The 64,865-nt window shown below is 42.0% G+C and overlaps 11 protein-coding genes across 12 annotated transcripts in view; 2 read left to right on the forward strand and 9 right to left on the reverse strand.

Moving 5' to 3' along the window:
- Positions 1-1,092, reverse strand: part of LOC109530904 (serine palmitoyltransferase 1) — a 3,314-nt gene extending 2,222 nt beyond the window's left edge. The window contains exon 1 of the mRNA XM_019894872.1: positions 999-1,092. Coding sequence (XP_019750431.1) covers positions 999-1,052 — 54 coding nt within the window. The 5' untranslated portion in view covers positions 1,053-1,092. The remainder of the gene's footprint in view (positions 1-998) is intronic.
- Positions 1,093-4,060: 2,968 nt separating this feature from the next.
- LOC109530796 (chondroitin sulfate synthase 1-like) lies at positions 4,061-9,428 on the reverse strand. The gene is made up of 3 exons (XM_019894701.1): positions 8,337-9,428; positions 7,720-8,003; positions 4,061-7,308 (listed from the first exon to the last, which is right to left on the reverse strand). Exons 1-3 carry the CDS (start codon positions 8,998-9,000, stop codon positions 5,740-5,742), a joined length of 2,517 nt encoding a protein of 838 aa, XP_019750260.1. The 5' UTR covers positions 9,001-9,428; the 3' UTR covers positions 4,061-5,739.
- Positions 9,429-11,438: 2,010 nt separating this feature from the next.
- On the forward strand, positions 11,439-27,060 carry zgc:162472 (transcription factor TFIIIB component B'' homolog). Its single transcript, XM_019893695.1, has 25 exons — positions 11,439-11,565; positions 12,991-13,193; positions 13,645-14,230; positions 14,588-14,694; positions 14,778-14,846; positions 14,931-15,119; positions 15,576-15,709; positions 15,794-15,969; positions 17,073-17,349; positions 17,421-17,484; positions 17,667-17,874; positions 17,963-18,090; positions 18,211-18,502; positions 18,617-18,751; positions 18,955-18,991; positions 19,063-19,164; positions 19,237-21,904; positions 23,184-23,305; positions 23,392-23,516; positions 23,687-23,750; positions 24,624-24,738; positions 24,807-24,885; positions 25,049-25,137; positions 25,675-25,918; positions 26,496-27,060. Exons 2-25 carry the CDS (start codon positions 12,997-12,999, stop codon positions 26,598-26,600), a joined length of 6,312 nt encoding a protein of 2,103 aa, XP_019749254.1. The 5' UTR covers positions 11,439-11,565; positions 12,991-12,996; the 3' UTR covers positions 26,601-27,060.
- Positions 27,061-32,390: 5,330 nt separating this feature from the next.
- Positions 32,391-37,014, reverse strand: arid6 (AT-rich interaction domain 6). 2 transcript variants are annotated; one of them, XM_019894897.1, is made up of 6 exons: positions 36,789-37,014; positions 35,655-35,817; positions 35,312-35,364; positions 35,141-35,238; positions 34,896-35,055; positions 32,391-33,853 (listed from the first exon to the last, which is right to left on the reverse strand). In XM_019894897.1, exons 1-6 carry the CDS (start codon positions 36,798-36,800, stop codon positions 32,540-32,542), a joined length of 1,800 nt encoding a protein of 599 aa, XP_019750456.1. In that variant the 5' UTR covers positions 36,801-37,014; the 3' UTR covers positions 32,391-32,539. The 2 variants fall into 2 exon arrangements, with proteins under 2 accessions (XP_019750456.1, XP_019750448.1); XM_019894889.1 differs by lacking the exon at positions 36,789-37,014 and adding an exon at positions 36,048-36,161.
- A 9,311-nt stretch (positions 37,015-46,325) lies between these two features.
- Positions 46,326-46,955, forward strand: LOC109530157 (histone H2B-like). The gene has a single exon (XM_019893725.1). It carries the CDS (start codon positions 46,467-46,469, stop codon positions 46,839-46,841), a length of 375 nt encoding a protein of 124 aa, XP_019749284.1. The 5' UTR covers positions 46,326-46,466; the 3' UTR covers positions 46,842-46,955.
- Positions 46,956-47,025: 70 nt separating this feature from the next.
- Positions 47,026-47,498, reverse strand: LOC109530950 (histone H4). The gene has a single exon (XM_019894919.1). It carries the CDS (start codon positions 47,456-47,458, stop codon positions 47,147-47,149), a length of 312 nt encoding a protein of 103 aa, XP_019750478.1. The 5' UTR covers positions 47,459-47,498; the 3' UTR covers positions 47,026-47,146.
- Positions 47,499-48,209: 711 nt separating this feature from the next.
- Positions 48,210-50,341, reverse strand: LOC109530958 (histone H4). Its single transcript, XM_019894931.1, has one exon. The coding sequence runs from the start codon at positions 49,515-49,517 to the stop codon at positions 49,206-49,208; it is 312 nt and encodes a 103-aa protein (XP_019750490.1). The 5' UTR covers positions 49,518-50,341; the 3' UTR covers positions 48,210-49,205.
- Positions 50,342-50,424: 83 nt separating this feature from the next.
- On the reverse strand, positions 50,425-50,967 carry LOC109530942 (histone H2A-like). Its single transcript, XM_019894906.1, has one exon. The coding sequence runs from the start codon at positions 50,917-50,919 to the stop codon at positions 50,533-50,535; it is 387 nt and encodes a 128-aa protein (XP_019750465.1). The 5' UTR covers positions 50,920-50,967; the 3' UTR covers positions 50,425-50,532.
- A 1,367-nt stretch (positions 50,968-52,334) lies between these two features.
- Positions 52,335-53,360, reverse strand: LOC109530067 (histone H2B 1/2). The gene has a single exon (XM_019893596.1). It carries the CDS (start codon positions 53,314-53,316, stop codon positions 52,942-52,944), a length of 375 nt encoding a protein of 124 aa, XP_019749155.1. The 5' UTR covers positions 53,317-53,360; the 3' UTR covers positions 52,335-52,941.
- A 1,236-nt stretch (positions 53,361-54,596) lies between these two features.
- Positions 54,597-60,697, reverse strand: cel.2 (carboxyl ester lipase, tandem duplicate 2). The gene is made up of 11 exons (XM_019893584.1): positions 60,594-60,697; positions 60,051-60,198; positions 59,787-59,906; positions 59,406-59,603; positions 58,957-59,087; positions 58,048-58,155; positions 57,820-57,934; positions 56,746-56,932; positions 56,205-56,408; positions 55,062-55,271; positions 54,597-54,963 (listed from the first exon to the last, which is right to left on the reverse strand). The coding sequence occupies exons 1-11, from the start codon at positions 60,657-60,659 to the stop codon at positions 54,783-54,785; spliced, it is 1,668 nt and encodes a 555-aa protein (XP_019749143.1). The 5' UTR covers positions 60,660-60,697; the 3' UTR covers positions 54,597-54,782.
- Positions 60,698-62,947: 2,250 nt separating this feature from the next.
- Positions 62,948-64,865, reverse strand: part of gtf3c5 (general transcription factor IIIC, polypeptide 5) — an 11,805-nt gene continuing 9,887 nt past the window's right edge. Inside the window, exon 11 of the mRNA XM_019894839.1 lies at positions 62,948-63,182. Coding sequence (XP_019750398.1) covers positions 63,013-63,182 — 170 coding nt within the window. The 3' untranslated portion in view covers positions 62,948-63,012. The remainder of the gene's footprint in view (positions 63,183-64,865) is intronic.

Consider the following 64,865-nt stretch of genomic DNA (forward strand, 5'->3'; position numbering starts at 1 on the left):
GATTGCAGTTTTGTGATATTAAGTGGTGTAAGATTGTTGACGATTATGTTTTGTCCCATGTTCATTCGCAGTGTCTTGTGCTCTTAGCTACAAATATGGACGTGTCTTGCTCAGAGACACCGACATGACAGCAACGGCCGGGGATCAAAACATCAAACTCCAGGTTGAGAAACGACCAATCCACCACCGAGCCATGCCATCCTGACAAAATCACATTATTTCTTTATACTTTTGATGTCTTAGTGGTAAACTTTGACAAAACAAAAATAGCAACTATCATTCATAATAAAATTGGGGGGGGGGGGCGTTCATTTTTAGAGATATGTGCCTCAAGTCGGTGGCACAAACGTCTTGGTGGGCAGGCAAAGCCACCTATGGCCGGCCCGTGGGGACGGGTGTGATACGATCTACCTTTGCACCTCTGTCGGTGCACATCCCTGGTTTTGGGCCTCGGGACGTAATTTGACTAGGACCAATGATAAGTGAGGAACAACAGTCACGCGTCTTACAATTTAAAAACAAATGAAAAAATAAGCTAAAAACTCGTACACAATGCTCCATTTTAGGATACATAATACGTGTGTTTACCCTTCGTCTCTCCAGTATATTGCTACAATAAATGAATTATATCCACACAAACTGTAAAGCGGAACAATTTCCGCATCGCGTTAAATTACGTTTTGACCGACAATAATTTCACGCATTTAACTACATTCACACTGTTTCTAGCCACGTCCTTAGAAACATTTTTAAGCATTCGGCAATCTCCTTAGATTCACGTTCGGCGTTGACAGGTTCGTACACGACATAAAATCGCAAGAACCAACACGCGATTGGTTGAGACTGAGAGGACATCAAGACTTCAGGTACCTCTTGACTCCGGAAGTTAGCAACTATCATACGGCGGAACATTTTCTAAAAGTTAATATCATTAGGTTGGCAAGCACATGAATTATATACATTCCGTTCGGCAAAACGTGTGGCAGAGACAACAATACCTCGTACAACGCCTGTACCATTTCCACCAACACCCACTGCTGTCCAGACGCCATGTTTACGTCCCTCCCCTTCCTGCAACGTAATCCGTCAGTGAGAGAGCGAGAGAGAGTGTGTGTGTGTGTGTGTGAGAGAGAGAGAGAGAGAGAGAGAGAGAGAGAGAGAGAGAGAGAGAGAGAGAGAGAGAGAGGTTTGCGGATCGTTTAAATAACTAAATGTTGAAATATCAATTTACTAATTAAATATTGAAATAATTAAACAATTCGTGGCATTTGTTGAATTAAACATTCATTCTTTTTTTTTTTGCCACTCCCCACATACAGCAACGCTTCAGCCACGCACCTTTTCTGGAACACAAAAGTATCTCTCACAATGACTCACACAATATTTACTCATTTTTTTATGACAGCTGAAGCGAGTTTTAAGGGCTCTTCTGAAAGTCAAATCTCCTCACCTTTAGCCACTTTCCTTAACCTGCGTTGGATGACCTCATCCATTGTTCAAAAATAATAATATTTACTGAATAAGTCAAATTACAAATCACAGAAAGCAAACCAAACACGTTATGAATACATATACAGTATAAAGACCTAGGGGATGTCAAAAATTCTAAATAAACACAAAGCACAATCTTAACTGCTTTCTTGTTTTTGGAGTCCAAAGTAGAATTCAAGTACTGTTTGGTTTCTGCCTCAAAAATTAAGAAAATTGCTTTTGAATGACTAAATTTAGATTTGCAGATATGGAAGTTAGCTAGAATATCATAAAATGTTTAATGAACACTTTTTTTTTCCCGTCATTTTTGAAGAAGCCAAACAGTATATTTTTCCAGTGAAGAGTAAAGTCAGAGTCAACATAATCAATCATTAGTCGGGATATATCTTTCCAAAATTTGTTGGTATACGGACATTGCCAGAACAAGTGAATCATCGTTTCAGGGGACATTCCACGAAACAAACAATCGACACAGATGTCTTTCTTGAACTTAAGATAATGCTTGGTAGGATAGTACCTGTGTATAATTAAGAAGAAAAAAAAAACTTACTTTATTTGTCAGAAGATATTTGCATGGAAGAGACCAGATTTTTTTTTCCATAGTGTAAATTATCAACAACACCAAATCTCCAATCAAACCGCAATTTACCGCCTACTCGCCTGCCTGTCTAAAATCTCTGAATGCTTTTCCATCGCTCTCGATCAGGAGTTGCCAACCAGTCAATCGTGGTCAACCGCTAGTTCGCGACTGGTCCCAAGTCAACCACAAGGGATGTTAAGGGGGATAAAAAGATTTGTGTCTCTGTGTGTGTTATTAATATTAGATATTTTTTGTGAAAGTGGATTGTGCACCCTAAGCATTGACATCAGTTTCACGTTAACAAAAGAAAAAAAAAGTGTTTCCGAAATATAATTAAAGAACTAGGGCACCTTCAATCTACGGTGGCGCATGATCTGTCGCTCAGCAATTGCAGCAAGTGATCAGAGGTGTTGGGAAACTTTGTTTGCTCTGCAATGCACCAATGGCATTGTTAAAGAATGGGAATCCAGAGCTGTCCTGCCTGTTTTCCATCCCTTCTGGCTGCAACACACCTGATTTAAATGATCAGCTCCTCAGCCAGCTCTGAAGCAGCATTTGGACGATCCTGATTAGTTTGGAGACCCCTGACGTAAACGAGTCTAAATATCTTTACGAACCTATATTCGCAATGGAAAGGCGAAGTTGCCTACTGGTATGATCAACCGCATGGCATTGTGGGATGTTACTATTTTGAGCACTCCTCTATTGTTGTTTACTTCAGATGCACATTTTCTCAGTTTTATGGTCATAAGTAGCCACACAGTCACACATGCCTCTTTTGGAGTGCATACTGTCGGCTCTCCCCTGCCCAGACACGTCCACACACACGCACAACTGCACACACACACTACGGTTGAAGTGCAATTTAAGTCCCATAAAACATCAAGAGGATCTGGCTGCAGACCTCCACTGTAAGGTCGCTTCCAGTGCAGGCTCCACGGTCAGGACGCTTTCACTGTGCGGATGAGAAATGCGTGAGGTTCATTACAAACTAAAATTGTGTCGGCATTTCCTGTGGAATTGGTTTTTGTGCTAGTGGATTAATTAAATCACATTATAATAGCTTTATTTATGTAATAAACTTTTGTTTTGTTGTGAAGCACACATTTACATGGTTAGCTTATCTTGCACGCTAATTCTTTTTATCCAGACAACCGAAGCATTTGCCTATCTTTCCACACTTAGTCACAAACATAAAAATACTAAAAAGCCTACACTTTATCAACAAACTTGGTCAACAGGGAGTTTCTTCATTCAGTTATTTTGGTGAATAGAGAAGATTTTTTTTTCTTTTACACTCTGCCGGTATTGTAATTTTAAATATAAAAGTCACAGAATATTCTCCCAGTTTTTTTTTTTTTTTTTGGGGGGGGTTTTTTTTTTTTTGTGTTGGTGATTGTTTTTTTTTTTTCCTGTCAACAGATGATTCACCCAAGCAACCTGAAGGAGTACGCTGACTTAATACAAGTTCACAGAAAGTCGTTCTCCTTTTCTGATGAATCTCCTTTGAAGAATGCCAAAAATAACAAATGCCATTGTTGTTTGTCATTATTGCTCACATTATAAAGATCTTGAGGGACACACTGAATGAGTCGCTTACACATTTGCCTCACAGTACAGAGGTCCTGGGTTCGAATCCGAGCTCCGGCCTTCCTGTGTGGAGTTTGCCTGTTCTCCCCGTGCCTGGGTGGATTTTTTTCCAGGTACTCTGGGGTTTCCTCCCATGTGAAAAACATGCAAAGTAGATTAAATCAACACTCGAGAATAGATTGTTCCCAAGTGTGATTGTGAATGTGAATGGTTGTTTGTCTATGTGTGCTTTGCGATAGGCTGGCAACCAGTTCAAGGTGTACCCCGCCTACCACACAAAGACAGCTGGAATAGGCTCGAGCATGCCTGTGACCCTCGTGAGGATACGCAGTTTGGATAATGGATGGATGGATAAAGGAAGATCTTGTTTTAGTAACAATCACAATGTTGGACAATGGCTGAATTTGCACATATTTTTATTGATATTTTTGCTCTGATTTAAAAAAAAAACCCAAACAAACAAAAAAAAACAAAGGTACAGAACATAAAATGAAGGGTGGATGGAATTTTGAAACACTTGAATGAAAAATTCCATTTAGTTGACAATGAACAGTGAGTTGAAATTGGTTTCATGTTTCTGTTCTCCTTTGCATGCTTTCGATATTAATTTTGAACACTTTGTAGAGAAGATAATTTAAAATATTATACTACTCCAATGAAAAGAAAATATACAGCGACCACAGTTCAAATCAATTTTATTCTTGAATTAATGTAAGCTATAAATGAAGTGTTGGTCACAGTCAGAAGAAGTGACTCATACATTTCAAGAGAAAGAAATGGCTGCTAGCGGTCCCTATTTAAACATTCCATTCCCCAGATACGGAATGTGTGGTAAATCCTAAGGAGATTTTATAGTGTACTTTCTATGCACGGTCAAATGCAAACATTTTCAACTGGATCTATTTGAAGCCTCCTGGATTTATTCACCACAAAGCTCAAACACCTGTGGCGAGGTTGTGAAAGCCAATAAAAGCCTGCAACAATGACTAGAACATGAAATGGAAATAGACACTGCCTCAATAGCTAGAAAAGTCATTTTTCTCTCGAGAGTCGCTTCCGCTTTATTACAAAACCCAGCTTAGCCATGTGTACCAGCACTATGGGCTGGGGTATATCGCTTGACCTGAGCTTGACAGCAAGAATCCGTCAACCAGCTACATGGCCAGGCAGACACTAGTATGTTCCCTGAGCTGCTCTGTGAAACGTACTGTGTGTATATATATTGCATTTTATACATATATACACATATGCACATACACATAATTTATACACATGTATATGCCCACACGTATATATTGCACCTGAATATACTGTACATACATACACATACTATACATACATACAGTACATACATACATTGCAATGTATATACTATGAAAGAAAAAGGAGCTTGAAATTTGAACTCTTATACTTGTACAACTACAATATGGAAAAAGATCAAATCTGAATAAATCTTGGCCGATCGTTGCTAATTATATCATTGGACTCACTGACACAACAATACCACTTTCATAACATCATACCATATTAAAAAAAAAAAAATCGATATTGACAAACACTTTTTGAATTGTTTTTAAATAGCTACTTTTAACTCATTCAGTACCAGCCAATTCTGGACCAAGTCTGAAAAGACGTTTAAAAACGTCTTTGGGAATGAATGAGTTAAAGATGCTAAAATAACATTGGGGGTAGAGGTAGACCCACAAAAGCATGAATCATCATTGAAATTGATTTTGAACAACGGGCCATCAACACTGTCTGTCCACAGTTTATAAAAACACAAGTCGAATCCAACTGTACAAAGTGAACCCACAAAATAATATGAACCCAAAATGGGTCTCATATTAAATTGGATTTAGCAATGCTCAAGTCCCACTTCCTTTTACAAATTGGATGACGGGTTGTTCACAAGGGCAACTGGTCTGCTTCTTTCTAATGTAGCTTTGAAGAAAAAAAAAAAAAAAACACTGTCGAGGTTCGTTGGAATCATTGTCCAAGAGAATACCCAAACCATTAGATGCTATTGCTGACTAGAAATGAGGTAAACTTGTATGGTGGCATGCACACAGGCAGGAATGTCAGGATAAAGTTCTATTATACACTCCTTCAATGTGTTTCTCCATCCACAGCTCTGCCAACTGCATTGTTGAAGCATATGTGCTTGCTTTCGACCCAAGGCACATTTTGAGTTGCTTCTGATCAAGACTCGAGTTGCAATGGACAGGATGATAAATATGTACAATTCCCGGCTCCTGACTTCGCAACACTTTTAAGCCGGAGTTAATAACTTTGATGTAAAGGTCTACATCTTCCAAGCCCCAGCCAAGAATTGAAGTGTCAAATCCACCAGCTTTCAACAGATCACTCTTGACGATACAGGCTATTCCAAAGCCATAGGTACGCCAAAAGCCACTTTTCTTGGTGAGAACAAAACTGTTTTCTCTTGGGGCCTTTTCAGCATACACTATTTTAGGGTTGTATTGGCTAAATATGATGGGAAAATACACCTGGCTCCCTTGAACCGTGTTATCTCTACAGCGCTGCAGGGCATCCCCATTAAAAATAAGATCAACATCACAAAAGAAGAGTAGAGTGTCATTATCAGACAGGGAGGAGCCCAGTTCGAGAGCAAACCCTCGGGAAAAGTTTCCCGTCATGGGAATCACTGACAGATCGGCTTTGGGATATTTCCTGTTGTAATCTTTGATTAAGTGCATATGTTTTCCTTTGTCCTCGTTGCTCTCATTGTCCACGAGAATCACAGAGAGTTTTACATTTTGCTTGGGTATCAGACACACTTTTTCAAAGTTCTCCATGAAACGGACAAAGGTGTCATAGCGACCGGACAGCGGGACGAGGATGTTAACTTTCCTTTGACTTTTTTCCCATATTTCCCTAGTTGACTCATAGAACTGGAAACGAGACAGGAACTTCAGAGAGTTGGGTAGAAAAGACAGGGACTGGGATTCAGAGTTGATCGCAGTCACAAGGTCGGCCACATTTAATTCTTCAGTTTCATGAAAGAAAGGTCGACTGAAGGACTGCTGAAGGTATGCGTGACGCCTCACGGGAACCGTTATTTTACGTCCCTTGTGTTTTTTATACAGAAGCAGTAAGTCCAAGATGTATTCAGCCCCGTGCATTGGATCCACTCTGTAGTAACCATATTGAACCTCTTTGAAATCTATGACACGTCCGCGAGTTTTTGAATTTTCATTAATCATTTCCATGACTTGGAGTATGATATCTTCTAATGCAGTTCGAAGAGAGCTTACGAGGTTTTGGCGGGGCATCTTGTTTTCAACAGCGGAATAAATATGGCGGCCGGTCAAGAAATCCCACTCAATAACGTTATTTCGGTCACTGGGCTGATACCGCATATAAGACGGCGGTCCTCCCAGCTGTTGGTCCTCCCACAGCATTTCTGTGTCACTAAGGTGAGTCATAGTCAGGCCTTCCCGATGGAGCAGAATGGTGTGGTAGCGGAGTCTTGAGATCTCGCGGGTCAACATGTAGTTATGGAGTCTGTACTGGTAAGCTGGCCATTTGTTGGGATGTAGTGTGATGGCATTGTGGATCTTGCTATTGTGGAGCTCCTCGATGAAACCTTTCTTGTGCTCGTAATTCTCATAGAATAACTGCTGCATCTGTGGAAAGAATTCCCAAATTAGATGGTTTTTTTTTTTGGCCTGGGAGGGGAGCATTTGTAAAGGACCCAGTATAAACATAATGTCGTCTGCTTCATTAGTATCTCAATCACAGTCATGCAATTTTCTTCGGAACTTTCTTGTTATCAATGGGAACAATTATGTTGCGGATGTGGCAAAAAAAAAAAAAAAAAAAAGTAAATTAATATCAATTGTGCATTCAAAATAATTCCAAGTGTAAATAGTCTTCTCAGTTCCACATCTCACGAACGTCCAAACCCAGTTCTCAGTTTACATGATCTTTCGTTCTTAATCTTTACTTCAACACAAAACTGACACGAGTGTATTTCACAACCCAACTTTAAATATTCAAAATGAATCAAAGAAACAGTTTAATAACTCAATCAGTACCTCATAGGACCACACACATTGTGTCCCTCCAAAGCGTCGCACGCACCGGCCCACTTCCACATCCTCATGGGTTGTGTACAGCTCCCTGAGACAAGTACCAATGTGCGGTATCATCCTGCGGAGTACCTCCCTGCTGAAGATCATCCCAGGCCCGCCCATGCAGAAGTTCTCCCCAGGCTCCAGCGCTAGTCTGCCCAATTCCTCTGCCATGCCAAGGCCAGTCTGGCCAAGGTAAAGAGGCTTACTGCTATTCAGAGAACGCAGAAACAACTCTAGCTTCTCACCTAAACAGGGTGAAGGGAAATAGAAGGGTAACTTAATGAAAAAAATAATAATATGAAAACATACTTGGAGTTAGGTAGTGTATGATCAAAATGTGTGAACAATTAAGTTTGACGCAAATGCAAATACCTCATGCAATAATGACAGTGGTTTGCTTAATTGTGTATCACGGTTAAACATTTCTTAACACAGCTACATCAGTGAGGCCATCATATATTTATATTGGGGGAGGGGCAACGAAGTTGTTTTCCATATGACCACAAATGACAGTTTTGCTAATTTTGTCTTGTCCACAGAAAAAAAACATTAAAAATCCATAGAAAAAGCATAATTACCTCTTATATAGACATCATCATCTGCTCGCATGAACCACTGGTATTTGTCCAGATAGTGATCATGGATGTATTTCAGCATCATAAATGACTTCTTCTGTGGCGGATACGAATCGTCCACGCCTGGAAGTGAAATCACCGGGATAGGAACAGGAACGTCCACGTTGTTGGAGCCAGCACTCGAGAAGAACTCCACCTTCCCGGGAATTGAACGCGCCCAGGTATTGAACGCGGCCACGGCTCGGGTAGCCAGATACTTTTTCGCCGTCATCACGCCCACGAAGAGGAACTGCTTCGGTCGGCTCGAGAGCCTCCCGCTGTCTGCACTATTATTCCCCCGAATATATGGTCTGTTCTCATTTTTGAAAACGTGATTGCCCCGGTCGTCGACGGCCGCAGAGTCCTCGAGGTTTCCCGATATTTTCCCGACTGCGGACTGACTTTTCAACGAACACAGGGGGGATTCATTACGTTTTCTCTCCAGAACTTGGGGTACAATCAACCAAGAACACGCAGTGAATCCCAGAATGACACCAAATAGGACGGTTGTCCACTGTCTCCTTGACTTTAGATGCATGGCTGTTTTAAGAAGAGAAACCTGTGGCGGATGGAGTGTTGCTGTATGAATGCTGTCGTTGTCTGGAGCGGTGCTGACGTGTATGGACATCCAACATCTCCAGAGGGCAATAGTGGTGTCCTAACAAATGTGGAAAGACACACTTTCCACTTCTGCCAGCATTGTTCAAGGGGATTAAATGTCACTTTCCTCTTGTCGTCAACTCCATCCTCAGTTATCCTGTCTAACTAAAGCGACATGCTAATTTGCCACAATAGCCAAATACAGTCCTCTCAAGCAAAAAATTCTAAAGACGTTGGTCTCCGTTCCACCGCGAAAAGCTACAACGGAGTCGTTTGAAGATGATTCAAGTCTATGGAACAAATAACCTGATCGCCGAAGCAATTTCCAGATCAAACCCAGTGTAGTCGATTACACCACGTCCTTTCCATCGAGATTTGATTCCATGATTGGAGGTGGTGACTTGCCAAGTGCCATCATTTTCTTCCGTGGTCAAAAGGCAGAGCAAAACTTCCAGGAAGAGGATTGTCTTTTCAGAATAAAATAGAAATATTTTTTGGAATGTTGCGTAAGACTTAACGGTCCGCTTTAAGACTGGGGTTGTTCAGTATATCTAAGAATTATTTCATTAGGTAAAAACTAAAATAATGTCCCCGTTAAAATAAAAATCTTTGTTCGACGTTGATGTTGTTATTTTGAAGCCCATCTAGCAAGCTCTCCACGGACCATTTTGTTTACATTTTCAAGAATAAATATGTTTTAAAAAACATCACATTAATTATTTTTACTCTCTGAACAACTTTATCATCTCCATAAATATGATAGTATTTGCATTTGGTCCGTTAGGATCTCGAACGAAATTGGCAAATGGGTTTCCTGTTTAATTCCGATTTCATCCGCAGTACAGTACAATGAACTTCATCTGGGAGGCAGGCAGATTAATTTAAATCCGAGTTTAGAATTAATTTCGTTATATTCGTGCAAGGCCCAAACAAAAGATATCAATGCAGCCCCGATATATTGATTTACCACAGAAATTGATATAAACAGGTCACAATGTGATGTGTCTAAGAAATGTAACGGTCACATATTACTTCCCCATTGGAATTGGAATCGTAAATGCGGATACTGATATGAAATACATTACACACACAAAAAAGTACCACTGCTAAAGAGGAGCAATTTAGTTTTAATTTAGTTTCACTTTCAGATGGGGTTACATTTTTCTCAAAATTATTCACATAAATGCATACGCAATTGGGCGGCACCACTGGTGGTCGACTGGTGAGCATGTCAGCTTCACAGTGCAGAGGTGTTGGGTTCGATTCCGGTTCCGACCTTCTTGTGTGGAGTTTGCATGTTCTCCCCATGCCTGTGTGGGTTTTCCCTGGGTACTACGGTTTCCTTCCATATTCCAAAAACATGCATGACATGTTGATTGGGTACTCCTAATTGTCTCTAGGTGTGATTCTGAGGGCAAATGGTTGTTTGTCAATGTGTGCCCTGCGATTGGCTGGCAACCGGTTCAAGGTTTGGAGCTAACTGCGGGGGCCATGGTGCTATGGTATCCCTGCGTCGAGGTGGGATTCTGAGATAGAGGCGTTCAGTCATAATCACGCAGATGGTGGCTTCGCACCATTGGCTCCTCAGCAAAGCACATACATACACCAAATTGCTGAACCTGCGGTTCCTCTCGTACTGACCAGGATTGCTATCGCGACCACACCATCAGTAGGGCGAGACTAACCTGTCTCACGACTGTCCAAACCCAGCTCACCTTCTCTTTAAGTGGGTGAAATATCCAACGCTTGGTGGATTCTGCTTCACAATGATAGGAAGAGTTGACATTGAAGGGTCGAAAAGCGACGTCGCAGGGACGGGGCCCGTCCGCGACCGCTTGGCGGGGGCCCAGCGCCTTACAAATGAATCCTTTAGCTTTATTCAGAGTAACATCTCAAATGAATGATGTTTTCCCCAAATGAACATGCGGGCTTTACAGGTATGTGTCTAAAAATATAATTAAAAAAGAGAACATTTGACAAATTATTTTGACATTCAAACTGCCAAATAAAAAGTTCATTTTTCAAAACATTTGCTATCTACAGGTATAGCAAAAACATAACTGAAACTAAACAGTAATGATGCACTAATGGGGGTGCATCAAAAGCTGAACAAAAACACATGCATAAATATGCTTCGACTTTGGTCCCTCTAAGACACATACAACCATGAGAAAAACTGCAATACATATGCATACTGCTTGGGGTAGCCAACAATGACTAAAACAGAAAGGACTCCAGTTTTCTACAGCAGGCCGGTCCCGCGTAATAGCAGGATTGTGAGTCTGAAGCCAGGTTAATCCTAAAATTATAGGTGTGGATCTAGCGGGTATAATTAAAAAAATCTCTCAAAATGATGATGGTGAGGAGGAGGAGGAGAAGCAGAAGAAAAAGAAGAAAAAGACGAAGAAGAAGAAGAAGAAGACGACGACACGTACATTTGACGTCATGACTTCCCACAATGCCACTCGCGGGCGATGAAATATTGCGTCGTAAACAACATGGCGGAATAATATCTTGCCGCAGTCCTGCAGGGCTTCTTCTTCTCGTCGATTTATGTACTTTTACTCCTCACTGAAGAAACGCTGGTGAGCAGGTGAGTGTTCAGAACAAACATCAGGAATCACCGATAAAACCTTTTTGGTTTCGTAAACAGAACCACGGAAGACATTAGAAAAAGGCGCACACCACACACTAGGGTCGTAATCTTGCTACGAAAGACAACATATTGACGTTTTGTCCACTGTTATTTCCCCAGACTTATTACCAGCTGGTATATTTCGATTTTGTTTAAATTCACTGCGTTTTCTTTCAAAAAACACGCGTAGTTTTATTAGTAAACGTACGTTTAGAAGCGCTAACGGGTCAGCTGTTTTTGCTCTGCTGGCAACGTCACAGGTCAACTTTTAATATTCTGGAAACAACAAACTTAAGTGTTCATGCTGCGAGACTATCAGCAGTTGTGCTCTCAGAAAGTGTCAAAAATGCACCCCCTACTCTTAAAAAACAGCAGTGAAGTCTAACTCAAATAATGTATATACTTTGTTGCATATAACATGTAGGGGGACTGGCCAGTTTAGAGTTGAACGGATTAATGAAATAATTCAGTGACAAATACGTTAAAGCAAATCTCTGCCTCCAAGCTTTTAAGACATCATTTTCCATACAAACTAATGCTAATAGAGACACATGATTCACTCCAAATGGGAATAAATTGGCCCTGTTTGCTGACTTCCAACCAGTTTGGGACGCGGTATACACACCTGTGCAAAGGATCACAATGGTACCACTTCTGCTTCAATTTGACCAAGGAAAAACCCTGGTATGAGGTGCCTTTAGTTCTGCAAATGCATTTTCCCACTTAATATTAAAATCTCATATTTGTAAACATTTATTTCCTCAAATAAATATTAAACGTCAGCTTCCCAGATGTCACATCTGTGAGTGTGAGTGGTAAACCACACATGAAGGTAAAAATTAATGTTTTTTTGAGGTTCAGCAATTATTGAGTCAAGAATTGTCACTTATCAAACACATAATATCTCACAAAACTGAGTACATCCCTCACATTTGTGTAAATGTTTTATTATATCTTTTCATGGAACTGAGCAATTGATACTTGGCAGTGACCATTGTGACAACACAAAATCCAAACCCTCCTTGCTCCCCTTTCATGTCAAATACCTTGGCACCCCAATATGGACATCTTCATTTAGTGGTGTACTCACTTTTGTTTCCACCGGTTTGGATATAAATGGCTGTGTGTTGAGTTATTTTGAGGGGACAGTACATTTAGACCATGATACAAGCTATACATTTACTACATTGTAGTAAAGTGTTGAACCATGAAAAGATATTTACAAAAATATGAGGGGTGGACACACTTTTGTGAGACACTGTTCAAATATGAATATCTTAAGCAGTTCAAAGTGTTTATGTTTTTCTAGTCTTGAGAAATAATTAGTTTCAATGTGTATGATATTCCAGTATAGCTAATTGACACTTCTTATGACACATTCAGGTCCTGATGTTTCGCCGCTCAAGGTTCAGCGTTCGTCCGAACGTGGGTGGGGCCGGGAGGACGGCATCTTCATCACAGGATGCTGTACCGGCAAGTCAGGAGGCAAAAGAGACGACGAAAGACGTCGACGAGAGCGTGGCAGCCTCCGTGGTGACTGACAGCAAGCTGGTTGATGCGCCTGTGGCTAAAAGTACCGCCGTTAGGTGAGTAGTTTGTTTATCTAATAAGGAGGAAATGCGTGACTCAACCCTTTAGAAGTCAATAATTAGTCATGGTTTCAGGCAACGTTGAGCGAAATTGTAAAAGGTGAGGTGTCTTGCTAGCTTGTTAGCTAATTTAACATAGCCTTCCATGGCTAACGAGACAGTATTGTAATACCCTCGCATCCATTGGTGTAGTTTTGATCACCTCATTGAATAAACACTCAGAAATTAAACATGAAATGAGTACACGAGCTGCCAATGGCCGTAACTCATGCGAAACCTCTCAACATGCAGCTTATCTCAACCAGTTAACAGCCAGCCAACTCTCACACTCTCATTCGCTAGCACCCATGTCACTCACCAGATGATGCGCCGCTTTTTAAAGCCATACAGCCTCATGTAGACAAGGATCTCTTCTTGGTTAATGTAGACATTTTTCTTTCCTGCTTAGTGATGGAAATGATCCAAGTGGGGATGGCAGCAGCTCCTTGGCTGCTGTTCAGAGGAGGAAACGCTTCTCTGTCAAGCCCAGGGTGGCCCCGGGTCGCCCCGCTGCTCTCCCTCGAACGCCAAAGTCCCCTGCCAAGGTGTGCTCTGAAAGTCCCCCCACAAATTCAAACCTCGAGCCACAAATTGAAACTCAAGCAGTACCGTCTGGAGCCCAGTCGCCGACGTCGCCCGAGCCGGAGCCGGAGCCGGAGCCCATCCTCGTCTCTTATGATGGTTCAGGACAAGCAGCTGCTGTCTCCGCTGAACACTCTCCAAAAGGAACCAAAAAAACAGAGAAGACATTGGCACCGTTGGACGACGGTCTCATCAAAGTTCCTTACAGGGCGCCGGACAAAGTGGCCCTGCCAGACAAAGAAGCGGCGGCACTGTCAGAGAAAGCCAAGACTCTCCTGTCATCGAAGAGCAGGAAGTCGTCGATTCCCCGATTTTCCCTGAGTCGACTTTTGAACGACCCGTCTGACATTCAGAGGATGGAAAAGGCTCAGAAGCTCCGTGACATGCTCAGACAGGAGATGCGGAAAGAAAAGGTTAGTCTTTGGAATTCTTGTGTCTTGTTGTTGCACACGTCGGCATCCGACTGGAGTCGATCCTCTCCCACTACATAAGAACTGCACCTATGTGAGTTATTGGGTACAATTGCGACATGTAGTTATCTAGCGAGCTATCCCGTCACCCGAAAAATGAATCGTCTCTTGGTATAATTCGCTAGAATGGCTGTTTTAGAGCACATTGTACAATGTAAAAAAATCAAAGCAACGAATAGTTGGACCAATTATGTGAAATTCGATCAATTCCCAGGGCACACCTGATCATCTGTCAAGGCACAGTGGTTGCGAATCACTGCTCAAAAGTTCAAGAGGGGCTTTAATTATGTCGTGTTGCAGAATGCCAAGAGAGCAAAGAGGAAGCATGACATGGAGTTCAATTTGGATCCCTCCAAAATGACCATGAGGGACCTCATCCGCTACCTGCCGTTGTCCAACCCTATGTCGTGAGTGGACCACGCCCATTGAAGCGATCCTACCGCATCACCCCTTTTACTCCTTTCTCTGACCTGCAACTGCTTTATCACAGGTCCAGTGTAGAAGATGGCAGCACTCCGGAGAACGAGACTGTCGTTCCATTTTCCCCAAGGAGAGAAAAGTGAGGTCACAGTTGAGTCCGTCCGAGTTTAAACTCAAGGCTGTGCAAGTTTTAAACTGCTCTTCTACTTTGCCGCTGTTCAAGATTGCCAGAGATAGTGCAGAAACTGAAGTCAGAAGTTGTCCCGGCAGCGGGGAGCCAGGCGGAGGAGGAACAGGAACAGGAGGAGGCGGTGGCGGCGGCGGCAGAGGAGGACGACGATGAAGATGAGGCGCTGATGGTGCCCCGGGTCAAAGTGGCCGAAGATGGCACACTGATCCTGGACGAGGAGAGGTAGGGGCACTAACAAAAGTACTCAACCGGCAAACTGAAATTGACCAGCAAAAGGCTAACGTATCAAAGTAACAGTTAACCCTACTGCTACATTTTGGATTGTTAAAAGGATTTTTTTTTTTGTGCCAGACCAAATTTAGAGTTGCATCCCTTCAGTGTGCAGTGCTAATTTAGTTTTTGTCCCTTGGCGTTTAGTTATCCCTCTGCTCGCTGAGTCTTGTGACATGGAGTTACAGGATTTGGTTGGACAGTTAATGTTTAATATACAATGTTTATTTCTCTTTTGTGTCACGTCAGCTTTATAGTGAACTACTATTGGGAGGTTTTTTGTTGTTGTTGTTTTTTTTAAACATGGTCTATTGTGGATTTTCATCTATTGCTGATGAATCTGGCTCATCTCCACCACGATAAATGGGATTCACTGTACAGTAAATTGTGAGTGCTTGTGTGTCTCAGCTTGACCGTGGAGGTCCAGCGAGCCAAAGGACCGAACCCAGCCGAGGACAGAGACCCCATCTTTGAGCGCGGCTCCACCACCACTTACTCCAGTTTTAGGGCATCCACCTACTGCAAGCCCTGGACCAGGGAAGGTTCGGACAACACCACACTGTCTTGCCAAGCCAAAAATTGATGCATCTCATATCTTGCTTTTCCATGTCTCCTTATTCTTGCAGAGACAGACATGTTCTTCCTGGCGATCAGCATGGTGGGAACAGACTTCTCCATGATTGGCCAGCTTTTTCACAACAGAACTCGAGCCGAGATACGGGTCTGTCAAGGAGAGCAACGTTGTGATTATTTCTGGGGTTACTTAAAGAGCAATGTGGATTTATTTTGTGTGTGTGTGTGTGTGTGTGTGTGTGTGTGTGTGTGTGTGTGTGTGTGTGTGTGTGTGTGAGTGTGTGCCAGTGTTTACACTGTGCTGAGTGATTTACTCTGAGGTAGTTGAGATGCATCAGAGGGCACTTCACGTATGACAGCCAGCAATGAATACGCATTTTGTCTGCAATTACTCCTTATTAGCGTCGCCTTGTTTTGCCATCATTTCTCGTGGCAAACAGCTCACAATGAAGACGCCGGGCGAAGGCAATAATTAAACACAGTCATGTGTCCCTTCTGTGATTTAGATGATTAATTTGCAAGATTTTTCTTATGTACCCGTACGCACTTGTATCTCAATTTACATTCTGCTCTTCAGGTGGGGATACTTTTCAGACCCACTATATCTATTTTAGCATTTATCCCCTTTTTATATGCTTTAAACACCTTGAAACAATTCAAAACACACGGTTTGTGAGACGAATAAAGGTTTTCTTATTCTTATTTAAATTCCTTTGCTCCTGTTTTCACTCACAAGAAACTGGTGACCATCGTACAACATTGCTTTAATGAAACGAAAAGAAGACTCGTTGGCTCACGCAGTCCTCTGAATAAGGCCAAAGTGACTGAAACAATTCAACACAAAATGGATGGACCAAACCATTAAAATCTCGTCTTGAAGTTTCGCTAACTTAATGCTAACAGATAATGTGAAATGCCACAGATGGGCAAAATGAAATGAGCATATTTGTTATTGTGGTTGTAAAAGTTTAAATGACTACTTCAACATGCACAGAGCAGAGACACATACAAGACATGAAAGACATATTGTATATTCACTCCGCTAGGTGGAAACTGTGGCTATACCTCGAGCCAAGTTGCGGGCCTTCTCTGCCAATTTTTTTGCTCTTGGTTGAGCTTCATTTCTTCCGATATACTCCAGCCCTGTTGCCACACAATGTGGTACTACACTGAAGGCGTGATTCTCTAAATTCAGACTTGACTTTATTCTGTAAAATCCCATCATAAAAGCTTGCTTAAAAATCTGCAATACAGCAGACGTAATGACTGATTGCCTTACAGTTAATTATATGATGCGTCTGCATTGCATCGTAAATGATCCATGTTGGCTTTCAACACTTGGACTTTTGGTTCTCCCCGACAGGTAAAGAATTTGTGGACGAGCTCTTCGACAGCGAGGAGGGGCAAGAAGAAGAAGAGGACGAGATTGATGGCTTCTCAAGCTCGGACACGGAGGACGGCGAGAAAGAGAATGACAATATCTGCAAGGATGGAAGAGGCTCCTTCTCAAAGGCCAGGAAGAAACGCAAAGGCCAGAGCGCGGAGAACGACTCTGCTGCGACACTAAAGAAGACAAAAAGCAAAGCGGGTGAAAAGAGCGGTGAAGAAGGTCTGTCAGCGCACGTGCATTTCCGTTGAGCCACACGTTTTGTTTGATTGCTTGCTTGATTGTCTCCTCAGATGATACTTGCACACCTGAAGCCACAAGCGCACCCCTTCCTCAGGATCAACCCAATTCAGAAGTGTAAGGAAACTTAAGACATTTGAATCTGACATCACATGTACCAAAACTTCCGGGTGACAAAAGACTAACTGAGTAGTCGCAGAGTAGTTGAGAAAACGTGAGGTAAACAGAACCAAAGGGAAACATGAAATGTTCGATTGAATCTAACATCTCCAATGGAATATCTTCTCCAAAACGACCAGGTGCGAAAGTACGGAGACGGACAAATCATCCGAGCGCACATCAATTAACCCCGCCAAACTCTCACGAGGCACAGCGGCCAAACCAGTCCTGCCCCTGGGTCGAAAGTGGAGTAAGAAGCTTCCACCTGGTTCAACCACCGCGAAGGCTGAAGACAATGCATCTGCTCCAGAGGATGTCAGTGCGGCGAGTGAAGCCTCGAAAGAGCAGGTGACACTACCAGAACCGGACTGAATACCCTTTCAACCATCTTCCTCCAGATTTTGCTTTTCTGAAGTTGCTGCTAAACTTTTTGCAGATGAACAAAGCGACAACGCCACCTAGAGGAGTCAGTGAGGAGGAGAATGGTGACGGTGACGATGGTAGTGAAGGTGGTCTTTCTTCTGGTGATGAAGATTTCTTTGCCAAACCGCCAAAACCCACGAGGTACACTTTTCAAGCTGTGTCCCAATTCAGAGGCCGCACACTAGGAAGTTGCATGTTTGTGGGCATTTTGGAAAGCCGCATCCTTGCTTGTTCTTATGCCAAGGTACACCTTTTTCGCAGGTATGGGAGAGTCCCCAAGCCTCGCAGCGTCTTAAATTACCCTGCCAAGGAAGAGGGCCCCACCAATAAATCTGAGCGCAAGTGCACCTCCAAGAGGAACAGATCGACCACAGCACCTTCCGCTGCCCCAGCGTCCAAAAAGTCCAAACTTATTACCCTGCGAGCATCGCAGTCTGAATCCAGCGAGGATGAGGAGGAGCAGGTCCAGCAGAGGGATGACGGAGTTTTTGTGCCCGCCTGCCTGCGCTCTCCCTCGATTGTCATCCCGCAGGTGGATGAGACAATGGAGGAGGTGCCAAACTCTTTTGGTCACAAATCAGTTTTTACATCATTACATCATTTGCATTTGTTTTTGCATGCTTTCCATAATTCACTCCCCACCCTTTCTTTCTCCTGTCCCATGTAGCTTGATATCTTGGGAAATATGTCTACTGTGTTGGACATTTCCCAAGATACACTTTGCCCCGATTCCCTCTGTGTGGGGGACAAAAGTGAGACGGGGGTACCCGAAGCGTGTGTGCATCAGTTGGACCTCCTAGTCGTAAGTGTCTCCAGCTTAGTGTATCAACAAAAATAAAAAAGGAGCACAATTTTCTTACTTGATTTCTTTCACTCTCAACATTGCCATCATCCATCTGTCTTTATTTTTTTCCCCCCAGTTTTCACTGTGGTCATCTTAAGTGTGACACAAAGAAGTAGATGTGAAGTTTGACAAACCCTGATAAAATGTCCCTTGTCTTTCAGGATGTTATTGACTTACTGTCTACTGAGCACACCGAAGGTATGTTGAGTTGTTTTTTTTCACAGTGTTCCAAAGCAAACCTTGAAATTAAACGTGAAGTTGTTTCTCAGTGTCCGAGGTGGAGAGCTACAACGAGGCTGCTCAGACATTGCTGGCCATTGGCAACATGTCTCAACTCTCTCAGTCGGAGACCATGCCTGATCAGAGAACAGGTAGACATACTTCACTGTGCTAGTACTGCTGCAAGCGGTCCAGCGTCACAATCAAATTGTGTCTAATTGCAGAGACAGACTCGGAGAGTGTGACTGAGACCAACACATTCCTGGAGGAAGAGATAGCCGAATTCATCAAGGAAAACAGTTCCAGCCAAATCCCGTTTACGTCAACAGACCACAGAGTCACAGAGACGATTGAAGCTCCCACATCAGCACCTTCACTTCAGAGAACTGTTTCAGGTCCTGACTCGAGTCCTCCTGTGCATTCAAGCCCACCGACGAGCAGAGGTTCCTCATCCAAGGTGAAACCAAAACCTAACCTTACCACTGCCTCAAGGACTGCCCATTCCAAATTTCAACCAGACGTTTCACCGGTGGAGTCTCCCATGGAGTGCTGCAGTTCTGCGCCCATCCTTTCTCAAGAAACAATCCCTATGGAAGGAGAGTTTGATCAGGCATCAAAAAGGCACACTTGTGACTTTGAATCGGCCGCCACCGAAGCCAAGTTTACAAATGCTGAAAGCGGTCATAATTACGTGGCTACATCATATGTTGCAGTCACAGAACCACAAACTGATAAGTCAAACGCACTTTTGCCACAAGGAAGTGGGGATCATGACGCTACCAGGCATGATATACTTAAATGTCAGAAACTGAGTGACTCTCAAGAGACCAGGTGTCGATTGCCAAAGGTCAAACCAAAACCAAACCTTTCACAAATATCAAGACGTGCACGGTGTATACCTCAGACCGCAGAAGAGACAAGCCTGTTGTCAAATCTGGAATTAACCTTGAAAACAACAGCAGCAGCAGAACCGCAGCCAGCTTCTTTAGAGACACCAGGTCACAGCACAAGTTCTGCTTCAACTGTGACACCAATTATGAATTTAAGCGACCGTATGATACAGTCCAATGAACTGACTTCTAATGAGGAGAAAGTGGTAAGTGTTGGACATGCAGCAGGTGACACAACATCCACAGATGCTGATGCGGTTGAAAGAGGTCATAATACCAAGGCAGCTCCTCAACCCGAAGCCGAAGTGTCAAAGACACACTTGGTGCAGGAAGGCGGAGAATTTCACACTGCCATGCGGGAAGAATCAAAAGAACCACAGCCAGCTTGTCCCCTCTCTCCTGGCACAAGCACTCAGAGCGCCAGCACGAATGCGACTTCAAGCATGAACGTAATCTCAGTCATGACACCTTTAGAAGAACTGACCTCTGGAGAGGATAAGACGTTAGGTGATGGACTTGCTATGGGAGAAACAAAGTCCACAGATGCTGGTCATACTAATGATACTGCAGAATTCACAGAACTAGAGACTGAAGAGTCAAAGAACGCTTTGGAGCAAGAATCTGGAGATTACGACAAGGATCTATTTGAACGTCCGAAAGTGAGTGAGGTTAATTTTGCTCTGCAGACGAGAAGGAGTCGATTCCCAAAGGTCAAACCAAACCTTCTCCAGAGTTCAAGGAATGCACAGGGTAAACGTCAAACTGCAGAGGAAATGAGCCCGTCTCTAAATCTTGAATCGCCTTGCAAAAGACCAACTGAGGTACGTCCACAGCCAACTGGTCAAATCAGCACTTCTGCTTCGACCGTGACTGCAGTCGTGAGTGATACCGGTGAGGTACTTTCAGAGGAACTGACTCCTAGTGAGCAGAAAAAGCCAGGTTGTACCCCTGGAAACACAAAGCCCACAGATTTTGAAACAGTTGAAAGTGGTCGTAATAATGAGGCAACATCTGATGCAGCAGTCACAGAACCACAGGCCAAAGAGTTAAATAAACCCTTGGACCAAAAAGATGGAGATCATGGCAGTACCTTGCAAGAGTTACCCAAAGGTCAGAACTCGACTCAAATTGTTTCCAGGGGGAGTCGATTCCCAAAAGTCAAACCTAACCTTTTGCAGATATCAAGAAGCTCACTGTCTAAATCTCAAACCACAAAAGAAAGTAGCACATTCTCAGATCTTGAATCCACCTGCAAAACAACAGCTGAAGTGAAATCACAGCCGACTTGCTCCTTCTCCATCCAAAAACCAAGTCAAAGTGTCAGTTCTGCTTCAACTGTGATACCAGTCACCGACTTAAGATCCACTCTGAGACCTTCAGAGCAAATCGCTTCTAGTGAGGAGATGGGGACAGGTCTTGGACCTGCTGCCAGAGACACAAACTCCACAGATGGCAACGTAGTTGAAAGCAGTCGTGATCATGAGGCAGCATCACAATCAACTTCTGAGACTTGTCAAAATGTTCCTTCAGGTGCGAGAACATCTTCACCTGACGTTACAAATCGGGAATACTCCGAGGCATCGAACCACACTCGAGAAGCAATTCAAAGACGCCGACGCCTCCCCAAGGTCAAACCTAACTTGAGGTCACCCGCTAGAGCAACACAGTCAACGTCGCAGTCAAGGGATGGACTGGGCAAACCGTCCATTGTAACATCGGACTGTCAGTCAATGTCAGCAAGTTTAGCGAGTCCACAGTGTGCAAGCAGTGAGTTTGGCTCCACGGAAACGTCCCAGTTGTCCATTATTGAAGGTCAGAGCAGTGAAACTCCAGCAGTGGGTGAGAAAACAGCCAGCAGTGTTGCTCTCCATCTGGAAAGGGTGATGGCGACTGGTATTTCTTTGAATTCCACAACTGACGGCCCCTCCTTAAACATCACACCGCCGGATTCATTCCGGGAAAGTTCTGGAACCACTGAAGCCAAGGCTGAAACCCCCAAAAGGTGAGCTTAATATTTTCTAATACTGTATATCAGTGGTCCCCAGCCACCAGGCTGCGGCAAGCCACGTTGTTGAAAGAATTAAAAAAAACGTTATTTATTGTTCTAGGCTCAACAATATTTTATTTTGATAAGCGAGCACCGTTCTCTCTGTTATATGTGAAGGCAACATTAATGCTGAATGTTCGATGCCGGTTTTGTAGAAACATCGGCTGCCATCCAAGCAGAAACGTCTTTTTCATGGACGTACTGCTTATTTCAGCAAGACAATGCCACACCACATTCAGCGGGTGTTACAATAGCGTGGTTTTGTTGTAAAAGACTGCGGGTACTAGACTGGCCTGCCCGCAGTCCACACCTGTCTCCCCAATCGAAAATGTGTGGCATGTTGTGAAGCATAACATACAATAACAATGAACAGCTAATACTCTATATCAATCAAGAATGGGAAAGAATTCCACCTAACAATGCTGAGACAATTAAATGTCCTCAGGTCCCAAATGTTTATTGAATGTTAGAAGAAAAGGTGATGAATCACAGTGGTTAAATATCTGGGTTTTGTAGTGTTTTGAATTAAATATAGGCTGAATATGATTAGCAAATAATTGCATTTTTAAAAAATTGAAGTTAAACACGTCTCAATTTCATTAGAATTGGGTTTGTATGGCCAAATGATTGCCATGCACACAGCCCGCTTTGCACAATATGTGGCGAGCGGCTCTTGAGTTGGCATTATGGTCAGTTACTCATGGACGGTGCCTTGCTAGCTTGGCTAATTTCAGAAGAATGCTGCCAGTATATTTTTCAAAAAAAAAAAAAGTGGCTTCACATTTATTGTTATATCGATAAAATATCCTAATTTTTGTGTTGCTCATATCATCCATGCATTTTATATTTGTTCTGTGGTTTCTTTTGCATAGTCAAGCATTGTTCCCTTTGTGTTACTCTTGTTATGGTGTTGGTGCTTCTAGTAAAGGTACATAAAAATACACAGTGAAATTGCATTTGTTGTAGCATTTTATTAATCAGCCAATTCTTAAACTCAAAATTGTATCATTTCATTTGCTGCAGTGAAGCTCAGTAAGCCTCTTTTGAAAACTGTAGTACATGAAATTAATCTCTTGTCCAAAAATGTATAAATACTGTAATCTGGCCGAAAACAACACATTTTTTAAGTGTTGACTCTAGAATGAAACTCATTTTACTCAAATTGTGCATGTGGATAGATTTTTTTTTTTTTTTAGTTTGCATGCTCATGGAAAGTCTTTCTTTATACTGAAAGCACCGAGGATACTTTGTTGACCCCAACCTCCACAATGAAACGAAGCAGGCCTGTCAAACCCCAGCCCAATGTTGGACGTGGAGCTCGGCAGTCCCGACAAGTGGCGGTCAAAACGGGATCAGGTTTGACACTCTCCGTCGGGCAAACTTAACATCACAGAGTACAGCATTGTTCATCGATATCACAAAATCTGGTTCTTGCCCTGAAGCCACCTCTGCTCCTCGAGGGCAAACGACTGTCCTGCTGACGCCAGTAGAGGGTGCCAAAGAGCAAGTTAAAGCTGCTTGCTCGGCATCCACAATTGAGGCGCCAGAACCTGAGCGCCCCATCCAGGTAGCGGGTTCATTTCAGTTTGTTTGACCTCTTTTCCCACCTACTACGACTTTCTATTAAGTGTTTTCCGAGGCTAAATGTGCATTTGAATCTGAAATGGAGCACTGTGTAGACTTAGGGGCAGTGATTCGTCATCTGGTGTTTTCTTCTTTCTCACCTAACGTCCATAGGATGACTCGGCGTCAGTCAGCGGAGCAAACCAAACTTCTGCAAATCTCTCAGTATTTCCAGACAGTAAGTCAGTGACTTTGTGCTAAAATGGACATTGCAACAATGGAGAATTAAAAAAAAAAAAAGTGGATGCATGTTACACATGATGCTATGACAGTGTATTGGCGGGCCCTTAAAATGTGTTTTTTACAAAATGAAATGTCATAATTAGGCTTAGAGGGGAAGTCAAGTCAAAGATTTACCACTTGCTGTTGACTGAAAATGAGATCGCGGCTCACCTGTTGTCTGGGATTGGTCATGTGACCTTCGCAAGCTGAGCCCTTCGGCGCTATGATGTCATTCTCAGTCGCCTGCAAGTGGCTTCATAAGGCTAAACGGTTGGCCCTTCAAATGGAGAAAAACGGTTGCATTTTTCTTCTAAATCATATTCCACAAACGTAATATTTTTCAGAATATCGTATTAAGCCTAGTGGGGGGCACACATAATATTATTGTAAAGAACATATTTGACTTGACTTTCCCTTTTAAATAGGATGCTCTCTCCCCAAACACAATGTTGAAAAGTCTACAAATATTTTCCAACATTGTCCTGCGAGCCCATGTTGCAAGATCCTCTTTTAAGGAGAGGTGTTAAATTTTGGCTTAGAAAAGTCTGAAAAAGTCTTCAATTTTCCACGTTTATTGACATGAAGTCATAAGGTTGAGACATTTTAAATCTGTCGTCTAATGCAAAAGCCAGCCGGATTTTCCCACAGTATTCATGATGACACGATCACTGAATAAAGGACAGACTGGGCGCCACCCCGTTTTTGTTTTGTGGCACTCGCCTTTGTTCTTTTGTGTTCGACAGTAATTGAGGCTGAGAAATAATTATGTGCTGAATGAATGTCAATGTGATGCGGTGTTCCAAGTCTGAAACTCGTTCTCTCACCTCAGCGCTGTCAGTTCCGTCGGATCCAGATGAGCCCTTCTTCATCCTGTCCCTGATGGAAGTCCCGCTGGACGAGTCTTCCCATCAGCCTCCTCGGGCAGATCTAACAGTGCAACACAGGTTAGAATAGTCCTAATGCGCTGAGGTGATAACCCTGTTTGTCTAACGGTACCTCTGCGTCTACGCAGCCCTCCTGCGGACAGTGCAGTTGCAGGAACGGAGCGCTCCGCACCTGCCGTTCGATCAGGGGAGATGGGTCTCACTAAGGTGACACTGAAGCACTGACATTGAAATATTTAGTAGATTGTGTGTGACAAGAATTCTTATGTTAGGGGGTGGGCAGGCATTCCCGAGACCCAACTCTTTGTATACAGGCCATTAAGAAGACGGTTTTCCATTTGTGTCTTTTTTTTTTTTTTTTAACCCCCAGAATGCAGTCACGGAGCATCCAGTCCTACCAGCGCCACCTGCAGGAAGTGAAGACACAACTGCTTCAGCTGTTTTAAGTTCTCCCCAAAGGTGATGAAATGCACCAACGACCTCATGTAGGCTTACGTTTAAAGTTACTACTTGAGTGTTTCAAGATTTTTCGATTTTTATCATTAGCGGGGGTTTGATAACAGCTAAAAATGTTGAACTACCACGAGTAGTAGGGCCAAACGATTTACAGTGATCCCTCGCTATTTCGCGGTTCGTTTATCGCGGATTCGGTGCATCGCGGATTTTTTCAAACATATTCATAAAAAAAAAAAATAATAATAATAATATTTTTTTGTTCATATACATGGAGTACAGTACTGTATATGTTGCTCTATGTGACTTGCTGTTGTTTTGCAGCTTCTCACGGAATGTTTGTGGACTTTAAAAAAAAAAAATTTTACCTGTATATGTTAATTGGTCGCTACTTTTACGTTTATCGCGGGTGGTTTTGGTCCCCATTAACCACGATAAACGAGGGATTACTGTAGAACAATAATTGTCATTACTCACTTAGAGTTGTTAAAGCTGTTTTCCCTAATAAAAACAAGACATGCTAATTTTTTTTACCCCCCATAGGAGACCCAAAGGCTTCCTCTCCTTCCTGACTAGAACGAGCAGCGCTACCCAGTCAGAGTCGTCTCGTGGCAAAGCTGCTTCCCGCCGACCGAACGTTAGCAAACCTGTGCCCAGGAAGCGACCGACGGCACCAACGGCGGCCCCCCAACCTGAGACTACAGAAAAAAAAGTGGAGTCCAACCCATTAACATCCTGTATAATAGCATCACAACCATCACCTCGTCCCTCTGGCTCTTCAACCCAAGTAAGCAGTGCTCAAGAATGCCAGCTGCAAGTTTTTGAAAAGGCATGTCAGCATTTATTGCAAATCCTCGCTATGCAGCTCAAGGTCCATCAGCCTTCATCTGGATAGCAAGGATATGGAATGAATGCTCGAATAGCTTTTTTTTTAAAAACCTTTATTTAACCTGGTAAGGCAATTAAGAATAGCAGAGTAAAACTCCATCCATCCATTTTCCGATCCGTTTATCCTCACAAAGGTCGCGGGGGGGTGCTGGAGCCTATCCCAGCTGTCTTGAGGCACTAGGCGGGGGACAACTGGTTGCCAGCCAATCGCACGGCACACATAGACAAACAACCATCCGCTCTCACACTCACACCTTGGGATAATTTAGAGTGTTCCATTAACCTGCCATGCGTGTTTTTGGAATGTGGGAGGAAACCGGAGTACCCGGAGAAAACCTATGCAGACACGGGGAGATCATGCTAACTCCACACATGAAGGCCGTAGTCGGAATCCAACCCTGCACCTCTGCACTGTGAGACCGACGCGCTTAAACTAAATTAACTAAATGTAATGAAAACTCTTGTGTGTGTTATAGGTTTCTGCGTGTCAACACGGCAGCAGCGTTTCGGTCCAAGAGCAGCCCACCAACGTTTCCCAGTACTTCCTAAGTGATATTTTTACTGAAGTTAATGAAACATAAAAAGCACTCATTTTCCCTCCTTTACCAGTTGTTAATGTACAATATAAATCCATCTTGATATTTCACCTCAAAGATGCCCCACTCACGTTTTGTGAGTAGGGCGTCTTTGTTGTTCAGCACTTTGTGTATATACATGTACATTTTTTTTTCAAGTTGCCCAGATTCCTATTTTTCAACTTTGCCCTTAAAAACAAAATCCAGACTGACGTTGGGACATCACGCTGTGGAATAATGTGAAGCATCAGCAACCTCTTCTTGCGTGTTGTTTTGTACAGGCCTCTTGACCACGCTATACAGAAAACCTACAATGACTTTTCAATGAGCTCAATGAGACTCAAGCTACTTATGCAACTGGATGGACATGAAGTTGTTTTGTTTCTCCTGTAACGACTTCAAACGTGTGACAAAATACTTTTCTTTACGATCCAAATAAACACGTTCCTCCACCTAAACAGTGGTATACAGGCGTTTTAACCTGGATTCAACTTTTTACAATGAGCCAATTACTGCCGCTGCCCGTGTCCACTCCAAACATGACCACTTAATTCACTACAACTGTTATTAATATTAAGATGGCCTGCAGAGCTTTGGGAAAATTGTCGTCCAGCGTCACCGAAACTTCCAGTGTGATCCCTAGTCATTTTTATTTGCCTAGAATTACCATTTCTGTTCCTTAAAATACAGGAGCAGCTTGTGAGTTTTTCGAGATCCAAGCTCATATTCAGCTGATGACTTGCGAGCTTAAATTTGCGATGCGAACCCTGCATGGTGGCAGTGAACTCGAATCGAACACTGCACTTTTGCACTGTTAAGCCGACGTGCTAACCAGTCTACCACTGTGTCGCCTGCTATGGTAATCATAACCCCTTAACTCAATGGCAGCCGTTTTTCTCAAACTGGGAGAGCCGTCGCCAGCCATTTTTGACCATTTTGACACCTTATTGAAGACCAACAGAAAATTGTGTTCTACATAAGCATACCAAAAGAAAGCTTTAACCTTCTTCTTTCATCAGGGAAAAAAATACATTTCTACCTTTTACCATTCTTTAGCAGTTGAACATTGGTGCGTTTATTGAAAATAATCGTTTACCTCAAAAATTTCAGAAAAAGCAAAACTTTCACTCTGATGCCATTTTCTTTGCATTTGTGATACCTCAAATATCTAAACAATGCTTTCCTACTAAATAACATAAACCATACAAAAAAGGCGTTTATTGCAAGATAAACACTGCAATAAGCACAGATGAATGAAGTTGGATGAATGAAGTTTGCAAGTTTTCATGAATGTTGGTTGAATTGTGTGTGTGTGTGTGTGTGTGTGTGTGCGCACGCGCATGTGTTCATCGAGGATGATGATGGGACTTTGTCTTTTTTTTTTTTTTTAGCTGCCGGTATTTATCTACGTTCTCACCACCACATTGCTTCCGCACGCCACTTCGCGATATAGCATCGCCGTACCAAACCCACACCCACTCACGTGATATGTGTGGACCCATACAGTTCTGATACGTATCCAGCATCATCAGAAAAACAAAAACACATGAGGCTAAATTTAGTACCAGCAAATGTGAGGATGTTTACATATTTTTACAACAAAAAAATGGCTGGCGTGTTTGCAATTGCTCCCAAGTATGCATTACAGATTTTCATGACAAGATTGTGAGTTGCAGCAATGATGGTAAAGTCTGACACTTGAATTTGTTGATAAGGGTGGACAATTGCTATGGTGGATCAAGAATTACTAAAAATGTATTTTGACTGACACACAGATTATTGTGCTCCGTGACACAATAACTACCAAAACTATCAAAAGAATGACTACTCAAATCAGTTTTGTTTTTTTTAAATTGGCCTTCTTGGTAGCGGCATTTGATGTTGTGATTATATCATGAACCCCTTGTTTAGTGTGGGGGATATGCTTTAGACCAGGGGTGTCAAACTCATTTCACATTGTGGGCCACATACGGCCTCGGTAGATGTCAAGTGGGCCGGACCATTAAAGTAATACCATACTCTGCTATAAATAGCCAAAATAATGTCTTTCCTTTGTTTTGGTCTAAAGAAGCACAAGAACATTCGGAAAATATTGAAATTTAATGAACATAGCTTTTACAAAACATTTCATGAAGCACATTAGATTTCCTTAGAGTGCAATTTTAGATGTGCAATTTACTTTTATCATTCACATACTGTATATGCATTGCAACTGATCCCAGTGATTGTACAAAGGCGCAAAACTTTAACAAGTAATTGATATTTAAAAACATAGTAATGCACTTTAAGATTAAACGAGATTTATAAAGAAATTAGTTTTTAAACCATTTACACATGTGCATATAAAATCTAAATTTAATCCCTGCCTACACCTTACAAACTAAAGAGAGTGCTATTAAATGTGTAAAGAATAAAGTTTTCAAATGTCCTTGATAGCATCTGCTCTGTTGGGTCTGTCTCCGTGACAGTGTTTGGATACTTCACGAATTGTACCTTATTAAAAATATTCATTCAGTGTCTTTTATGCATTTTTTCACTTAAATTATCCTGCGGGCCTGATCGAACATCCTTGGGGGCCGGTCCCGGTCCGCGGGCCGTATGTTTGACACCCCTGTTTTAGACTATAGGTGAAAATCCGCGATATAGAGAGATCAAGTAACAACTTTAAAGAAAAAATGTTTTAAACCTCCCACACACTTTAAACACACATAGTTTTATTATAAGTCACCCTCTTTCGCTCTTTAGCTGTCAAGACTGTTGGGTCTGTCTCCGTGACAGTGTTTGGATACTTCACGAATTGCACCTTATTAAAAATATTCATTCCGTGTCTTTTATGCATTTTTTCACTTAAATTATCCTGCGGGCCTGATCAAACATCCTTGGGGGCCGGTCCCGGTCCGCGGGCCGTATGTTTGACACCACTGTTTTAGACTATAGGTGAAAACCCGCGATATAGAGAGATCAAGTAAAAACTTTAAAGAAAAAAATGTTTTAAACCTCCCACACACTTTAAACACACATAGGTTTATTATAATATAAGTCACCCTCTTTCGCTCTTTAGCTGTCAAGAAATGGGTTGCTATCATAACACATCGCTTTAAGGAAATGTAAATGAGATTCACATGTGTACAGTTCTCCAAATAACGTGACACGTGTGCTTCAAGAGGTTTATCACTCCCACTCTACTGTGAAACTGACAAATAAATTAAAACAGTTAAACATTGTACTGTATATTTAAACACCAAAATGCTAATATATAATGTGAAATACCAGAGACTGGCTAACGGGAATTAGCATCCAGGCTAATTTAACACATGGAGCAGCAACACGTACAGGGCTCTTCTGGCTCTTAATTGTGCAGCATATTCACTAGAGCTCAGTGCTGCCTGAAATGTTGTGGTACAATGAGGTACTACAGTGAAGGTGCACAACTCTAAATTACAGTTTGTCTGTAAACTGAAAACCGCCTAAAATAACAAAATGGACAAATCTGTGATATTAGGGTGGCACAAATGATGAACCGTGACATAGTGGGGGTTAACTGTAATATCGTAAACTATAGTTTGTGTGGTGCCGACTCATGTTTTTCTAAGTAGATTAACATCCTGTGAAAATGTTACCCACGCTTGTTTTTGGAGGGTCCCAAAATAGAGTGTTAAAAGCATTTCATTGTTGAGTTGTATGCCATTTGACACATTGCCCTTACTATGGAAGAGACTTATTTAACACGAGGTAATTACATATTGGCATCAAAGACCTGTTGGTTCAGTTTCCCAAGATTGGTTTCTGTGAAGCAACACACAATTAAGGCAATTAAATAAGGTACAAGCTGTTCTTTCAAACAATCCTCGATGCCAAAAAGCTGCCTAATTGTAACTTTTATTAAATTCCACACATTGTCACAGTGTCATTGTGACGCTCCCCGCCTGGGGTGCAGTTAATTATGCCATCCAATGCAGTATTTGTTTCCCAACATCTATTGAGCAAGGCAGCCTACAAACTTGGCTCATTTGCATGAGTTTTATTTTGAGGAATGGCCAAAATTCCTGCCAACTGTTGTGTATCCAGAACGGTTGGAGCAAAGATATACGGTGTAAGGGCTATCGTACCAAATCCGACTAAAATGTATTAAAAATATATATATTTCTCTCATTATTCTGCCATCTAGAAAATCGAAATTATTTTGGTAATTCTAATTGATGTAGCACAAGAAACGTTAAGTCTTTAAGGACGGTCAGGCAGTGACAAAAGAAAATCGTGCAACAGAACGCGGGATTTTCTCTTTCAATGCCACAGAACACAACTCCAATCAGCTACACTTTAAAAGATACCAAATTTCCCATGACACAGATGTTAAGCAAAGGTGAACATGCCAAAACCATCCCAATCGCAGTCATCTCGTCTAAGCTCTTTTTTGCGCCTTCATATCCTCATACCAGCGTAATTCTCTCTCTCTCTGACTCTGTGCGTGCGTGTGTGAAAGACAGACACTATTTTTATTCCGATACAGAGGGAGGCGCTGGAAGTGAGCCTGCACAAAGGCGGATCTCTCTGCAGCTTCCTGCTTGCTTGTTTACGTGTTTCACATCGCAGTTTATAAAAGAGAAGGAGCGTATTGTGACTACACTTGGCAGTCAGTCAGCTATTAGTTAATTGCTAAACCTTTATGAGTCCCGCATTCTCTTATATGCAAATTAATTGCTGGCATCGTGAGGGCGTGGTGCACAATTGCTAGGATGCTGCTGAATAACTCCGATGAACTCTATAAGGACAAATCTCCACTGCCTGCGAATATTCATCAGACATCCAGCTCATTTAATTCTCACGGCACTGAATTAATTGCTGATGGACTGTTCTCACTGTTTTAAAAGACATTTTAGCTGAGCATCATAAATAGTATATCGGGAACGATGTGTGAAATTGTTTCATTTGTTTCTGTTGTCTGTTTCAGTGTCGTACCGTCCACTCCTGGTCCGCATATCCAGTAGTCCTAAGTTTGTTATACTGTATTTTGTTCGTATGCCTGTACAGTATACTGCAGCTTTTGTGTTATAATCAGTGTTTGGAGCATATATTTTTGCATTTCATTGCTTGTGTTGTTACACATGCATTTTGCTCACATACTTGCATGTTCATAAAGGACATGTGCCATGCTCATTTCCCACATACGGAAATTCTGTTATAAGGAAGGATTGGACAGCACAAATATGATTCCTTCAAACTTGGGTCTTAAACTGGACAGTGATCTTAAACTGGACCGGCAAATTGGTGCCGTTGTTAAATCTAGCTTCTTTCATCTTAGGCAGCTGGATAAAGTCAAGCCTCTCCTTTCTCATGAGCACTTTGAAACAGTAATTCATGCCTTTATCACATCCTGGTTGGATTACTGGAATGCACTTTACTTTGGAGTCAACCAATCCTCCATGAAGCGTCTCCAGTTGGTCCAGAATGCTGCAGCTCGCCTCTTGACTGGTCCTCGTAAGAGGGAGCACAGAACTCCTACTGGCATCCCTTCACTGGCTCCCCATACATTTCAGAGTTTTTTTTAAGATCCTATTATTTGTTTGCAAATCTCTAAATGGCCTTGCTCCACCTTACCTCTCTCTGCTCCTCCGCCCCACGCACCTGCCAATTGCCTCAGGTCTGCAGACCAGACACTATTAGAGGTACCGAGAATTAAGCGGAGGCACAGATTGGTTGTTTAAAGTACTCTATAAATACAGTTGAGTTTCCTCAATGATATGAAATTAATTGTTTCCCCATTTCTTGACAGTGACAGAGTCAGGTGCGAAGGAATACTTGAAAATGTGTTTAATTCGTTTCAATGTGTGTCGTAGGGTTAAAAAAATACAAACATTATTTTTCTTTTATGGTGTCTTGTATCCCCCGTGATAAAGGGGTGTTGTCAGTACGATATTTACACAGTCTTTACATTCATGTGAGTGTCACGTGGAGTTGGAGATGATTTTCTTGAGCTTCATCACCTCCTCGCTGGTGAGCTGGAGCATAGAAGCGGCCGAGCTGGAATTCATCAGCAGCAAAGACGAGTCTATCTCCGGAGCCTTCCAACTCGGCTCGGTGTCTCTCTGGTGGCTCGTTGTCACCGTGAGATCATGCGGAACTGGACCGGGGCTCTGTTGCCTGTCCTTCGGTTGCCTGTCTTTCGAGGAGGCCTCCCAGTAAGACAGAGGTTTGGGGCCGCTTGATGACGTCCTTTCTGACATCCTTTCTGTCTGGCAAAACTGAGTAGCGTCCTGACCGGTGCTGGGTTTCTGAGTGCTGCTGGAAGAAGAAGGTCCGGTGTAGCCGGTGAAATGATTCTGGATGGGGATGTGGTGCATACTGGACATTGGGATGGTTGCGCTTGGGCTTGGCGTTTTTCCACCAGGCACCCTGAGGTCTTCGATGCTGATGCTCCGTTGATGGGAGATGGGGTGAAATGGTAAATGTCCCGAGGGCATGTCTTTGCTCCTTTGGACCGCCTCCTGCAAGAGGCGAGGTAGCTGCTTGGCATCATAGGTCGCACCCGGGGGGCCGTACATCCGCAGCCAGTTGTGGAACACCGACAGGGGTATCTCGATCTCCATTTTGCCATCGTTTTCGGGAGGCGGGCAAGGGTGGACGTGGCTGATGTTGCGCCTCTTCGCCGCTGGACCCTCCTCTTGCAATTCTGTCAGGTTCCGCTTTGCTACGCAGATCCGACTGTCCGTCCTCATTGTAAAGGCGGCGTCAAACTCTGGAGTACTGCTGGAGGTGAGGTCGACCACGGAGTCCTCTCTGGCCCTGGCGAGGTAGGGCATCGCTCCCACTGTGGCCGCCTCGACTGGCTTCTTGGTGCCATCCTTCCTCACTACCTGTGGGTACAGCCGCGTGTACAGCGAAGATGGTGTGTTCAGAAATTTTGGGTTCTTGCTGGCCAAGGGTGGAGAGAATGACGATTTTGGATTCCTCTCCACCCTCTGACTCTCCGCTTTAATGCTCAGGTTGAGAGGTTCACTCAGTCCGGAAGACGACTTGTACTGCTCGGCTAGGAAGCGCAAGTGCTCCAGAGGCCTCACTCGTTCTGTCAGGCCCGGACCACATGGGGGTAAGGTGAATTTGGGTGGGGGAGCTGTCTGCGGGCTGTGTGAAGTCATCATGGAAGCCGACATGGGGACGTAAGGCGGCAGAATGGCGTGGCCTGAGTGGTAGTAGTGAGGGGGTTGCATTTGGAGAGGAAAGACGGTGCGAAGGGGGCCTGGCTGGAGGTTGGGATGATTCTGTTGGAGATAAAAGTGGTTAGTTGGGTGGGCCTTGAGCCCCTTGAACACATCATCATCCTCTGATTCCACCAAACAGGAACTAGAAACCCAACCACAAACATACTCAACAGTCTAATCCAGGGGTCGGCAACCCAAAATGTTGAAAGAGCCATATGAAAGGACAAAAAAACCCCAAAAAAACCAAATATGTCTGGAGCAGCAAAAAAATAAAAGCCTTCTATAAAACTTACAATGAAGGAAACACATGCTGTATGTATGTAGGAGACTGGACTGTCTCAAAATTGTTATTCATTCCTTTGTTGTGTGTTCACAAACGCCCCCATAAAATTTATTTTGTGATTTCCTCGCTTGATGTTTTGTTTTGGTACATTATTTTCGCTTTTCTTAGTGTCAGTGAAATCATCATGAATTTCCGTTTTTTTGGAGGCTGTCTTTGAACGCCTCTCGAGTTGAACGAGAAGAGAGACGGCACGGAGATGCAGACGTGTCTGTGTTTGTCGAGACTGTTAAAAACATAAAGTGTACGTTTTTAAAAAAATCAACACCACAGCTCTCCTTTTTCGGAGCTGCAACATGTATCTATATCTATTTGAGCTATATTAGCCTACTATCAAAATCTTTTTCCATTTTCAAAATTTTTTATAAAGCTCCAGGGAGCCACTAGATGTCGCTAAACAGCCGCATGCAGCTCTGGAGCCGCGTGTTGCCGACCCCCGGTCTAACCAGTCATTAGTATGAAGCATGTGGGTATGACCAGTTCTGGTTGTTAAAACGTCACACTCTAGACATGTCCCCTTTCCCACAGGCAGAATTCTTCCTTGTCTGGTCGATTTTCAGACACCTATAAGCACTCCGAAACTGCATTTGAACCCCGCAGAGAGTGAGTCATGAAAAAGATGGCTTTGATGGCTAGTGTGAAAGGCGCTTAAAAGGTAGACCAGTAAATCATGTCCTCTCCCTTCCCTAACAGGAAATTGGCATTCCTGTAAGCTAGCTTTCAACGTCTTTCATCTCACTAGAAAGACACAACTTGACCCACCTGGTGGTGCAGCGGCAGTGACATCATCTTGCGTTTGACTGATCGTGGACCGTCCATGTCCTCCACGCCGTAGCCGTGATAGCGGTAGTGCTCGACCACATGCGGCGACACCACGTTCATCGGCATTCCCTTCAGGTGGCACTCGTACGGCAGCAGCAACCTTGGGAGGATGCCGATATGTTGGTGTCAAGTTAGTCTGACACATAACTGACAGCCCCTCATTCCCTATCTCCCCGGTGACTCACTTCTCGTAATGACGGCGGGTACAAGTGGCTGCACTCGTGCTGCGAGGGTTCCCCCCCAGCGAGTTGTAGACCTGCTTCCAGAGCTGCTGAGCTGTCACCTGTCCAGACAAAAGCTAAATCAGTCATCTCCAGGCCACAAAGCTTTATTTGCAAACCTCTACAAGAACTTACCTGGTGGTAACCCCCCAAGTCTCTGACTGTCTTGAACATCACAAATAGATCAACTGGAAGGAAAGAACAATGACGTTTGAACGAGTTGAATCATTTTCTTGAAAAACTGTCACCAGATTAATGTCAGACGAAAGCAGTGGCGGGAAGTGTCCAACCTCTGTTTGCCCCAAAACTATCAGATTACAGACTCTTTATTAATTCCCAACATTTCTCTTCATTTCATAGTGTTCCTCTTCGCTGCATTGCCTCCAGTACATATACTAGCTGTTTTTTTCGTCCAATTAGAGTTCCGCCTCTGAGTTGACAGATCAATCTAATGACAACTCCAAAACCACTCACGTACTTTGTTTGAAGCCCAGATGAGGGATCCTCTCGATGGGGGTATCTCGCTTCTTCATGAAAAGGTAGAGATTCGTCAGGAAAGCCTCCTCACTCATGCCCATCAACTCCCTACGATGCTCCTCTTGGGCCCCTGGGACACCGAGGTGAGCCTTCGCCGCGTGTGCCTGGGAACGCCAAGAACAACAACAAGCGTTACTTTGACAAAAGGCTCCCTGTACTCATTTCTTATTGACGAACGGTCGTCAAACACGTAAATCAAATCTGAGCCATTGTGGCATCAATGCGCCCTTTCAGGAAATTATCTGTTCACATAACCGCTTATTTGACTCCAACATGCCAACACCAGTTTTCAACCCACAAGCTACACCTTCACCCGAAATGGAGCCGAACCTACCCCCAACTGCAGCTGCAACGCCAACATGTAACCCTCATCCTGAACTCCACACCCTGATCCGATTTTAACCTGAACCCCAACCGCATGCTTAAAAGACCTGCCGCACCTCGAGTGACATGGTGGAGTACGACCGAACAGGTCAGTCACCAACAAATTACAGCTGACTCACAAATGACTCACAACTGGCTAATGACCATCACAGTTGTGCAATATCGTTGACAGACTCCGCATGCTTTGATTTTTGTTGTCCTAGTAGCTGACGTTACATCATTGATAAAAAAGCAGGTCTAGAACCGCACATAATACAGGATCCCAGCTCCTTACCCCAAATCCCAAGCCTGAACCTGCAATTTTCACTCTAATCCTAATCCCAACCCGCAAGTCTCACCCTTGACTCCAAATCCTAATCCCAAACCCGAATCCTAACATGCAACTCTAAACCTACCCTAACCACAATTTTAATCCCAAATTCTTGCCCCATGTTAAGATTTAAGAGTCGAGTTGCCTCAATTCAACCTTTTGCAAATTATCAATACATGGAATTAAAAAAAAAAATCTAGCAAACACATTGATCTTTTTTTAATTTTTTTTTTTTTATTGAAATTGTGACAGTAAAGTGAAAAATGACTGCTAGCGAAATCCTCACCTTAACCTGCAGCCCTATCCCCCCTCTATCCTAACCCTTCAAGTATTCCATGTTCAACTGACCAAAAGTCATGAAAAACTACTTCCTGTACTCACCACTTCCATCATGAGTGCAAATGAGGGCGCTGATCAATTGGCGCCGGGCGCCATCCAAAACCACTGTAGCACAATAACACCCACAAATTCGCACCAACGCGTACGTCCCGGCAGCTGTTTGCAAATATTTGACAGCGCGACAGAAGCCGCCTATTTCAACGTCTCACTGATGAGATTTGGACGGTCCGACTGGTCTGACCAGCTCTCGAACAACTGCAACGCCGAAATCAACCGCACGGCACAATTTGGAATGAGAAGTCACCCAGCTAGCTCCAGTCGTGTCCCGAGCCTTGTTCAACAGGTCACTTTATGATCAGATTTTCACAGAAGCGCGTGAGGATTTGATGAACTGTGAAGATATGAGCAAAAAAAAAAAAAAAAAACAGATTGCCACGCTAATATGTAAGAACTGCATGTCATGTCATGTCATGTCGTCATATTAACGATGACAATTATCTGCGCGTGAACAGGAAATGTAACATTTCAACGGCTCCCCGTCTATTTTTGGCTCTCAGAGGTTAGATTGTAAATGGCGTTTCTCTTTCAAGTCTCATTGTTTAATTTGTTACAGGATTGTCTTTGCAAACCTGTTGTAAACCCTTTTTTGTTGCTTTTTTAAAAAAATTAATTCGTCTTGGGGTAGCGCTATGCCCAATGTGAAACTAATGCTATATATTGATGTTCTGCGGATTGCTAAAATATGCTTTGTAATTGTAGTGTTTTTTTTTTTTTTTGTATATATCACAGGAGTAAATCACTTTTAATTGAGATGGAAATTCATACATTATTTACACATACACAAAGGTTTAATTGTATTTGCCAACCACCCAACCATTTTCTGATCTGCTTTATCCTCTCGAGCGTCGCGGGGCACTCTGGAGCCTATCCCAGCTGCCTTCGGGCAGCAGGCGGGGGGCACCCTGAACCGGTCACCAGCCAATCGCATGGCACACACAAACAACAATCTGTGCTCACACTCACACCTAGGGACAATTTAGTGTATTCAATCAGCCTGCCATGCATGTTTTTGGAATGCGGGAGGAAACCGGAGTACCGGGAGAAAACCCACGCAGGCACAGGGAGAACATGCAAACTCCACACAGGAAGGCCGGAGACGGAATCGACCCAGAAACCTCTGGACCGTGAGGCCGACGTGCTGCCACAAGTTGTTACATTGTTGCTTCATATGCTGTTATGTGATGTGAGAATGAAAAATTTTCAAAAGTGGGAAAAAAACCCCAACAGAAAAATGTAAAACAATATTAAAAATAAAACACTAAAAGACAAAAATAAATTACATAACCAGCCAACCACCCAACCATTTTCTGATCTGCTTTATCCTCACAAGGGTCGTGGGGCACTCTGGAGCCTATCCCAGCTGCCTTCGGGCAGCAGGCGGGGGGCACCCTGAACCGGTCACCAGCCAATCGCATGGCACACACAAACAACAATCTGTGCTCACACTCACACCTAGGGACAATTTAGTGTATTCAATCAGCCTGCCATGCATGTTTTTGGAATGTGGGAGGAAACCTGAGTACCCGGAGAAAACCCACGCAGGCACAGGGAGAACATGCAAACTCCACACAGGAAGGCCGGAGACGGAATCAAACCCTGCACCTCTGCGCTGTGAGGCCCAGGCACTAGCTCGTCGACCACCGGGCCACCCTTAAATTGAAATAAAAAAAGTAAAAAAATAGCCGATATCTTTTTTAAAACTAACACAAACAACTGACATATAAATTAAATAGAAAGAATCAAATGTTGATTTTTTCTGATTCTTTTTGGGCTCAAAGTTCTGCAGAAGCTGAACTAAGTCACACAGATACTACAGTAGGGTTACTAGAGTCAAAGTTGCCAAATATCAGCAGTCGTCTATTTTTGTACATCTACGGGTAAGAATAGTTGGACAGCGCACCATTGCTTCACTGGATGACGGATGAGCTGATATTTATCTATCGTCAGACGAAGATGTCGAGATGCAATTTCATCTAATGTGGCTCAGCTGGTTTGACAGGAAGGAGATTCGGCAAGCGTCAATCAGATACAATAGAAAGACGCTCCATTCGACTGACATGATAATTACAAAGGCATGCTTCAACTTGGAGTAAATAGACATTCATTCAGCGCCTCTTCAAGGGCCTTTTGGAAAGAGTTACTTTCTTTTCCCACTCGGCCCACAAAACAATTTCTTGGTTGTTATTACAGTTAATAAATGGTGAAAATAACACGCAAACACAGTCTCATTTTAAGAACAGGAAAGCTTTTTCTCGGGGCAAGAAAAGTAAAAAGTCAACAAGTCAAAAGTAAAGCAGCCAAACAAAAATCTAAATAAATACCCCCAAAAAATAACAAGGAAAAGTCCAAAACAGAAGTAAAACTGTGAAAATTTACACATTAAATATGTACAAAATAGCAACATAAAAAATGAACAATAAAAAAGAAAATGGAAAAATAAAAAGTAAAAAACGAGACTCACTGAATAAAGTAGGACCTAAAAAGTACATGTATAGAAAAAAGAAAATAGTACAAACTAGAAATGTATGACAAAAATTCCCTTAGATTCAAAAAGGATAAAGGCTAAATTTAGAAGCATAACAAATATAAACAAAATAGGTAAGAACAGCGCAATAAATGCAAAAAAATAATTTTAAAAATTGAAATATAAAAGTTAAAAAGTACAGAAATAAAAATAAAATAAGTCAAATGCAACAACAAGTCAAAGTTTATTTTTCAATTGAGTAAATACAAAAAAAATGTCAAAACCAAGTAAAAAAAAAATGAAAAAGTAAAAGATGATATGAAAATTCTTTTAAAAATTCAAATTTACAATGATAATGAAGTTGAAACCAAAAAGAAAACTAACATTAAATCCATTGTCGCAGCCTGTTATTTACGCAAGCGTGGTTGCCTGAAGCAGGGCGGGTGGTAGTCAAGTTAAATTGAGGAGGGCCATTCGGTGCCGCTCTGGCACCTCAAAGTTCCTTTAAAAAAAAAAAAAAATTGAGGTTAAACTTTATTCACCAGTTCTTCACAGAATTACTTGTGGTTATGCAAGTGTGTCTTTGTTGACTGTAACCGCCTCTCGGCAAAACAAAGGCCACATTGGTACAGAAGGAAGTCCCAACGTGAAAGTCACGCTCAACCGTCTTCAGCTTTGGATGCCACAGGAATCTTATATTGGGAAGGGAGACGGCATACTTTTAGCTGGCAGTCACAGCCTATTTTTATGATAAAACATCCTCACAAAAAGCCTGGGATATTCGGCCTCTGGGTGAAATTTTAGCTAAAATGAACTCTCAGCTTGACAGGTGACCTTTAAATTGACCTTTTGTGAACTCTTGAATGTTCAGCTGCTCACCGGTTCAGTGCTTTTTGCACAACTTGGTTGTTCTCTAACAAGGAGCTCAGTGGTGAAATTCTCACATCATTTTACAACCAATGCGTTATTGCGCGGAAATGAGAAGCCCCAATGGCGCTCATGCTGATATAAAAAGTCTACACACCCCTGTTCAAATGCCAGGTGTTTGTGACCTCCATCCAACATACCACAGATTCAAATTCGGCAGCCCTGTCCAACTCAAGTAGAACCCCCCCCCCCCTGAAATTACTTGGTAGCACAAATGTGCACACCCTAACTGGAGGGGCGACTGTGTTCAGAGTTAACCAATTCCCTTCATAGTCATGTTATATGGGAATGATGGACACTGAATAAAGTTCAGATTCTCTAGTGTGCTTGGTTTTTGGCCGAAGATTGAAGTTTTGTAAATTTTGAACTGTTCATAATTCCCTTTATCTTGTCGAAGGTCCCAGCTGAAGAAAAGCAGCCCCAAAGTGTGATGCCTCCAACATCATGTCGGCAAACATACCTCATGGAACTATAGTCTATAGTTCAACTTCTGTTTTATGTCAAGAGAGTGATTTCAATTTTTAACTGAGTTGGACAGTTTTAATGTCTTGAAATTATTGATCTTGGTCTTTTTTTTCGCAAAAATCTGACATTTGAATCAGGGGTGTGTAGACGTTTGAATATACACTGTACCTGTCCTGTGAACAGTCGTGACGGTAATTGACACTGACAGCAGATAAAGCAGATATTTGCTGTCTCTAAGGCATAATGTGTAGTGAGATGCTAATTATTGTCATAATTAGAATCTTCCAAGAATTCTTTCTGTTCCATGGTTTGTAGCATTTTAAAAAAACAAATATTATGTCTGAGGCTGCTATGACTTTTTTTGTTTGTTTGCTTGTTTGGTTTTTGCTTGTGGTAAAACAACCGTGTGAATTAGAGCCCTGAAGCTAAGACTAATAGAGTATGTTAGCTGGCTTGCTCGTACTTTATGTTAATGTTTGAAACAAACCCAATCATTAGTTCACGCTAATGAATACCATCGGTGTCTCCGTATTGTAACCCTTTAAGTACGGTTAGGATTTTTGCGACCCAAACTTGTTGCCACATAGAGAGAGAGATTGCGAAACGCTAACCAAAAGTCCCAACTTGTGATATTTGGAAACAGCGCGCAGCCCCAAGCGTCAAATCCAGATACGGAATGCCATGGTGACAGCAAATACGACATTCGTAACCCAAGTGGAATAGCCGGCTTCAGCGCACAAAAGCTCTCGCATCGTCTGGGTGGTGACAATGTCAAGAATGGTGTCGGCCCGCGTGCTGATTTCACATGTGAAGATTCATGTTACCGCACCATCATCAACATGCGTGGCACCTCTTTGAATTCTTTGTAAAGGGCGTGCCTTTAATTGTTCCATAAGTCTCATTTTAGTAGTCGCCTTGTTTTTTTTTAAGGCAACGGTTGTATCTCGGCGAAGACTGAAAGAGAATATGGATACAAATGTGTTCGTACAAGAAAATGCATATGCGCATCTCGTCACAGAAATTAGTTGTGTGGTTCTCCTGCTGTGCTCCTCACTCTGGTATTTTCCTGGCATGAACATTCACTAACTCTCAGGGGTCCATGCTGAGGAATTTCTCTGCAGTTGCTACACTAAAAACATTTCAAGTTTAACAAAAAGTCCAAAATGAAAAGTTGAAACTCAAGATCTAAAGTAAAAAAATAAATAAAATAAAAAACGTCAAAAAAAATAGCAACAGAAAAGGCAAAAAAATAAATAAAAAGTAGTAACAATTGAAAAAGTAAAAACTAAAAAGCAACAAATGAAAAAAAAATGTTAAACATCACAACAACAAGTTGAACAGGAACGTGAAATTGAAAGGGAGTGAAAGCGAAAAGTTGAGATAAAAAAATGAAAAACAAAAGAGGGACAAACAAACAGAAAAGGAAAAGTAATCAAAATAAAATGCAAATTATTATTTTTATCTAATAATGGCATTTAAACTGTTCTCACGCTGAGAGATTGGGGTTTTTGGGTTGTTAAAAAAAAACCAAAACAACATTCAAGGAAGCTGGCAGGATAAATGCTTCTATGAAGATGATGGAAAGCTGTCAAAAGATGATTACCGTGTGAAAAAGATGAAAAATGAAAGACTGAAAAACAAAAAACTGAAAGCCATCCATCCATTATCTGAGCCCTTATCCTCACGAGGGTCGCGGGTGTGCTGGAGCCTATCCCAGCTGTCTTCGGGCAGTAGGCGGTTTACACACTGAACTGGTCGCCAGCCAATCACGGGGCACACATAGACCGACAACCATTCCCGCTCACACTCGCACTGAGGGACAATTTGGAGTCTTCCATTAGCCCGCCACGCCCATTTTTGGAATGTGGGAGGAAACCGCGAGAAAAGCCAAGCAGGCAAACGCCACACAGAAAGGCGGGGGCCCGGAATCGAATACACGACCGCTGCATTGTCAAACACTGTGCCGCCAAACTGAAACATATAAAGGTGAAAAACGTAAAGCCAAAGTAAAGGAAAGTTAAAAGCACAAAAAAAATGTGAAAATTCAAAAAGGCCAAAGTAAAAAAAAAAAAAAAAAAGATGTAATGAAAAAGATCAAAGAAACGCACAAAATGTAAAAAAGTGAACACTTCAGGTGAAACACAACAAAAAAAGAACATTTTTAAATACTGAGAAAAAACCCCCGCCAATTTAAAAAGGGAAAAAAAATCTGAAAAACTCTGAAAATATATATATGAACAAAAATATCGGAAACAGAGTTTAAAAAGACCAAATGTCAAAGGTTGAAAATAATTTCTCCATCAAACTTTATTTATATTGTGCTTTTACAACCGCTGCAAAAAATGTATACCCTTTGTCAAAAATAAACAAGGAAACAAAAGTGCAAAGTAAAAAAGCTGAAATTAAGGCAATTTCCCGGCAACAATGCCCCTCCCCACCCCTGACTTCCTTCCTACCTGATGAAGTGAATGCTAATTTCCCTCTAATTGTCACATTTAACCAAGAGTACAGTTGGTTCTGATTACCTGCCGAATGTCGGCCACACCTGAGCACAAACTAATGACAACGCTGTCTTTTCACTGCACCTTTTGTCTGGCACTAGGGTCAAACCTCCATGGCGTTCTTTAACCAATTACCCAAATTTCTCTTGTATTCCGTTTCACTGGGCCAAATGTGACGGTGCAACTGTTGATTTCACGGAATATGGTGATGGGGTGTTCTGGTCCCCATTGTGTCGGCAGTTCTTGCTTTCCTCATGATGCAGCTGATTGAGATTTTTGGGAGGGGTTTTCATCACATGGAGGATGAGGACAAATTGCAAAGTGATGAATAGCAAATCACCATGTAATTGATGATTTACTAAATTACACGTGTGACAAAAAGACGCCGTCAAGCCACATTCTTGGTATGGTAAAATTAGGGCGTCGTGAGCGGAGTTATTACATTGGCCCATTTCTGCCCGGAGGGGGCATCTGTGAATTATTTTGAGGGCGGGGCCTTTGTCTCACGGTGAGAAAGAGTGAATGCTCATTGATTGTGCTCAACAAGTTCTATAGTAGAACCACAATAAGTGAAAATCTGTGATTATAGAAAGAAACCATGTAAAAAAACATTTTTTCCCCATGTCTTTTCAGCTACGGGTTTTTGAGACTTTTTTGCTGGTCTACTTATGATAGACATTTACCGTATTTCACATTACTTAATGAAACTGGCTTTGGTAGCTGATTCCCCCCGAAAGACTGGATCGCATTCCAAGAGCCCAAATGGCAGAGTTCTTTAGTCTTTTCAGGCATGACTTGTTCAGCATTTTTTGTGGGTCTATTCATGATAGACACGCTTACCATTTTTTATGTTGCTAAGGAAAATTGGTTTTGAACGCTGAATTTTATAAGATTCTACAAGAGTCAAAATGACTACTTGAGGCATGACCTATTAAGATTTTTTGTGGGTCTACTCATGATATACAAGATATGTTTATTAAATTTCATGTTGCTAAGCAAAACTGGCTTTGGTAGCTGTTTTCCCCGCCCTAAAAATCTAATTGGTAGCACGACAACAGCCAAAATGGCAGATTCTGTGTCTTTTCTGTCATGGCTTCCTCAGCATTTTTTGTGGGTCTACTCATAATAGACATGTGTACCAAATTTCATGGTATAAGTAAAACTGGCTTTGAGGGCTGATTTATTTATTTTGAATGTGAGTGGCGCTAGTGGAGCCAAAATGACTGCTTTGAACCAAAATGTCAGACTTTCTGTTTGTTTTCAGGCATGACCGACAACCAGTCACCTGAGAGAGATTGTCACAATAAGATTGGTTATGATGCCAACATGTAAATTTCTTCAGCTGCAGGACCTGAGGTGAGTTACATCTTTATCTAATGACAGACATAGCTGCCGAAGGTGTGGCCACACATCCTCTTTAAAAAAAAAAATAAAAAAAAGTTTTAATTGCCCTCTTGTAATAAGTACAGCCTTTTGTCATAATAGCTGTGTGCTACATTCAGGCTCATTTGGCGTCATTACACCGCTCCCAATTCCAAAGATGCATAACTGCCTCAGCATATTCAGCATTTCACACATGGGCTTCGACCCCTCCTATATATGTTATTACTTATTTTAATAAGTATTGTCAAATCTAGAAAAGATATACTGTATGTGTAAAAGACATATAAGAGTATATGTAGTGTAGGACATCTGAATGTTGCAAACATTAGGACCCCTGTTGTCATTTTTCTAGAAGGGTCGAAAGACTCGCTTAATTGGTAACACCGCAGACTATTCGTAGCTCTCTCACTACCCCTCTCGTACTTTGGTCTATGTCAGGGAGCTGTTCGGAGTGCCGGATGTGACTCCTGGGCTGTACTTTGTCCAGCATTGTTTTAGTATGTTTGCCTGTGGTTTCGATTGCTTTTTGTAGTGTCGTTCATAGTGTAGTAAGATTTAAATGGGACTTGACAAACAGTGACAGCTCCATCATTGGACTCCACAAGTGGGTTTCCTGGTCTGTAAAAATAAAGATTTGTCACAAAAATACATATATTCAATAATATTAACAATAAATTGGCAACACAGTGGTCTCCTAGTTGGCATGCCCACCTCACAGTGCAGAGGTCATGGGTTTGATTCCAGGCCCCGGCCTGTCTGTGTGGAGTTTTCATGTTCTCCCTGTGCTTGCATGGGTTTTCTCCATGTGCACCTGTTTCCTCCCACATTCCAAAAACATCCATGGTAGTTTGGTTGAACGCTCTAAATTATCCCCACGTGTGACTGTGAGCATGAACGACTGTTTTGTCTGTGTGCCCTGGGATAGGCTCCAGTACGCTCACGACCCTGGTGAGGATAAGCGGCTCAGTTAATGGATGGATGCATAAAAAAATGAAAAAGTTAAAGAAGAGTTGAAAGAGGAAAAAAAGCTAAAATAAGCAAAAAAAATTGGAAATAGAGTAAAAGAAAAGGTCAAAAGTCAAGAAAAAATGAGATCCAAACCAAAAGAGTCAAAAATCTACATTTACTAACGAAATGTGCATGGTTTTAAAGCCATCATTTTCCTAATGGGTTCTATAGAGAAGTTAATTTATTAAATGAAATTACGGGACTGTAGAGAACTACAAAAACATAATAGTCAATGTCATTTATAAAATAACAGTTAAATCCAAAAACAAACAGAAAGAAAATAAAGGGTAACATAAAAAAAGAAAAACAACTTAAAATTATGGAAAGATTCTTAATTTGAAAAAAATGCAAAAAAATATAAAAAGTCAAAATTAATGAAAATACACTGAAAAAAGAACCCACAAAAAGTAAGGAAATAAAAACTACTCTGTAAGAAATGCAAAATAAATAAATAAATTGACATGAAAAAAAGGAAAGTCGAGAGTAAAAAAAATTGTTTATGGGTGACGTTTGACCATCAGTAGCTGGTTCTGTGACGCCAAGCTGTTGTACACGTGATTTCCACTAGATGGCGTGAAAGCCACGAATTAAATGCAACCTTAGCCATACTTGAAACATAATGTGACTTTATATCCGTACCAACCTCAACTAAATCAAGTGTTGTATTTCATACACGCGAATTTAATTCTATAATAATTTCTTTTAACAAATATAATTGTCTTCTGTACATCCTCATAAAATGTAGTTTGCAAACCACGTGATCACATACCGCTATTTTAATTTGACCTGAAAACCTCACAGTGAGCGTCCAGCTTCTAGCCAATCACGGAGTTGGCGCTCGCACAGTGAAATTTGCATGACATTGTCCATAAGACTACTGGCTCCTCCGTTTCGTCCTCATTCGACCCCAACATGCCCGAGCCAGCCAAGTCCGCCCCTAAGAAGGGCTCAAAGAAAGCCGTCACCAAATCCACTGGAAAGCCCAACAAGAGGAGAAAGAAGGGAAGGAAAGAGAGCTACGCTATCTACGTGTACAAGGTGCTGAAGCAGGTGCACCCCGACACCGGAATCTCATCCAAGGCCATGAGCATCATGAACTCGTTCGTCAACGACGTCTTCGAGCGAATCGCCTCCGAGGCTTCCCGCCTCGCTCACTACAACAAACGTTCGACCATCTCATCTCGGGAGATACAGACCGCCGTGCGGCTCCTTCTACCGGGTGAACTGGCCAAACACGCCGTGTCTGAAGGCACAAAGGCGGTTACCAAGTACACCAGCTCCAAGTAGCTTATCCCGGTATCAACGTATCCCAAAGGCTCTTTTAAGAGCCAGCCAAACCCTCAAGAGTCAGTCTTCCTAGCCACTATTGATGAAAGCTGTACGTTACAATTATACAAGCGATTTCTTAAATTTTGTAGGCAAATGTTATCCTCAAACCGGTGTCCTCTCCATATCCGAAGTTTCCTTTTTTTTCCTAAACTAATGCTTAAATTAATACTCATATCACCAAAGTAAAAAATGTTCTCTTAGAATGAGTTTAGTGGCCCTTAAAAGGGCCTTTGGGTTGGATCACCAATGGACTGTTTAAGTGTTTAACCGCCGAAGCCGTAGAGAGTGCGCCCTTGTCTCTTGAGAGCGTACACCACATCCATGGCAGTCACGGTCTTCCTTTTCGCGTGCTCGGTGTAGGTGACGGCGTCACGTATGACGTTCTCCAGGAAAACTTTGAGCACACCGCGCGTCTCCTCGTAGATGAGTCCGGAGATTCGCTTGACCCCACCGCGGCGAGCCAGACGGCGGATGGCGGGCTTGGTGATGCCCTGGATGTTGTCACGGAGAACTTTGCGGTGACGCTTCGCCCCTCCTTTCCCGAGACCTTTGCCTCCCTTTCCTCTGCCAGACATTTTGCTTTCGTCGCTCAAAACAATCAATGTTAACACTTGGTTTTGGCGAAGTGGACTTTGTATTGCAGGACTGCGGACCTGAGAGAGGACAGTGAACAATTTATATAGGTGGGAGGGGGAGGACCATCACTCCGCAGCCCTTCCCCCGCCACTTCAGTAAGCACACTACTTCCTTACTTGAACATTCATATTAGAATACATTAGAACATTAGACGTCACATTAGAACCAGTTGTACTTTTCATTTTTTTATGAGGGCATGGTAAAAGTTGATCAACACTGTTTATCCTTGGTGATAGCTGCTCGGTGATGTCGGTGATTGGCAATCTGAAGCGGGAAAACGGTTGACCAATCAGCAAAGAGATGGTTACACCGTGCTCTGATTTTGGTTGTTGCACATTTTACTACTCGTGTATGCTTTCAAAGGAGAGTCGTCAGCGTTGATGTGATCGTTCGAATTTCTCTTTGAGGGATTATAATGAGGATTCTACTTTTTAAAATAATTTACACAAGAGTAGTCTGGAGCTTTGATTCATAACATTCCGATAGATATTTGAAATACTTGTGAATATGCTATGCCAATTTTCAGTTCGGGTGGGGGGGGGGTCACATACAGCAGCAAAGTTTGATATCAAATATACTGAATCAGCAAAATAATAGGATAATTAATAAATAAAAAGCAAGATGCTGGCAAGTGTATGGTCACTAAGATGCTAAGTTCAGCCTATTCAGCCTTGAACATGGATATACAGAAGTTACACGTGTTTAATTTTTTTCTTCCTCTGAAAGTTAAGCTGTCCCCAATTGTATCATTTCCAGCACTTTATTTGCTTTTTAATTTAAGTATTGTCCTCTTTCAGTAAAGTTTCCCCAGAGAGGCTTTGTTTAGTTACAACACTTTATATGGATACAATCCAGTAAACCAGGTCTATATGCTCAGGTTCGGGCTATTAAGTGTTTCATAAAGTTCATGTGGACAAACTTTGTGTTACTAACACACGACTCAACATACAACAGCAAAAGTTCATCACTAAACGTACTAAACGCTTTGTAAATTCAATTGAAGAGCACCAGAAAATATTCAACCTTCACCAAGACGAACAATGCCATGATTTTGTTTGTAGCGTGTTGTGATAAACCTGTTGTGTGGTGTACCTTTCATCTGTCGGAATCAGATGGTGTGTTGTTCGAAATAAGTTGCCACCCCTCCTGTTCTCAATCGAACCTTGATAACTGTGTTCAAAAAAGCTTTGGAAACACAGACATTACATAAAGTGCATTTGAACTGCTTTTAAAAAATGGTGCTGCTCAATTTTTCAACAAATGCATCAGACATCCTTGGATGACACTGCTTCAAAATGGTGCTTCGGCGCCTTTAATCGTTCTGCTAATGTCACGTGACCAATTACGTTCGAGGCATTTGCGTCACAGTTTGACCGTAAATGTTATTTGGTGCCCACTTGAGTAATCACCAAACTATTAAACAGTGTGTACGCTTTAATAACAACCAGTGAAAGGAACGTACTAAATTAGGTCATTTTGATTTTATACCAGAGTAAGGTTGACTTAAAGTGATTTACAGCATCTGAGATACTACGGGCATTCAAATGGAGCCACGAAGTATCTATAATCAATACATCACTTATCTCACCCTGTTCTGGGTAACTTGGATAGGAACGCGAACACAAAGGTGAGGTGTGGGTGGTCCTCAAAAGGACCTTTGACTGTTTAGTATGCTGAGTGAACACTTTAACCGCCGAAGCCATAGAGAGTGCGTCCTTGTCTTTTGAGAGCGTACACCACATCCATCGCAGTAACGGTCTTTCTTTTGGCGTGCTCGGTATATGTGACTGCATCACGGATCACATTCTCCAAGAAGACCTTGAGTACACCGCGGGTCTCCTCGTAGATGAGTCCCGAAATCCGTTTTACTCCGCCACGGCGAGCGAGACGGCGAATGGCGGGCTTGGTAATTCCCTGGATGTTGTCACGAAGGACTTTGCGGTGACGCTTAGCACCTCCTTTTCCGAGACCTTTGCCTCCCTTACCTCTGCCAGACATCGTAGATGTTCTTGATTGATCGCCCTGTAAAGCATCCCGCTTTAGCAGCCCTTTTTATAAATCAAGACTGCGGACCTGAGAGAGGACATCTGACCCAATTCAGCCCGAGTAAACTTAGCAGCCCTCCCCCACCTTGACCGAACTGAAATTGACCTTTCTCAGTAGTGAGTCGCTGATGGCGTAGTGGTACGCTCGCCTGACTTGTGCGTGGGATCGATTCCCACTCAGTGACGATATGAATGAGGGTGTGTATGGTTATTCGTATGCAAACAATCCCCAAGTTAAAAAAAAACAAAACATGCCACTCTGGTCAGACCAAGGTTGGTTTGTTTTTATGAGCCATTCTGGCGAGCTGATCCGGATTTCGGCAAATACATGCATTTGTGCTGGTGGCTGGGCAGATTCCAGGCAGTGGTCTGCTTGCTGCTAAGTCACATGGAAGATGGCACAACACAGGAGGGGAGGAAATCAAAGTATGTCTGCTCCGTGCTAGTATTGATACTGAGTTGGTATCAATAATTACTTATACCAATCCACTCAACACTAAGAACGCCTATGAGTGTCAAGCTCATTTTCATCCCAGGCTGCATACTGCAGTAGTTATGATTTCCCTACAAGGGCCCATACAAAAAAATCAAAAAACTATTTCCACATCTAAAAATTTGCACCTGCATTTCATTGTGGTTACATTTAACAAATGTTAAATCAGAAGTGACGTCAAATTTTAAACGTCTGCAAGGACAGGATTTAGTGGGGAATTAAACACACGAGACTTGTAATTTTGAGATGTTAAAATCTGTACATTGAACAAGAAACGTGTGACTACAGTAGTTTCTTATCCAAATTAGTTGAAATGACGAACTCTTGTAGGGTTCATTTCAGACTCACTAATGTAGGACAACGCATCGTCAGTATGCAATCACATTTTAATGCAAAGTGTAGGAACATAACTCTTTACGGAACATATTGGTGGCTCTGAAAAGAGCCGTTTTATGGCGGTTATAGTTGACGGCTATTACTTTGACTTGGCTGCCTTCTCAGTCTTCTTAGGCAAGAGAACTGCCTGGATGTTTGGCAGCACGCCACCCTGGGCGATGGTGACGCCGCCGAGAAGTTTGTTGAGCTCCTCGTCGTTGCGCACGGCCAACTGCAAGTGTCGTGGGATAATTCTGGTTTTCTTGTTATCGCGAGCAGCGTTGCCAGCCAACTCCAAAATCTCAGCAGTCAAATACTCGAGCACGGCCGCCAAGTAGACGGGAGCACCGGCACCAATACGCTCGCCATAGTTGCCTTTACGGAGTAGCCTGTGGACACGTCCCACTGGGAATTGAAGTCCAGCACGCGAAGAACGAGTCTTCGCCTTCGCTCTGGCTTTGCCACCGGTTTTGCCACGACCAGACATACTCACAGAAGCGGATTGGAGATCAGATTTACAAATATAATTCGACCGACACGCACAAGAGTCCTTATATAGAGGCCATTGCGGCTCAGTGATTGGTCAGCTGAAGCAGGGAATTGGTTGTCCAATCACCAGAGAGGTGTAGCCCTTTTCAAAAGGCTGATGTCATGGTTTATATGGATACTATACGACATTACGTCTTCAACGCCATAAACAATACACACCAGTTCACTTCAAATTATGTTATTGTGATGCCGTTATTTTTAAAACCAAATTGCGTTATACGTGTGACTTTTAAATTCAGTAATATTAAAATTAAAATGAAATGCATGTTTATTTAAAGGGAATGATGCAAACACTATTAACATCGAGTCTGGCTGGCTGCCATTATAATTAAGTTAGCCAACAACATTTCTTATCTTGTAAAAATACAATATTTGTGGTGATTTTGCTAGTTTTGTCTGCCTCTAGGTATGTGGATTTCTGTAACCTCTAGCTTGTAGTATGCATGGGGTTATTTTCATATACTGTAACCTGATAACATCCCAAGTGAATTAAAATTTTAGATCACTTAATTTCACTGACCCAAGTGTGGATAATCAGTAGAGAAACTGGCTGTCTGGATGGAAAATTTCACTGGTCAACAGCAGAATTTAATCGGAGATGGCTTTATGAGTCCCTCAAAGTGATTTTGATGCTGATTTTAAAAACTTTACATACGTTTGTTATTCAAGTTTGACCCTGAAAAGCTTGCACAATACAGATATTATGTGTTGTAATTTATACCACATTAAAAAATCCACCTGCTGCTGAACCTATACTTGAACTAAATACATCGCTAAATATATGCGGGAGAAAAAAAATAAGATAAGAAAACCTTTATTTGTCCCACACTGGGGAATTTTGCAGTCTACAGCAGCAAAATTGGGGGCGAGGGAGAGAAAAAAACCCCAAGTGTTTCATTGCACAAAATAAATTTCATGTAAATAGTAGATATAGTAAATATAATGTAAATGCAAAATTTATTTTTAATTTAGGAACTAACACATGACCAACCATCCAGAAATCCTGTATTTGAGTTCTGGATACAAATACTATCTTAACGGTCTACCTTTTTGTCCCATGCCAAGTGCTAGGATTTCACATTTTTTTCCATTTTGGCTGCAATTTATTAAGTCGGTAGCACAGCAGCCATTTGTTTACACATGAACCAAAAAATGAAATGGGAACGATATTGAATCAACTGCCAAGCTCTGACTGTCCGATTACGTCACTTCTAGGTGACAGCTGTAGTAAAACAGCTTGTATATTTAAACACATTGAAATTGAAACAAGTGATTTCGAAATGTTTAATATTTGTTGTGAAGTCCTAATCATGAGCAACTTATTTTTAAAAGTAAAAATCAAATGAGGCAAAGTTCAATGAAAGGAAGAATTTTATTACATTTTTGTGCAGTTGTTCCTGAGTAATATCTGGGGGGACATTTTTTCTTATCACTGTGCCTTCAAAGAGAAAACAAAAAAAACATTGACAATATGCCTGCGGTGTCGGGCTAGCATTTTATACTTACCAATAAAATGCCCCGGCTTTTAATAGTGCAATAACTTAACGTGAAATATCACAAAATCACGTAAAGGTCATTGGGTGCACACATCCTTAATTCATGTGAAACAGAAAAATTGATGATGCTGTCTCCAAAACCAAAATACAGTATCACACCAATAATTACATTAATCCAAGCTTGGGGCAGGGGCAAAAACGCTTTAAGATCTATTTCAGTATCAGCAATATCATTGTGCAGAAAATAAAAGACACTAATTTGTATTCATAATTGTGACTGACAAATATTTTATATATTCCATTCAAAGTAAGGACAGTAGTTTTTAAATTTTACTTAGCACATTTATATAGTCCCATAGACATTTACAATCGTTGCTAACGGAAATGTTCACTCTTACGCGGAGGTGTGTGTGGCTCTGAAAAGAGCCTTTGGGTTGTATTGAGACTGATGGCGGAGCAGCAGACTATTTTGAACTGGTGTACTTGGTAACGGCCTTGGTGCCTTCGGACACTGCGTGCTTGGCCAGCTCACCAGGCAGAAGAAGGCGCACGGCGGTCTGAATCTCCCTCGAGGTGATGGTTGAACGTTTGTTGTAATGGGCCAGGCGAGAAGCTTCAGAGGCAATTCGCTCGAAGATGTCGTTGACGAAGGAATTCATGATGCTCATAGCCTTGGACGAGATGCCGGTGTCGGGATGGACCTGTTTCAGTACCTTGTACACATAGATGGCATAGCTTTCCTTCCTGGTCCTCTTCCTCTTCTTACCAGGTTTACTGGCAGATTTAGTGACGGCTTTCTTCGAGCCCTTCTTGGGCGCGGTCTTGGCGGGCTCTGGCATAACGGACGGTCAGTGGGTGATCTCCAAATGAATGAGGGTACGGACGTTCATACGGGGTATTTATAGACAAGTGATGCAAATGTGCCTGTGAAATCGCCTTTCGCCGATTGGCTGACACCATCTGCAGCGCTCGCTCGAATGCGTCGTCGGGTTTTCTTTGGTTGAATGCCTGCGGACCTAAAGGAGGATAGGTAATACAATTTGCAGACGAACTCGTTGACCCCTCCGTATGCGTTCGTGAAGCAAAAATCTTCGTTCTATTTTTTAAAAATAAATGTAATCGATATTTCATCGGGTCTTATCGAGAAAATGTAGAGGTTATTGTAACGTTACTATAATAGGATAAAATCACGTCGATTTGATCAAATTATAGTAACGTTCCAAATGTCCGCGTTTTTCCTGCATTGATGTCTTGAACAAGCTGTTACAATAAATGTTTTTTTTTGTTTATTTGTTTTTCGTTGACCCCTCCGTATGCGTTCGTGAAGCAAAAATCTTCGTTCTATTTTTTAAAAATAAATGTAATCGATATTTCATCGGGTGTCATCAAGAAAATGTAGAGGTTATGGTAACATTACGATAATAGGATAAAATCACGTCGATTTGATCAAATTATAGTAACGTTCCAAATGTCCGCGTTTTTCCTGCATTGATGTCTTGAACAACAAGCTGTTACAATAAATGTTGTTTTTTTTTTTTTGTTTATTTGTTAATTACACTTGCCTACAATCGTTTGTAGATCTCAAACACTTTAGTCAGAGAGGAAGGACCCGTCACAGTAGATCAAATATGTACAATGGTTATTTTCGGTAGGCAGATTCCTAACCATGGCTATTGTATCTTTATTTGTCAAATCAAAGGAATGCCCAATGAGCCATTGTTCTGAGGACAAGACAGCATTTATTAATTGACTGTTCCAAATATTAAGGAGGTTTGGGCAGCCATGCAAAGCATCGGATGAAATATGAAGATAAATTACATAACCCTGTGAGACTGAGACAAGTTGCGCCCCCTGTTCCCAAAATTAACAGTTTCAAATGATTATTTGATACTTACTTGTATGAAACTGTTGAATTCCAGATGTGCCATGTCAAGCCATGAGATTACTGTTGACAATAAAACCGAAGTCAAAAAATCTCTGTGTTCTCAGGAGAACTTTGACCAGGTGGTGCTCTTCCAAGGTTTCCCTGATTGTGTTTTGTGTGTTTGTGTGAACCCTTGCTCTGTATATATTTGTTGTATTTATGTTTTGTGTTCAAATAAAGCTCTTTAACAAGCCAAAGGTTGTGAAAATCTTTATTGTGTTATCACTTCACGGTAATGCCAATGCATCGCATGATGTGAGGCTTTTTTAACATCTTGCCTCTGTGATGTTTATCTTTTCTTCCTTGCATTTCTTCACATATTTTATATACATATTAAATTTATACAATATTATGACTGACGCATTCTGAATGTTTTGGTCTTTATTCCAGGATGCTTATTGGGAGGTTGGGCAAAACGCTGGTCCAAAAATGGACATAACGCATCCTCATCTTCTGTCTTACATAATTCTTGTCCATCTTATTATTGATCTCCAGGTATTGGTGTCCATTGGTAAATTTAGGCCAGGTGGCGGGTACGCTCAAGTCTCCATTGTTGGGATCTCTGTGGACATAAAGAAACCATCACAAGCAAATGAACAGGGGACTCGATTAATTGGATTTTTTCATGAACTTTTTTTGTATTTTGGTCACAAGAAGTACCCTGTTTTGGCAAAGTTGGTCCAGTAGGCAATCATATAGCGAGCAAGATCACGGTGGCGAGGCCAGTATCCCAGCGGTGTGGTGAGAGGCTTTCCAAAGACGTACTGCAGGTCATCCGCGTGGTCAGCACCCACCCAGCTCGGATATGGCCTTCCGACGCCGGCCATACGGTTGGGCTCAGAGAAGAGATAGGAGTAGGTGCGACCCGATCTTTTGTGAGAAAAGAAGAGAAAAACAAAATTGTTGTTAAAGTGCATTTAAATTGTAATTTCAACTCAAATTGAAGCCCAAGTAAAATTCACGAACTGTGACAAATTTCTTTCGATGCATCCACAGTGATGACTTGAGATGCGAGAAACGTGATTTACAAGTTTTGTGGAGATACAAGCCATCCTTTGGACGATGCTTTTCCTCTGACTTGCAAGCAAAAAAACGTGCGATGCAATTCACAACATACAGCGGTTTGGAAGATCTCTCTCAAATAAACTCTTAAATAAGAATCTTTGAGATGTATACTGGAACTCCAAGTTTAAGTTTACTGTCAAACAAAACATAAACTAAACACAAAGACAATTACACTTTGTGCATTTAAAAAAAAAAGAAACCCACAAAGCTTTGCCTTAATAAAGTCCATTTAGCTTCATGCTAACAAACAAAGCAAAACGCAAGTGCTAACTAAAAGCATTGGTGTCGCTATGTTGCAACCCGTTAAGCAATGGATATTTGAACACAAACAGTGGAGCAACACATAGACAGACAATGTGGCAACGCTGTAAGGCATATATTCTTTATCCTTCGCAAAAAATGACTTATATTACGGATGCATGTGGATTCGCTTGTGAATTAGTCTGTGTTATGCCTTTTGTATGTATTATACTGCCACCAGGTAGCCAAGGTGTGCACAACAGAAGGAGCAACACAATGTCTGTGGAACTGAAGCAAAAAAGGTGGCAAAAATTATTTCATTCTTTACATTCTATTTAATTACGTAATTATGCTATGTTTTATAAGGTACAATATTATGGAGTAATATTTTTCTTTTTAAAATGTACAATCCAATTTTTTTTCCTTCAGTGGGAATGAATTGTAAAGACGTCAAATATAATGGACAATAACAGGTGAAAAGCAAAACCGTATGCTCACTTGGCATTAGCAGCATGAAGGTAAAGGGCAGCCTGTGTAGGAACCAAGAAGATGTAATCTGTTCCAATATCCACAATTGTTCTCTTAATGTCCTCCTTGCTGGGATTGGATGCCCATGTTGAAGTGTACGTGGAGTATGCTTCATCCAGACCGGCCTTGCCCTTTTCTCGAGTATATGAAGCCAGCAGCCGCTTCATGTCCTCACTGGCAATAGGAGGGTGCAAGAAGAAAAGTCAGATTAGACAATGTGATGTCAATTAAAGCAAAAACACTAAAAAAACAAAAACAAACAAAAAAAAAAACCTGACAGAGGTCCTGAAATACGTGGACAGTGACAGAATTTGGATGCTCTATACCCCACCATCATGGATTTGAAATAGAAGTGTCGACAATAAAAAGGCGATTTACCACAAGGGAATGACATCCATTTCGGCAGTTAATGTTGAAAATGTTGCCAGCCAATTACTTTCTAAATGAGCAGCCCCTCGACAAATACTTCACGACCTCACTGTATATTCCGATAACTGCAGCAAATCCTTACATGGGCGTGTCTACAAGGTGGGAGTTGATTGAAGGGACGTCGAATGCAGTGAAAATATGTCCATCCATGTCATTGACTCCTGCAATGTAGTCGATATCAGCGGCATTGTGGAACAACTTGGAAGGTGCATCGGGCAGGAAATCCCCATCAATTACAGCTGACAGGACCAAGTTGTTTACGAGGGGGGCTGAAGGAAAGAGAAACACTTTAGACACTTTTCCTTCAAAGTATATGTAGCTACATGTAACTTTTCAACTTTAAATTAAAATACACAGTGTACAGTATCAGAATATTATTTCTGATCGTTGATTCAAATTCTTTCGAAAACAATGTTCTTTTTTTTTCAGCATTGAAATAATCAGATTCATTCCTTTCATGGCCCAATTCAATGACTTGCTTATGATTGATTGACTGATTTTGACCGGTTTGTGTTCTTTGGCTTTGCCGCAAGAGTGGAATGCACCTCAAAATACACGGCGACGCCACTGGGATTTGGCAACTGGCCTTGAGGCCGTGATTAACCAACCAGTTAGAAAATGTGCACTTTAATTCAGCCTTTCATGCATCCTGTAACCTGATAACATGATAAGATGTCCACTGTAGTAACCGCTGTCCCTGAAAGGGTTAATTGTGGTGCTAAACTCTTGTGACCTTAACTAACCTCTGTGGCAGCATAAAATAAATAAATAAATAAATAAAATTCAAGGAATGCCCAAAGCCAGCAAACCGAAGGCTCTTGAAATTAGAAGTGTGTGTTGGCATTTGACCCAGCATGACTCAGATTTGTTCTAGGTTTTACTGTTCGGTGCTTTCTACCGTCTTTGTTTCCGATTTGTTGTTTTACTGTTGTATATATTAGTTGCTCTATGTACAGCACTTTGTATGCAGCGATGGCTGTTTAAAAGTGCTCTATAAATGCAGTTGAGTTGAGTTGAGTTAAGTGTGTTTGGTGACTTTAGGAATAAAATAACTTTGGATTGAATTCTGCTTGCTCGTTTATCCACTTATCAAGTAAGGCAGAATATGGCCACTCAGAGTGAACCGGCAGTAAGTGATGTGAGCTGGATTCTTTACCATCTGGTGAGCCAGACAAATTGAGAGGGCCAGCTTTTGTGAGGAGCACGGGATCGGTCATCTTCAAACAGGCGGCCATTCGGTCATCAGTGGGACAGTTGACCTTAAGAGCAACCTGAGGAGAGCGGCAAAAATCATTCTGTCACTGTTTTACAGCCAGAAAAATAAAAATAACAGAAAGGAGTTACGCTGTGAAGCACAGAAGAGTCAGAGAAATGTTATTTGTACCTCCTCTGCGATCTTGCGGGGGTTTTTGATGATCCCCCAGGGGCAAAGAGCAACACCACTCTGGGAGATGGCTCTCTTGATGAGGCCTTTGTTGTGGGGAGTGAGGGTCTGTGAATGGACACATGTCAAAATTATGACTTTCAGTGTATTCTTTTCGGTGTAGGAATCCACATGACGAGTGATGAATGTTATTGGGTTGCTTGGTGATGATGTGCTGCCTCCGTGAGTGGAAAATACGATGCGGTCCATCACAGGAGTGGAGGGCGGGGTTTGTACTGGCTCATTTGCATGTGACTGGACCGCCATTATTTCAATTGAGCTTTTTAAAAAAAGTGCTGTGGAATTCGTCGTCCTTGGGGTATTTTGATGAAAGTTCACACACTAAGACACCTGGGAACGGTTTTAATTGAAAAATTCTCCTGTAATATGGGAATTATGCTACAGTAAAAGGCAGACAACGCTGCATTGATACAATAAATGAGAGGTGAATGAGTGTTATTGAGAAAAAAATAATAAGATCAAGAATTAAACTATTCTCGAAGGGAGATTAATGCTGCATTTCATGAATAATTAACCAACTTTGTCTTATAAATCGGAACCACAATTACTGCATATTCAGTCACCATAAATGTAAAGTTTAAAGGTGTGTGTTGCTTTGTAGCAGATTTAGTACTGCCGCGTACTGTGCCTGAAAAAAAAAATTCAATATAAAATAAAAACTGTTCAAGTTAAATGGCCCAAAATTTACTACAATATGAAATTTTAAACTTCCCATTTTGTGTTACATTTTTCAAATGTTTACTCTATACTGACAAATATTTCCACTTTTGCTAGTTAGTAGTTGAGAATTACTGGATGCATTTGTTCATGAAAAGATGCGAGTGAAAGACAAACAAGTAAGCATCCCACCTGGAAGCTCACGCTAGCGCCACCTGCAGACTCCCCAAAGATAGTGATGTTGTCTGGGTCTCCTCCAAATGAACGGATGTTCCTGTGAACCCAGGCGATGGCAGCCTGCTGATCCCAGAGACCGTAGTTTCCTGTCGAAGGCCATACAAAAAGGATTTGAAAATGTTTTTCGAATTTTGCACTGCACTGTCGACGTGCTAACCAGTTGACCATCACATTGGTCTAAATTTGACAGCATTAATAAAAAAATAGTCAAGTTCAAACATTGTGACTGTAGCCTTGGTAGAGACAAGCTAGCAAGTGCAATGGCGATGAAATCATTTATTAGCAAATAATTTGCTAGCCTGGTAGCACTTAAATCCGTACCCAAGCAAGAGTTCACTTTTCAAAATGGTAGGTGACCCTGCTCTAGTACCTCAAGAAGAAGAAGAAAAATCACCACCTAGTACCTGGTAAACTAGAGTCTCCAGTGCTGAGGAAGCCCAAAGTTCCCACTCGGTATCCCAGAGTGACCACTATGACGTTTCCTCTATCTGCAATCTCCTGCCCATCGTAGAGATAATTATTCAGGAAGTTAGCACCCATCGACCCTCCAGCCATGAAGCCGCCTCCATAGATCCAGACCATGACCGGAAGATTGGTTGACACTAGGAAGTAAAGATAATTATAATTCACTTGGGCTAAATATGACATGCCGTATGGCAGAGGGGTGTCAAATACACGGCCCAAAAAGGTCGCCTTGAAGATTTGCTAATTACGCTTTGGGCGGCCTGTGCACGACAGTGCGTTAGGTGACTTGTTGCTGAGCACGGGCTCCTCTCATGACTTACCCGATCGGCCATGAGGAACCCAGATGTTAAGGTAGAGACAGTCCTCACTTCCTCTCGTGTCAGTCATGAATAAGGTCAACTGAAGGCACCGCTTCCTGTATTCAGTGGCCTTCAGAACACCTGATTATAGACATGTTAAAGTTAGGACATGGAACCTCTGTGGGGTTCATTACAGACAGTGACATCCATTTTTTTTGTTTTAATTTGTTCCCAAAATGAATTATGGACAATGTTTTTTTTTTGGTCTAAATTCAATCAACTCACCGTCCCAACCAGGATGACGCTGTGGTTTCTCAAACCTTCCGGGAATGTCGGCAAACGGAACCCCTTTGAAGATGTCCATATGGTGACGGTACCCAAGACGGATATTCTCGCCCTCCACCATGCCGCCCTCAGTGTACACCACCCCAAGCTAAAGATGCAAATGACCATGAATGTATTTTGGAAGTTTGTCAACAGTTAATAATCTCTTCATTTGATTCTGTCAGTCTGAATTCAATTTCACATTTGAAATATTTGAAATTGAGTATTTGGGAGTCTGTTACATGCATTTTATTTGCCATTCTAAAATATATGTATGAATTATTTTCTCAGCCTTCCTATGTATTGGTCAAGCCCCACTTGAGCCCCGGAGAGAAAAAAAAAAATCCTGGATCCGTGCTTGACTTTGGCCAAAAGGCAGGATACATCCTGGACTCGTTGCAAGTCAGTCACAGGTCACATCTAGACTTTCAACATTCTTTCTCAACCACTGACTCCATTAAATCTAATATATATTATCAAAAAAAAAGAAATTTTGTCACTTACAGAAGTGGCAGACACCATCTCCAGAAAAACAGCAACGGTGACCAAGATCCCCAGCTTCTCCATCATGACCAAACTGAGATCCTCGATGATTGGCCACTGCGCTTTTATAATGTGGACACTCCCCCGGACCCACCTATGAACGTGTGATTTGTTTTCCCTGCATTTGTAGTGATGTGGGGCAAGGGAAGTTGACACAGCTGTGTTTTTAACTAAAAGTCACACTGCAAAGTTAATCATCACACCCATAGTTTTATGAGAGATTAACAGCATCTCTTCCTATATACATATTTTGATGTCACATTATGCGATTTTGGCCTGAGACAAATAAATAAATAAACATTTAGGACAAGGAACCAGAACTAGAATGCATATCAGTCGAACAAAGACAACCCATTTTGCATTTTTCAATAACTATTTTGTTTAATAATTGTAAACACGTGGCCCGGTGGGCGACTGGTTTGCACGTCGGCCTCACAGTGCAGAGGTGCAGGGTTCGATTCTGACTCCGATCTTCCAGTGTGGAGTTTGCATGTTCTTCCCGTGCCTTTGTGGGTTTTCTCCGGGTACTCTGGTTTCCTCCCACATTCCAAAAACATGCATGGCAGGTTGATGGGACATGCTAAATTGTCACTAAGTGTGAGTGTGAGCACGAATGGTTGTATGTCAATGTGTGCCCTGCGATTGGCTGGCAACCAGTTCAGGGTGTGCCCCGCCTACTGCCTGATGACAGCTGGGATAGGATCCAGTACACCTGCAACCCTTGTGAGAATAAGAGGATTAGAAAATGGATGGATGAATTATCAACACTGGACAACAGCAAATTTTGATCAGAGATGGCTTTATGTGTCCTTAAATGTATTTTTGATGCTGATTTAAAAATTGTCTTTACTTTCTCTGTAGCACGTCAGGTTTTTGAAATATTTTCATTTTTTTGGTTATAAATTTGACCTATGAAAGCTTGTGCACTATGGATTTTATAGCACCTGTTGATTTAGGAAGTAACTGGCAGCAAACATTTTAAATTTTTAATATTTACACTGATGTCAAATGACAGTTTTGTAATTTACAGCAGAAGGGGTATGTAAACATTTTATATGCACTCTGTATGCAATCATACACCACAACAAAATTATCGGTATCCCCCCCAGCCCACCCCCTCCGAAAAAACAAGACAAAACAAAAAAACAATGGCCAGTGAAATATTTGAAAGGTCAGAGACTAAAGATTGAAAAGTTTTTCTTGAGACCTCTCGAAGCCCCTTACAATGCATAAATGTCAAAAAATGATTCAATCGTTGGTAGACATCACTTTAATCACGAAATACAATTCAGAATGTGTTGTCTGCGCCTTGAATCTTGCACCGTCTTGTCTTTGCGTATTTCTGGAGCGGGGACGTCACAAAAGACAATTTAGCGGCTGTTGTGTCACGCATGGAAATTGTACAGTTTTCCAATGATGTTACGTGCTGTTCGGCGACTAAAACATCATTTCTTGTAACCCTAGTGGTGGAATAAAGTAACTACACCCAATATGCCTCAGGCTTCTGGCTAGTTGGGAAAAACATTTGTTTTTAATCTGTGGTTGACAACTTGCAGGAAGTGACGTGTAGGTATTACAAAACATATTACCATTGAGAATATGAATTTTAATAGACTCAGAAAAATCGTTGGAATCTGACCTATAAAAATAAATACACATCAGATTTGCAGAAAATAAGTGAAAATCAGATATTGTTGTACTTTTGTGGTCCAACCAACAACAAAAACTAGCCTGAAAAAAATCTAGCCAAATAAAAAATAAAAACGGATTCTGTAACTCTCAGACATCTCCTTTTGTCCACAACTATTTTGTTCCACCTCTCAACTTCTCAGGTTTGAAGGTTGCTTTCTCCAGACTGTGTGTTTCAGCTCCTTTCAGCTGTTCTTCACAGCTAAATACATCCAACAACTCAAGCTAAGACCCATATTTTTCCATCGTGACCTTTCCTGAACCCTGATCTGAATTCTATTGCAGAAGGATCTGAAACATGCTGACAACAGACAGCTGGAGCAGTTCGCTAAACAGGAGAGAACCAAAATACCAGTGGACAGTTGCACAAGCCTCGTTGACGAAGAGTAATCACTTGTTTGCTTCAAAAGGTTGCATAAGAAAATGTGAAGTGGACCGTCATTTTTGTCCAGGTCAGTTTAATGTGTCAAGTTTTTTTTTTCCTACGCATGGATATAAACAATTTGACTCATTTATGAATATTACAGTTTTCTTTGGGTCAGATGAAAGCAATTTCATCCATACCTAAACTATCATAAAAAAAAAAACAATGTGGTCCACAATGAATGTGATACAAAACAAGCAACAATGTTTTTGTTTTTTTATTTCGAGTAGAAGAAAAAAAAGATAATTGGTATGGTATCATCATTTGTTACATGTAATCCAGTATTTCTGTCTCCATCTCATTTTCGCTTCCCTCCGATGGCTGATATTCATCATCCTCCTCCTCTTCATCCTCATAATCATCGCCTTCGTCATCCTCGCCGTCAACTTTTGAACTGCTGCCCGTTCGTCTGGGTCGCGTGGAGCTTTTTTGCAACGCTGCGGGAGAAATACTCTTCATCAATGGGCTACAAGTTCAGTCTTTTCAAAATACAGACGTGCACTTATTGAAATACATTTCAAAAAGTTTTGCATAGGTTTCCTCAGCTTTGTGACCCATCTTTTTTTAAAGCATCTATTAGGTTTTATATGCGTCTGACATTTATTACAACAGGCGGACAACGGCATCCCTCTCCAAAGCAGTAATTAATTATACTTGACATATTTAAGACAAAGACTACAGCGGTACACGTGCTTACTTAAAACTTTAATTATAAAATCTTATACGGTAATTAAAATTCATCAGCGTTGCCCTCTGAGGTATCGAGACTTGTGTTGGTGGCGTAGAAGGCGGCTTTCACTTTACGCTCCGACGGTGTAGCCGTCGTTAGCCTCCAGCTAGCTCCTGGTTAGCTATCCCCGCGCAGCCGTGTTTATGATAAGACAATTAATCGGTATCGATGAGGAGGAGACGAAGAGAGACGTGGTGCTGCTTTCGGACAAGCCCAATCACCCCACGCCCATCACCCCGGCACAGCGCACGGAGCAAACACAACAGAGGAGACAGTATGCCAGAGTCAACAGCGCGGTGAGGCACTCTGGAAGGTGCTGGGCGGGGCTGAGAAGATGCACAGCCAATCAGCTAACGGGATAAATCCACTCTGTGCAGTCATTGGTCGACGTACGCCGGAAACCAATCATATGCCTTGAATGATTGCCCGTTGCATATACATTACAGACAGGTAAACGAGTCATTCGGCATTTGTTTCCTGAATACAGTACAGTACTTTGGGGGGAAAAACACGATGTACTGAAGCCGGGATAAATGAAGCGCAATATAGCGAGGGATCACTGTATTTGCTTTCAATGCGTACTAATTCCCTTACGTGGTTTTTGTGCTCTGATAACCTTTTTGACCATGGCTGAGATGATGTCCCTGAGCTTGTCCGTGGTGCCCACAGTACACCAGCCATCGCGCTCATCGCACACTTGCTCCGTACCGCTGTTCTGCTTGATGACTTCCTGGATACTGGCGACAGACAGGAAAATCCAATCAATGAGCGTAGCTGCAATAAGGTTGCAGCTACGTAATGTACAGTAACTGTACACACACGTCAACAACAATTCTGATGATAATGATAATGATAAGAACACAGCAAAGCAGAGAAGTTGCATTGAAGGTGGCGGCTCAATGCTACCCTGAGGTTGTGGGGTGCTGCTAGGCCTGATTTAGTTGTTAATGCTACGGCGGTTAGTGCTTCGGTGTTTCCTGAGCTTATGTCCACTAGGGTGGTCCACATTTTCATGGCAAAAAAAAAAGTTTGTCGGATTCGTCGGGCCGGGTCGGAATTCTTGTCGATACTATGGTACAAGGTTCTGTGCAAAATTTCATTCCGATCTGATGATATTTTCCCGTCCCGCAAAGCGGCCAAAGTTTCCACCATAACAACTGGTCTCAATAGGGTGAACATGTGTATTTTAACCGTGTATTTTGCCATGCGTGACACTGGCTGGGCTGAATGTTGCCCGAACGATCACCTACTGACTAACTAACCATTCCATCGCTGCTCTCAGCAGCCGGAGACAAACTCAAACGCACGCCTAACACACAACGGTCACCTACTGGCGAGCTAATATCTTTCAATTGAAGTCGAGAATCGCCGGAATTCTTACTGGACGCTG

Source organism: Hippocampus comes, unplaced genomic scaffold (assembly GCF_001891065.2).
Source record: "Hippocampus comes isolate QL1 unplaced genomic scaffold, H_comes_QL1_v1.1 scaffold123, whole genome shotgun sequence".
NCBI classification, from domain to species: Eukaryota; Metazoa; Chordata; class Actinopteri; order Syngnathiformes; family Syngnathidae; genus Hippocampus; species Hippocampus comes.

Bases quoted from the DNA above. Each gene is read 5' to 3' on its own strand.
- zgc:162472 (XM_019893695.1), top strand. From the start codon at position 12,997: ATGTTTCGCCGCTCAAGGTTCAGCGTTCGTCCGAACGTGGGTGGGGCC. The intron at 23,517-23,686 runs GTAGCGGGTTCA...TAACGTCCATAG, and splicing joins AACCTGAGCGCCCCATCCAG to GATGACTCGGCGTCAGTCAG. The intron at 24,739-24,806 runs GTTAGAATAGTC...GCGTCTACGCAG, and splicing joins GATCTAACAGTGCAACACAG to CCCTCCTGCGGACAGTGCAG.
- LOC109530796 (XM_019894701.1), bottom strand. From the start codon at position 9,000: ATGTCCATACACGTCAGCACCGCTCCAGACAACGACAGCATTCATACA. The intron at 8,004-8,336 runs GTAATTATGCTT...CACCCTGTTTAG, and splicing joins TGATGATGTCTATATAAGAG to GTGAGAAGCTAGAGTTGTTT. The intron at 7,309-7,719 runs GTACTGATTGAG...TTCTTTCCACAG, and splicing joins AATGTGTGTGGTCCTATGAG to ATGCAGCAGTTATTCTATGA.
- arid6 (XM_019894889.1), bottom strand. From the start codon at position 36,074: ATGTTGGCGTTGCAGCTGCAGTTGGGG. The intron at 35,365-35,654 runs GTACGTGAGTGG...CTTTCCTTCCAG, and splicing joins TCATCTGGGCTTCAAACAAA to TTGATCTATTTGTGATGTTC. The intron at 35,239-35,311 runs GTAAGTTCTTGT...TTGTCTGGACAG, and splicing joins ACTTGGGGGGTTACCACCAG to GTGACAGCTCAGCAGCTCTG.
- LOC109530942 (XM_019894906.1), bottom strand. From the start codon at position 50,919: ATGTCTGGTCGTGGCAAAACCGGTGGCAAAGCCAGAGCGAAGGCGAAG.
- LOC109530067 (XM_019893596.1), bottom strand. From the start codon at position 53,316: ATGCCAGAGCCCGCCAAGACCGCGCCCAAGAAGGGCTCGAAGAAAGCC.
- LOC109530157 (XM_019893725.1), top strand. From the start codon at position 46,467: ATGCCCGAGCCAGCCAAGTCCGCCCCTAAGAAGGGCTCAAAGAAAGCC.
- LOC109530950 (XM_019894919.1), bottom strand. From the start codon at position 47,458: ATGTCTGGCAGAGGAAAGGGAGGCAAAGGTCTCGGGAAAGGAGGGGCG.
- cel.2 (XM_019893584.1), bottom strand. From the start codon at position 60,659: ATGATGGAGAAGCTGGGGATCTTGGTCACCGTTGCTGTTTTTCTGGAG. The intron at 60,199-60,593 runs GTAAGTGACAAA...TTGCATCTTTAG, and splicing joins AGATGGTGTCTGCCACTTCT to CTTGGGGTGGTGTACACTGA. The intron at 56,933-57,819 runs GTAAAGAATCCA...TCTTTCCTTCAG, and splicing joins TTTGTCTGGCTCACCAGATG to CCCCCCTCGTAAACAACTTG.
- LOC109530958 (XM_019894931.1), bottom strand. From the start codon at position 49,517: ATGTCTGGCAGAGGTAAGGGAGGCAAAGGTCTCGGAAAAGGAGGTGCT.